This window comes from Amblyomma americanum, chromosome 1 (assembly GCF_052857255.1).
Source record: "Amblyomma americanum isolate KBUSLIRL-KWMA chromosome 1, ASM5285725v1, whole genome shotgun sequence".
In the NCBI taxonomy this organism is placed as follows: Eukaryota; Metazoa; Arthropoda; class Arachnida; order Ixodida; family Ixodidae; genus Amblyomma; species Amblyomma americanum.
In genome coordinates, this window is record NC_135497.1 from 421,977,160 (window position 1) to 422,049,248 (window position 72,089).

At 46.9% G+C, this 72,089-nt stretch overlaps 1 protein-coding gene, 1 long non-coding RNA gene and 1 pseudogene across 2 annotated transcripts; 2 read left to right on the forward strand and 1 right to left on the reverse strand.

Annotated features, from left to right (window-relative positions):
- The first annotated feature begins 11,124 nt into the window (after positions 1-11,124).
- On the forward strand, positions 11,125-13,953 carry LOC144103528 (uncharacterized). Its single transcript, XR_013308303.1, has 3 exons — positions 11,125-11,541; positions 12,305-12,468; positions 13,885-13,953. It is a non-coding gene; the product is annotated as an uncharacterized LOC144103528 (long non-coding RNA).
- A 40-nt stretch (positions 13,954-13,993) lies between these two features.
- On the forward strand, positions 13,994-14,563 carry LOC144124700 (uncharacterized). Its single transcript, XM_077657544.1, has 3 exons — positions 13,994-14,133; positions 14,220-14,297; positions 14,415-14,563. The coding sequence occupies exons 1-3, from the start codon at positions 14,049-14,051 to the stop codon at positions 14,561-14,563; spliced, it is 312 nt and encodes a 103-aa protein (XP_077513670.1). The 5' UTR covers positions 13,994-14,048.
- Positions 14,564-69,572: 55,009 nt separating this feature from the next.
- On the reverse strand, positions 69,573-70,475 carry LOC144103535 (uncharacterized; annotated as a pseudogene).
- Between the last annotated feature and the right edge of the window lie 1,614 nt (positions 70,476-72,089).

Consider the following 72,089-nt stretch of genomic DNA (forward strand, 5'->3'; position numbering starts at 1 on the left):
CTGAATTCGCTTGCAAGAAAAATGGCTGTTGGTCAAACTAAGAGAGGAGGCTTGCACAAAAAAGCGATCGACTTCTGTTCTTTCAAAGCGAGAACTTTAGGGTGTGCAAGTATCAAACTTTTGGTTGCGAACTGAATATTTCCGAATTGAGCATTTGCGGGAAAGTTTATGCGTATGCGTGATGAAGGCGCCGCCAGCGCCCCTTGTAGGCGATTTGGTTTTGGTTGAAAAACATGAGCCCGCCGTGCATTCCTGCGCTTTAGTGCGGTGACTGATGTGAGCTGTAACTGCCACGTAATTTCCATGCAACTGCAACGTTTTTCTATCCAAACTAACCACGCGTTTTGCAGCTGCGAGACTTGGGCGTAAATAATGGCGCGACGAGATACAAGACACAAGAGACTAAGCCGTTGATGGAGCCAGTAAAACGCGCATCCAGCACGTTGAGAATTGAGTGTTCCTGCTACATTTCGCGCTTGCTGCCACGTCTACACAGCTCGGTCGTTCTAGAAGAGTTGTGGCATCGACGCACGTGCGTAATCGGCGAAAACCGAATGATATATATACTAGTATGATCAATCACCATAAATGCTACATTGTCAAGCTGTGCTATCTGAACAGGGGGAGCATAGCACAGCACAGCCTCGCGTAAATCCGCGCATTCAACGCTCCCGCGGCCCCTTAGCACGCAAAGCAACGCTATGCCGTATCAGCACGAGCCGGGATTGAGATAGCACAACTGGTCGTTTACCAATCTGTTAAGCGTGACCTGCGGCAAAAGGTGTTGCATGAAGTTGGCAGAAAATCCTGCCCTATCAAGGAAGCGCAAACTTAAACGTCTGTGCGCATTAAGAAAGGGCATCGTTACACTCCCCCGCGCATGGACGCACATTCATGCACATTTTAATTTGGTCATTCGGCGTTCCGATGAGGTAGCAGGGTGCAGGTATTGCCACACATGGTCGTTTTTCTGGCTACAACGCGAAAAGCCTTCGCTCCACCCAATTTCTAAACACGGAAGTAAGATGCATGTTCTCAACCTCTATCTTCCTCTTTCGTTATCAAACGCGCGTTTCGGGCAAAGAAACGATACTAAAACAACATAACAGGCTAGCTTGAACTGCTGAACGCTGCCTTGCACATGTTTGCTAGAGAACCCCTTTCCAGCCAAAAGTGCTGGCGGAGCTTCCCTATTTGCAAGACAGGCGGCGCTTGCTTTTCCGCAAATGGTCAATTACTTTGAATATAGGCAAACAAACAATACACGTTGCAGGCAACGACCGAAAGGCGCTAACAGACGGGACAGAAGAGAAGAACACATACACATGCGCTGCTGTCTGTGTTCTCTTCCGTACCGTTGGCGCTGTTCAGTCGTTTCCATAAACATTCACCAACCAGCCCGACTTAGTCCACTTCATTGAACAAAATACCGACAGTCTTCGAAAAAGTTTTTCGCACGAAAACCACGAAAGGAAATGTGTATATGACCATAACTTTATCGCACTCGTTATTTTGGTGGGGAGATTTACTGGTTTCGTTTTACGAGGTTTAAAGTCCCAAAGCGACTCAGAATATTTTCGAGCATCTGGGATTCTTTCAAGTACACTGAGATCGCACGTACAGTACACGGGTCTTTAGAATTTCGCGTCTATCGAAATGCGACCGCCGCGGCCGAGATCGAAGACGCGTTTTTCGGGTCAGCTGCCAAGCACCATAACCACTCAGCCACCGCGGCGGCTCCGAGGGGATTTGAGTAATGGCAGCAATCAACTTTACTTTGTACGGCAATGCTCTGAAAACAACTCGTTGGATAAAATTACACCATTCAGTTTAAAATTTAACCCCTCACGTTCAAATAATGCCTCCATGACAAAACTCACGGAATGCTGAGCTGCTGTTATCTACTGAAACTTAAGAAAGCATTGTAAGGTGGAGCCGCCGCGGTGGCTGAGTGGTTATGGCGCTCGGCTGCTGTCCCGAAAGACGCGGGTTGGATCCCGGCCGCGGTGGTCGAATTTCGATGGAGGCCAAATTCTAGAGGCCTGTGTACTGTGCGATGACAGTGCACGTTAAAGAACCCCAGGTGGTCGAAATTTCCGGAGCCGTTCACTACAGCGTCTCTCATAGCCTGAGTCGCTTTGGGACGTTAAAGCCCCTTAAATCAAACCAAACCATTGTAAGGTGGTGAAATATTTTCTAACTTGCAGAGTGACGTCAAATGCTGCTACCTCAAGAGCACGGCATAACGCAAAAACATGCCTCTAAAAACAGAAAGAACAAACTTCTGTTTACAACGCAGTCAGAACCATTCTTACGACGCGCCCTCAGGACCCCTAACTATAATGGACCACCTCTGCGCCGGTGACAAAAGCGAAAAAACAAACCGCGCAATCACTATGCCCTATTTCTTTCTCCCTCACCTCCAAACTCCAATATCTATCACCTCCGGCATTCACTCCCTCAGGCCTCTTATTTATCTACTGACAGCTTCGCAATGTGCTGCCTGTGTCATAGCCACAGGGCGATGAAACTACGCGTTTCAGAACGTCATATTTAAAGGTAAATTTTTTTTTGAAAAGGTACTTGTTGCATAGCTACAGCTATTTCTGGGAATTCTAGCATTGAAGGAGCGTCGCACGATAAAGTCAGGCGTGACTGCGCGCAGGCATGGAACATCACTCGTGTTGTGGCACGTCATATGCGACCTTACACATCACGTGAAATGCGAGGTCGATCGAGATGAGAAACATTTTGTACACCGTTAAGTGTATTTGAGAATTTCGAGACAGACCACAACATTAAAGATGTCGTGCATATTGCCAGGCACTTCACCTATCCCAAAGCGATTTTTTTAAAGGAACTAAAGCAAACGCCATTTGGCCAGGTTAAGTAACAAGTGGTCACGTCTGCCTTGCAGCAAGAAGTGCTATGTACAAGCTTAGGTTTATATAAAGCTAAATTACAGTTTTTTTTTCTGAGGCAGGTGTGAATTCTTGTAGCTTGGTTAGCTGTGAGAACAGGAATGTAGAACACCGGCATAGAAGTACTTGTGCTCGATAGAGAAAAGGATAAAATAAAGCCGCCGCGGTGGCTCAGTGGTTAGCGCGCTCGGCTACTGATCCGGAGTTCCCGGGTTCGAACCCGACCGCGGCGGCTGCGTTTTTATGGAGGAAAAACGCTAAGGCGCCCGTGTGCTGTGCGATGTCAGTGCCCGTTAAAGATCTCCAGGTGGTCGAAATTATTCCGGAGCCCTCCACTACGGCACCTATTTCTTCCTTTCTTCTTTCACTTCCTCCTTTATCTCTTCCCTTACGGCGCGGTTCAGGTGTCCAACGATATATGAGACAGATACTGCGTCATTTCCTTTCCCCAAAAACCAATTATTATTATTATTATAAAATAAAGCTGGCTCAGCATTGCACATGACGTGGGATTAACGAAATTCATCGAGAGATGAAGAAAGCCGCCAAACTATTTCTTTATATTGACATGAACATCCTTTCAAAAGTCGGCAAACATAGCAAACATTTCGAGACTATCTATTCTAAACGATAATTCGAAACGCCTGGTGATGTCCAGGCTACTGACCTGAAAAATCAACAGAGACTGTTTCCATCCCAATCATTGCCAAAGGACGAATTTGTGCTACGTAGAAGGCGACGATGAGCGGGCAGTGCCGCGGGACGGAGCAGATGGAAGTTTACGAAGACGACGCTGTGCAATGTACAGAGCAAGAGTGCAGTGGAGTTTAATACGAGGCTGTTCGGCTTCGGCGATAGCCTCAGTTGTAGCATCACAGGCTACAACTTAGGAATTTTATGACAGAAGAGACTTTCTACCAGACTGGTCTCAGCTGTTGAAGGGGTCTCTATGTTTGCCGCCGTTTTATTTGTGTTTCCGTTTGTCAAGCTAGTGCTGTGAAGCCACTAGCTTAGTGCTTAGTAAATAATCTGCATAAAGCCCCTTTTTATACACACATAACCTCGTGTGGCAATTACCATGCTGAAAAAAAATGCGCAGATCAATATTCAAGTAGTCTTCCGCAGCGGCCTTTGTTCGCGTCTCCGCGAGCTTGACTCCCATTCTTGGATATTTGTGATTCCCTTTTCTTCCTCTTTTTTTCTATGCTCGGAACGGATTGGACCCACATTGGCAAGAGGTGATTTTTCTAGGTCCATAACCTCCGGATTAGTGCTTTCGCACGTATGCATGCCAATGGAATAATTTTAGACAGCCCAGAGTGCAGCTCAAAGTAAGAATTTGTAGAAATCCGCGTACCAGGCATGGCTGCGACTTGAGGTGAGAATGTAGCTGTAGTGCGAATGATTAGGAGCTGCATTTTTAGAGTACGCTGCTAGCGGTGGTGGATACGAAGATAAAAGGTGGATGGTTTGAGCGGCCATCACTCTTCGCGCTCTCCTAACAACGTACCTTAATTGCCTGCTCTTTACGGGTGATAGAGTTTTATATGCTGCACTCCTTGTCCCTATAATCTAGTTGTAACCAGGCGGAATACGAGGCGACTGGTTGACGGCAAGCAAAGTTAGTTTTCGAGTTGAGCGATTCGCGGATGCGTTGCCGTCACGTATGATGGTATCGAAACGAACTGCTGATGTAGCGATATTTCTTTTTATTTTAAAGTTCTATAATTTAGCTACTAATGAGCGTAGTTCATTAGGACGCGGTTGCGCCTGAGCCCTGACATCCTGAATATGTTCGGCGAAAAAAGGGAAGACAAATTACTACAGCCTTCAGTATATTACAGTTTCTTGCAGTATTGTTTTGATTCAGAGAGTCAAGGAAAACTGTTACCACGACGTGACTTCCATTTGATCAAGAGCCGACTAAAATTAATAGTTGGAAATGTAATGATTTCTCTGAAGAATGAAAACTCGGAGCGGGTGGTAGGCCCTTGGGGAAGAACTACATCTCCAGTCAGCAGCACCAAGCAAGCCATAAAAAAATATTCAAATAATTCATAGCAACCGTTTTTATCACCTGTTGGTACAGGGAAGGAAACCAGTAAAATAAACCGGTTTTCGCTTCTTCTAGATTTAGTAGGAATGTAGCACATACCATAAGCACTGACCTGAAAGACATGTAACCAATCACGTTTTATTCTTCTCACGCTTTCCGCTTCTGTTCTATTTTATATATTAAAAGGCCGTTGTATTTGTTTTCTGTTTTGTATGTTTTGTCAGCGTTACTGCGCGTTTCTTCTAGTTTTTGCCATGGCTCTGCCTTGAGGCTTTTACTTTATCACCGCGTTTTTTTTTTCTTGGCGCGCCGGGCATTCTCTTAGGCGTTTGCTACGAGCATGCCTCGGTTGCGTCGTTTATCGTTTGCAGCAATTTCTGTTTGTCTTCATAATGTTGGATTTTCATCTGTTAAGTTCACTTGGCTGCGGCGGTTAGGGGCATTCGTATCTGCTGAGCTGTTGGTTTTCTGTTAATCGTCCCTGACTCCTATGTCTTTTATGGAAAAGCCTGAGCTCTATACGGCAGTCTTGTAATAAAGGAAGTTGGCGCTGCATGTGTGCGGTATATTCTTCGCTGAAGCACGTCTCTCTACGATAGCGAAGCTATCGGACGCGAAGATATAAATCTAGCACGTCTTCTAGAATTCTTCGAGGACATCTTGTAATTCAGAAAGAGTTCTTTTGGGATTCAAGCCACAGAATAAAAACTTGGACCAAAGTCTTACTTGGTGGCCTGGGTTAGTTTTATTGAACTCACAAAGAAATTTATTCGGTGATCATAAACATCTTCCGGGAAATCAGCGTCGAAGGTACAGCAAAGGTGTTTGCATGAGTTGAAGGTAGGCAATTTTTCATTCTTTTTTCCATTCTTAGAAAATGAGAATGGCTGGCTGGGGCACACTAACATGTGAATGGAACTATACTGAGAGAAGTGTTAACAAATTTTTAAGTAACCCTATCGTGGCCGAGAGGTGAGACCCCATCGCTTTATTCATCTGCGCTGACTGCGTCTCCGAGGTGACTTCTAGTGGAGGCAGGAAGTGTTTGCGCTGGCTTGAACAAAAGCTCCCTCACTCCCGTGGATGGTTGGCGCCTCCCCCCCACGTCCTAGCTCCAACAATAATGACACTCCAGGAGTGGAATTAGCCGGGCCAGTTGGTTCATGACAGCGTTCTTGTTTATGTTGCTTCCTTATTGTCTCATCTGTCGCGCTGTTATTTATGCGAATAATGACGCAGTTTGGGACGTGTGAACACCTTACCCTCGAGATTCCTGGAATTCTTGCTCTGTGTATTCCGCATAGCGAAAAAAGAAAGGCTACGATGCATAATGAGGCGCGTTTAAACGGGAGAACAGAGGTGGCGGAGCAGTGTTTCCGAACCGGCTCCGTGGGAAAAGCAAATTTGCACACTGAGTTGCAATCCTTCGACGTCACTTGTTTAGACCAGTGGAAGGTCTTCCGGAAAGCACATACGCGCTCGGAACCGTGCTGAGCAATGTGCAAACAAGGATACTGACTTGTTATCTTGCTGGGTGAGGATTTATGCTAGAAAATGCGTCGTTTTCGCAAAATAAAGAGATTGGCCGGATCACGTGTATGCAAACGGGTTCACTCATTTGAACGTACAGGTGTGTAACCGATTGGCTTCCTGGCTAACAAAACTAGGAAGTTTGTCGCCGTGCATATCCGCCATCACCCCCAATACTCCTTGCCTATGGGCGCAGAAACGTTACTGTCTTGAAGATAAGCGATTCATCAATCATAACATGTCTTTTTTTATGAGGACTTGACCTAATGTCGGATAGAAACGGTCATGTTTCCTCAAGATGTCGGTGTCGGAGGAAAACAGCGCCCCTGGTGGTGTGCGGCTGAACGGCCATCCAAGTTAGAGGAGACAAAAGCAATAAAGGACCCCAGAGGACTAGCGCTAGCCCTGTGTGGTCCTTTCTTGTGTTCATCTTGGTTGCGCTACAGTTCTTTTATTACAACATGCACCATCTAAGCCAAGTTAGGCCAGCTTCGTGCAGTCGAACACTCAAATTCATTTAGATAACTGTGCCCGCATCCTACAGTTAGTACAGCGGCGCCGAAATCAACTGTTGCTACTTTAAAACAATGGTCAGCGTCGCTTCTTTGGCAGGCCTTCTCGTTAAGCAGTGTTTGCCCCTAGTTTAACACATTTAGCTGTAGCCCGGAGCAATACCACACGCCGCTTTTTTGCTCTACGTATCTCTAGCTGAGCGTTTACGCGCCGCGGCGCTTTCTGCCTCGCAAATTTCTTCCAGAATAACGTCCCTGTCTTTAAACCTGCTTTAGCGTCCCGATGTTTTATTATTTTTTGATACAATGACCTTAATGAACTTCCGAACATTGTTTTAGCGCTGAACTAGTACTAGCTCCCACCTTCAGCAGACTGAAGCGAAACCTTCCGAAATTCATTTGATGGTACTCAGAAAAACATTGGCTCTAGTTAAGGTCTAGTTAATCCTAGTTTAATTGCGAAAGCTTCGTTTCCTCGGCACGTCGTCTACGCAGTGTCTCGTTCCGGCGCTCTCAAGAACTCAAGCCGGTCTCTTCCGCAGTTGAAGAGCCACTCATGGACGCGGCTCGACTTCTAGCCGCATCTTCGTTACGACGCTTCTCGAGTCGTGCGGCGCGCTCTTCTGGCGTCTCTTGAGCACGTTGTCTCTTCCTCGCGTCGTTGTTGCGTCTCTTTCTTGCTCTCCATAACGACTACAATACACTGAGGCGAAGCGCATATATAAATACCCCCCCCCCGCGAGGCGACACCTCCTTTCTTCTACCCCAGCGGAGCACATCTGGGGCCGCATCACGCAACTGTCACAAATTTTGTTGAAAGTTATTGACAGTGACGTGATAATCAGGAAAAGATGAGACGTCACCACTTGACACAACGAGGAATTAGCCAATTACAGCAAGGCGGCGCCCCGAGAGCATTTGTTTGCACGGCGAAGGGCCGTCTGCTAAACATTTGTATAAAGACTTAAGAAATACGGAGCAAACTAATATTACATTTTGCCAAAACATAGTGTTTAAAATTCGAAAATATTAAGCAAACCAAAAGCGTTCGAATATGTTCTTTTAAATTTGCTGGTGGGGAACTTTTGCTGCCGCGGGGATGCGCTGACGGCGGTAAAACGTGAAGCCGCTTTGCACGAAAGCAGCCAATTCCACGCCGTGTTATTGTTGCTTACGCGACGTCTGAAATCAAGCTACTGTGCGGTTGACCTAAGTGTGCAGAAAAATTCGAACGAATGCAGTGAAGGCAACGTGCCTACCGAGCGAACTTGCAAGAAGCACTTGGTACAAAATCGACGAAGACAACTTGTCGAAATCTGTTTTTCGGCTCTTTCGATTGATGACAAAAATGCCAAAAGGTGAGGTGTTGCAGTATGTGATGTGTGGTTGTATCTTTCTTTTCCCTTGGGAAACAGAAGACGACCAGGAAGTGCGGTTTTCTGGGAAAAATAAAGTGCTTTGCTACCATAAGCGTGTTTTATTTATATATCTGTGGCACAGAGATGACCGCGAAAAACCAACACCTTCTCAGTGTTAACTTAGATTGCCTCCAACACTTGCCGCACGCATTTGCCTACTATCGGTTGTGCGATGCCGACGTGCGCCTCGTAACCAACGGCAGCTTGAAAGCCGTCGGTAGCAGAGAACGGCAGTGCACACAGCACCTGCCGTCGCACCGACAGCGCGCTCGCAAGCAAATTCCCTCCCAGTTCATCGGCGACTTCGTCGCATAGCCACTCCACAGTCTCCTTCTCCAGTCGAAGAAGGCGTCGAAACAGTTTTTCCGGTGAGTCAAACATAATCAAACGTGTCTTCGTGCGCTCTCTTTCACCGTTGCTCGCGCCGGCGCAGCCGCCTCAGTCGCATGGCAGCGTACACCGCCGCCATTTTCTGTCAAAAACGCAACGGTCAAATTGACCGCCTCGAGGCTGTCACAAAAACCTTTCAATTAGCGCCTGCATAATTAGGTGTGCAACGTCACCACTTCTGCCACATCTGTGACGTAATCTGCAGCCACCCATGACGGAAAAAAGCAAAATGGCCGCTTTCATGACCTACCAATAGGAGCGAGGCTAACTGACACCTTTTTGCCGAGTTTTGGACAATTTTGCTAATTCACAGTTCCGTAATACGGCCCCTGGTGGAGCGAGCGGCGACGGCGGCGCCATCTGTTGGAGCGCGGCGGCGGCGTTGCTAGGCAACGGCGGCTCAACGTCATTTGTTGGCCACGGCATACGGCATACGATTGAAGTGCGTCACTAGTCGATATGGCTCGCTAGCTGGCGTAGTGTTGCTTTCGCAACAAAACCAAAGAAACTTTGCAATCAAGTGGGCAGAGAGGGATTGTAACCGACGCCGCCACAAATAGGCATTCTTTGTTTCCGTACGCTTCATACCACTGAGCCACAGCCATGGCATCCCGCGCTCTGATAAAACTTGCTGGCAAGAGTTACCTATATCATCGTCATCGTGATCTTTCATCTGTTCGTTCTCTGGTTCGCAGGGGTCGTGCAATGAAAGCGTACGAGTGATTAACGGTTAAGTAAAACTCGTCTTTGTCACCCACATCAACTTGTATGTAGCCGTAAAAAAAAGGCGAGAACCCGATCTATACATCCGTAAACAGGACGACTCTGCAGCACGTTATGAAGGGGAGGCAATAAGGTACTCTGAGCCTGGTGCACAGAGCAAAATTGATAAGCGGCAGAATACGACCAGCCGTAAAGCAGCGAAAGCAGTTAGACTTCAAGCGCGCTGCCAAGCTGAATGAGAAGCGGCTGATGGTGCAGGCTGCTGAAGATCCGAAAGCTGCCAATGGCAAGCATGAACAAATCACTCGGGCGATTGAGCTGGTGACGCATCCCGAAACCTTACACTCTAAAATACGAATACGACTATATGGGAGTAAGAAAGGAGTAAGCCGTCCTGTAGCCACTCCGAAAGATTGCAGCTGAGGACAGCTTACTCCGCATTCGTGCATAGGGTGTAAAGACCTAGCCGATACCCGACAGCAGATACCAAAACTTATGAACCGCTTTGGAATGTGCCACATCATTCTTGCAACTTCTTTCGTGCTTATGTCAGACTCTCGGCGATGAGATGACTGTATTGCTCTGTTTTGCTTCTATTTTCCACGCTTTAAATGACCACCAAGGTTTAAATATATTTGGAGTGGAATCTATTCTTAAAATGAATGTCTTTTACTCCTTCATACTATATTGGGGGAAAACTAAACAAAGACTAAACACAGGTGTAAAACTCAACCAAACAAAGGAACCGTACATACTGGTTAAATTTTATTTCACCTTATAAAGGGACCCTAAACATTCACACATCACGCAACCTCACTTGTTTCACTGGTTATCCTTCACGATGAACACATAAATAAATAAACAAAAATAAATGACTAAAAATGCTTTACCTTCAAGATTTCGCACCGCTACATGGGGAGGGAAACTGCACCCTATCGGTTGTAGATTGATATATTTTCTGCTCCTGCAAGTTATCGCTGCCGCCGAGAGAATGCCACCATCCCCTTGCTCTTCTTTTTCTGCTAGCTTCTGCCATTGCGGGTATAAAAGATAAGCTTACAAGTGCAAAAGAGAACGAGTGACAAGCACTACGATACGAAACACGTGGCACGGACTGCTTTAGTTTCGTTTATTTTAAATTTTTCTTGCGTGAAGCTGCATATTCACTGTTCGCATATTGTCACCAGTTTGCGAGCATGCGCTTTCGGTTTAAGAACTGAACTGGAGGACACGTATGTGGTTTTCAAAAAGGTGCAGTTTTACGTCTTTTCGACCGCGTGGCACACGTTCCAAGGCGGATTTAAAGTGGTGGCGAAGGCTGGGCCGAAAAGTGGTTTAGCGCGACTGCAGCACAACCAGAGGATGGGGGGCAAAACACTCATATAAAGAAATGATAAAGCTACAAAATTGGAATGTAATTTTTAATAGAAAAGAAAAAAATATATTAGCACCTTGTTTTATGAAAGGTAAGTCATTTTATTAAAACCTGGCAAATTTTGTATTTTTGCAACACTCTTGACCTGCCCCTATTCATGAGTGTGCGGTGCATTACAGCGCGTCTTTGCTGGCCTTGTTTCGATACCCGGCTAACCCGGCCACAGTGGCGATTTCTTATCGCCAGCTGTCTGCGATGGCGCGCCTGGTAAAGCGTATAAATTTAGCTCGCCGGTCTCAAAATGCTCCTTTTGCGAAGTTTTCGTCGTCCTTGCACGTCGCTTCTTTGTCACCGTTCGGTAAGATTTGCACCCCGCTGCACCGCTGCGGCAGTTTTCTCGGTTTTGTCGTTTCCTTCGGCGTGCGGCCAGTGCGAAGTCTTTTTCCGTCTTTGCACGCTTCGCGCTCTTCTTTTGAAGCGCTTAGCGCTTCATTTCAAGATGAGCTTGCGGCATGTGAAGAAACGATGCTCCGTGGTACACCAAGGCGGTACACTGCGACAGCGTGGATAGTACCATTGGTGTCACGCTACACCGATTCCCGCTGGACTTTCACAGGTGAGCTCTTGACAGTGTCGTCTGCTCTAGGTATGCGCGATAGCTTCGATATGGTTTCGCCGGGCTGTTCGCTGGTGTTTCATAGCTGTAACCCGTTCGTGCGTACTTGGCTTCATGTTTTCGGGGATATTTATGTACTACACTGCAGGGCACACAATTTCAGTGCTGAGGTGTGCGAAAGAGGCCCACATTTTTCTAATTTATAGTGAGTTTCATGCAGCTGACTATCACCAACGTGAACTTCACACCGGGCTCTCAGGAGCAACCACGTGCACGCTACTGACCAGGAGGCCCATTTAGAACAAAGTTTGCTACCTGACAGCTCTGAGTACGACATTGTTTAGTTTTGGAAAACCATGAAGCCAATTTGAGGATCCCCTCGCAGCTGGGAGTATCGAAACTGAGCCTCGTGTATGTGCGCGGCTTTGAGGAGGCTTTAACTGGATTCGCTCAGCAGGAGTTATTGCCTGCCTTGGTATTGCTGTCCTACATATACATGACTGTCAGGGTAACTTTAAACGCACTTCACTCTCGTCACTCGTTGAGCTTAGAAAAGCAGCTAGCCGTGTGGCATGAGGATGAGCGTTACCGCACTCTGGGGCGCAGAGAGCTTGGCGCGAGCATTTACTACCATAGTTCAGATGTAATGCAAGTATAATTTACTGCAGTTAGCAGTGACAGGAATATTGACGCATTGGCGTTTCGAGTATGCGTATTCCTTTTGGCACAGTTGTATCTAACGTGCATGTTGCATCACGTCCAGGTGCCGAGCGTGGGCGCAGTTCTGCCGCAACGTCAGCCTGGAGAAGAAGGCGCCGTCGCAGCTACGAGAACTCAGGATTTGCTCGAGGCACTTCGAACCATCTGTGTATCTGCCGTCAGGAAGGCTGCGACACGATGCTTTGCCTACTCGAGCAAGCATTGCCGGTAATTTTTGTTATCAAACTTTTAAGGCATTCGCCGCTCTTGAAATGTCAGGTTTTGTGAAAAAATGAAATTTTTCCTTTTTGTCGTAACCGTAAACAGTCTAGCGTCTTTTGCAAAACGAATTATGTATCTGTCTTGTGGCTTTAAAAATTACAGTAAATTTTTACCTGCACCCTGCTAAACGAAAACGAAAATGGAAGTATCGCTTTCACGTGAGCACATATAATTATATAATATATAATTATACATATTATATATTCGTTTTACGTCTCTTGTATGCACTGTACACTGCATGTGAGGTTCGTGACAAATGTCCAACATAGCATAGAATTAGGTTTGTGCTTGTGGTAAGCTAATGGCACAAGCTTAGTAGGCGAAGGGTGCTCAAGCGAATTTCTAGGCACGGGTGCGGAAAAAGTACACTGACGGTGTGAATACTCTTGCCTGATATTTCCGGTAAAAAAAAAAGGATAATGGAAGTGGGATATTCGGTAGTCTGGTATGGCAAAGGGCTCCAAAGGATCTTAACGTGAGTCTGTCAGTCTTCCGGTTCAGGCTGTTTGATGCCGCTAGCCACTTCACCAACGGAAACCAGGCGACTCTACATGTTTTGCAGCAAGTGGGAGTTGAATCTTTCATATTCACCGTGAAACCTTGTCTCATGAACGGTCCCTGTCGTGTCCAGAGGGCATTCTCGTCCTTCCTTTGATAGCTCAAAAGAAGTGAGGGGGAAAAAAGGGTGAGCCTTCCTAAATGTTTGATGAATTTTAGTACTCCAGAACTTTGCTTTCTTGTATGCAGAGCTTCTTTTTTCATCTTCAGTCTTATCAGGATGCAATCTTATGCCGACTTGGGCAAGATACGCTTGGTGAAAAGCTTCTCGAGATATTGTGTGCTCATGTGTTATGTATCAAAGCATGCACTGAACGATTATAGAAATGCACTAATAATTGTTTGTGTTGTTGCCTTTTACCTCAATATTCATGCTAGCGAAAGCCAATGTTTGTACAGGTTTTTATTTTTTGCGATAATTGCTTACGAATTCATTCTTGTTGCATCTCATTGCGTAGGCCATAGGCTGACCTGCATAAATCTGTAAACAATATGGGGCACATTACTTGATTTGCGAGCTATCGTTGTTTGTGTGATAGGCGAATTTCGCACTCTTCAAAGTAAAACATAGCATATGAAAATTGCAAATGATTTTCTGGTGCTCCACAGCTGCTGATGACATCAAACTAATGTGCCTAACGATTAAGGGTGGTAAACAGAATTTTATTTCATTGGATAAGCATTTTTCTTTCTAGAGTGATGACAATGTGAACCGCATGCTGTGGAAGCTATAGTTCTTTGGAAATAATTTACTATAAAGGTACTGAATTCTCTTTTCTCTCCGCAATAATGTTGTCATTTCAGACACCTCAAGCGAATGCAGCAGCGACATGGACTGTTCACAATCTCTGAGCGAAACTTCGGCATCAGTGCCGCGGGCTGGAGAACCAGGTGAGCAGGGTTGTATGCATAACTGACATAAATCTTTTGAAAATGGTGACGACTGAAAGCTCATTGGACTGCTTCCTATGATAGCTGCTGTCTCCGGTGAACCTGTTTCCAAGGGGTACGTCCAGAGTCGGTCGTCCCAGTCGCTGCTACTCTTCCAAGAAGGTGATTGTTATTTCGTATCTGCTCGAACAGCCTGAGGAGGTATGGCTCAGATATATGCTACAATTCCTTGTCTGTGCGCTGTGCAGATGCAGATGGTGCCAGCCCTACTGGTTCTACGCTGAACCAAGCTTGTTCCCACGCCAGTGGCTTCATAATGGTTCAGTGTAAGTGTTAATTCCGCCTGTGGCGCTTAGTTATTATTTGTGCATTGTTGGGTTGCTGGCTTCCCTGTCAGAACTGTGCTGTCACTATATTTTGTTCTTTATATTCTGTGGGCGCAGCTGACCACACATATGCAGGACCAAGCACTGAAGCAAGCGCTTCATCTCTGGAACCTGGCACGGCAGGGGTGGCCGCAACACTGTCAGCGAGTGCTGATCTGTCACCAGGAGCTCTGTTCAGCAGTTCGCCTCTTTCTTATGAAGGTTAGCAAGGTTATGAAGGTTCTTATGAAGGTTAGAATAATCCCAGTGTGCTCTATGGTCTGTGTTGATGCGTCTACTTATGTCATGTTATGTTTGCTTCAATTGAAGCTGTCGTAGCATTGTTTTCTATACTTTTCAATTTCCTAACTGACAACGTTCGTGGCACTTCAGGGCTTTTTCCTATCTGCACTGTGACTATTGAGATGATTAGCCAACTTAAACAATACTGCTTGTGCTGCCTGTGACATGTATTTTTTGTTTGTGTGCCAAGGGTGTGCTTTGTGACTGTATTTGTTTGGTTGCTGCAATAAACAATGAATATGAAACTATGAAAACCATACTTGCCGTACACTCTATTGCGAACTGTGCACTTGAGCCAGTGCTTTGTGCATCATACCTTGCATCATACCTTGCTGTACTCAAAAGCTCTCAAAAGTACTAGCACCAGTATTTGCACTACGAATCATGCATGCTTCGCCAGTGTCTGGAAGTGTTGCTGCCTTTCTATGCTGCCCCTCCTTTACCAGTCACTTTCATTGCGTTCCCAATTGCACATTAACAAGGCCATAACTAGCAGGAACTCGAGCACATTTGATTGGCAAAGGTTGGGGCGCGCTGAAAGGCAGCAACCTTCGAGAGGCACGGGCTCGAAAACGCGGATTCTACAGAAAGACCGCTTTATAATTCGCGCCAAAAGCATACGTATGCGTGATGTCATTCTACGTCACGTTTGCGTAGTTTGCCCCTCAAAATCCAGGGGGCGCTGGAGTGCCCACGAGCCGCCATTTTTTGGACCAATGGACGTCTATGGAGCCTTCGCTACCAGTGTACATCTACCTTGCACGTTCAAAAGACTCAAAAGAGCGCGAGCGTGTTCAGCTAGAGCAGCTTCAATAATGTGTTTCAGCACCGCCGTACAGTAACCACGGTAACTGCTACTGTACGGCAAATGTTGCTAGGCAAGCCAGGCAATGGTCACAACGGCAACGCGTTACTGCTTTTGCGGCACGGCGAACCAGCTACGCTAAAACCGCCTAATATTTTACGATAAAAATTGTAGAATGCCATGGATGGCGAGAATTGCATATGGATGTGCTGAAAACTTGCAAGAAGAGAAAGTGGAGCAAATAGGGGCAGTTGATCGACAGCACCATATGCGTTTTGCATGTCTTCTTTGTCGGTTAGCGTATTTCATCAGCCATTACCAACGAGCGCGCACCAAAGATTTAGTCCTGTGTAGTCTCGAGGGCGTGTTCATGCCGAGTAATGTGATCTAAAAATAGCCGGGTGATCTGGTTGTGTCACGACGCAGCTGGCGTACGTCGTGGTAAGGCGTGAGGAAGGCCGCCGAAGGGGAGCAGGGGAACGCGCCGACAAAAGGGAGAGGCTCTCAGGGCGGCGTCGCGCGCGAGTGTCGGGAGCCTCCGCCTAAGCGAGGGGGAATGGTCCGATCAGACGCATGTGTCGTAAAGGGTTTCTCTCCGCTCGTTGTGGCATGTTTCTAGTTAGTCACGGCCGCTTGCTCGATGGGCCAGCGCCGCAGGCGAGCTGGCATCCGAGCAGCCTAGGCCAGAGGGGTTAACAGGACGCATGTGTCGTAAACGGTTTTTCTTCCGCTCGTTGTGGCATGTTTACCGTTAACCATGGAAGCTTGCTCGATGGGCCAGCGCCGGAGGCGAGCGGGCATCCGGGCACCCTAGGCCAGAGCGGCTAACAGGACGCATGTATCATAAATGGTTTCTTCCCCCTCGTTGTGGCATGTTTCTATTTAGCCAGGGCAGCTTGCAGCGAGCGGTGTGTTCGACATTTTGTGCTTTTCTTTTGCGTTGCAAGGCGTGTGTTTTATATTGTGTGCTTTTCTTTTGTGTGGTGGTATGTTGCTTCTGAAATGTGGCGGGAAAGTCACCTATTGGCTGAGGGTGTAGTTTTGGCGGGAGGACAAGGAGATGGGTGCGCGCTAAGGAGAGCGCGGGAGGTTGGTTGGTGGCAGCCGGACAGATCGGTCGTGTGCGGCCGGTGGTGGTCCCGGGGTCGCAGAGTTGGAGAAGGAAGTTGCTTGAGCGGCGGCCGGGCGGGTTGGCCGTGTGGTGGCCGACGGTGGTCCGGAGTCGCGAGAGTGTTGGAGTTTTGTCTATTTTTTAGTTAAAGTGGAGAGGCCGAAATCTGTCGGCATATGTAAATAAGTTGTAAATATTGTAATAAATAAGTAATTTTGAGGAAAGCCTTTCCAAGTGCCAACGTCGGAAGACCTGCACGCCTGTCTCAAACTCACCAGTCGCGAAGCACGTCCCCCGGGTCACTCACGAGACCCGCCCTCTACCACTCCACGTTAACATCTGGATGCAACAACATCGCACAAGAGAGAGCGAGGAAAAACAATATCGTGACTGGCGCAGCCGACAGGATTAAGGGACCGCTGCTTTGCGACGGGAGCGAGGAAGACAGAGGCAACGCAAGTTGAGAAGACGTCGAGCTAGTCAGCTCACCAGCAACGTTTGCCCTTGGGTGGGGAAGAAGAGTGGAAAAATGAACAGCAAGAAAGAAGAACGCCAGCACAAGAACAAGAGACAGCAGACGGATCTTCACCGATCTTCGCAACTTCGACACCGATGTGGGTGTGGAGAACAATCGTGGACCCGAACAGAGCAAGGGAGGGCGGACTCAATTGCAGCGGGACTTGACAGTGTGACGGCGATTCGTACCAGGACTGGTGGCACGTTAAAACGAAAGTGATTGTGAGAGAACTCTGGAACTTGGACTGATCGACGATCTTTGAAGACAAGACGACGAAAGAAAACGGTGAGCGAACAGCGCTGCTCTCAGCTTTTGTTGCTTTATGCTCACGAGGGGAAAGAGTAAGCTACTCTCGCCAGAGATGGACGATAGCACGACTGGGGGAGTGAGCGAGGCAAACACGCAAAGGGGCGAACCTGTACGCAATATGCAAATCCAAATGGAAATTGAGAAGATGAGGCTAGAGAGGGCGAAAATTGAATTCGAGACAGAGAAATTACGCAGACAAGGCACAGCTGATCTATCAGAAGGGAAAGAAGCAGTAAAATACTCCAAAATGCTGAGCAGTATACTGCCCCGAATGCCGAAAGAGGAGTCACTTATTCCGGTGTGGTTTGATTCCGTGGAGATGCTGTTCCACTCCTTCAGTGTACCGGAAAGCGTGCAATCCATCACCCTGATTCCTTACCTCACTGACCGCATGCGATCAATGGCGATGCAAAATGGGACAAAATAAATTCTTGAATACAAACAGCTAAAGCAAGTAATTTTGAGGGAACTGAGACTAATCCCGGCAGAGTATAAAAGAATGTTTGACACGACTAAGAAAGGACCGCAGGAATCGTGGCGCCAGTTCGGATACCGGCTTCGCAGTTACTACTCATATTACACCAGCAGTAGAAAAGTGACCGAAATGGAGGAGCTGATGGAGCTGGTAGTGGTGGATAAACTGAAAGAGGCACTGCCCAATGACGCGCTGCGACAGATAGCACTTCAGGAGAACAAAAGCTGGCTGAAATTAGACGGTCTTACAGAAGTAGTCGAGGCTGTGGAGAGCAGTTTGGTGGAATCATCGGGAGCCAGCGTTCCACGCATGCGTATGATCAGTGGTGAAGTACATAGAAGAGAGATGGCTGGGGCATCGCCACTCCATGGGCAAGAACAGATAGAGGTGAAGAATGCGCCATTTAAAGAACGTACGACGATGCGCCCGTGTTACCGTTCTGGCCGACCAGGTCACATGGCTAGGGAGTGTCAAGAAACTGAAGAAGAAATAGGAAACAGAGGTTTAAGTGTTCGTAACGATGCCACGGAGGGGCATTCTGCCGGCAGGCAATGGGAGCAGGAAGGAGGAAAGAAGGCTGCGTCAGCCCCTTGCTACCGCTGTGGCCGTTTAGGGCATATGGCCCGAGGATGCCTAGAGACAGAGGCTAGGAAGATTACCGCCAGAGTGATAGAAGTAACCCCTCACAGCTCTGAAATTCGGTGCCAGAGTCAGGAGCCAAAAGCGAGCACTCAGTTGGCGGGGACACATGTAGGCGATGTTCCTCTGTGTTCGGGCGAATCAGAAATCTTGGCGCGATTGGATTCGGGCACGGTTATCACGGTGGTCAGGAGGTCACTGCTGCCGGAGGAAAGGGTAGATTCACGCGGGAAAGTAACATTGAAGGGGGCCTTCGGACATCATATTGAGGCTGAGCTCGCGCATGTGCCGCTAAGGATCGATCGGGGGAGCCCACATGTTGCCATCTTGTGCGCAGTGACAGAGGAGTTGCCGAGCGAAATTGACTGCTTGTTAACAGTGAAGGACTATAACGAACTGGTCATAGAAGCAACCCCTGAGCACGGAGCATGAGAGCAGCGATGTTCGAGGCTCGCCTTGGTGGACTGTTGTTGATTTCCTGTTTATTTTTATGCATGCTTCTTCTATACTATGCCTTCACTTTAAATATGCGATCCTGTGGCGTACTGTGTGGTGTGTAGCAGTGTATCTTGCTTTCATGTACTTGCATGCCTGTATTCTTTTTCGGGGTGAATTTCGAGGGGAAGATTTAGTGCATTCTCCACTCGAGAGAGGTGTGGCGTGCACTCGAGAGAGGTGTGGCGTCCTGAGCCAGTCTAGGGGGAAAGCTTGTTTTTTTTTTAGAACTTGCAAAAAAAAAATGGGGGGAAAGAATGGAGAAGAAGAGGGGAGGTGTCCCGACGCAGCTGGCGTACGTCGTGGTAAGGCGTGAGGAAGGCCGCCGAACGGGAGCAGGGGAATGCGCCGACAAAAGGGAGAGGCTCTCAGGGCGGCGTCGCGCGCGAGTGTCGGGAGCCTCCGCCTAAGCGAGGGTGAATGGTCCGATCAGACGCATGTGTCGTAAAGGTTTCTCTCCGCTCGTTGTGGCATGTTTCTAGTTAGTCACGGCCGCTTGCTCGATGGGCCAGCGCCAGAGGCGAGCGGGCATCCGGGCAGCCTAGGCCAGAGCGGTTAACAGGACGCATGTGTCGTAAATTTCTTCCGCTCGTTGTGGCATGTTTCCCGTTAACCATGGAAGCTTGCTCGATGGGCCAGCGCCGGAGGCGAGCGGGCATCCGGGCACCCTAGGCCAGAGCGGCTAACAGGACGCATGTATCATAAATGGTTTCTCCCCCCTCGTTGTGGCATGGTTCTAGTTAGCCAGGGCAGCTTGCAGCGAGCGGTGTGTTCGACATTTTGTGCTTTTCTTTTGCGTTGCAAGGCGTGTGTTTTATATTGTGTGCTTTTCTTTTGTGTGGTGGTATGTTGCTTCCGAAATGTGGCGGGAAAGTCACCTATTGGCTGAGAGTGTAGTTTTGGCGGGAGGACAAGGAGATGTGCGCGCGCTAAGGAGAGCGCGGGAGGTTGGTTGGTGGCAGCCGGACAGATCGGTCGTGTGCGGCCGGTGGTGGTCCCGGGGTTGCAGAGTTGGAGAAGCGAGTTGCTTGAGCGGCCGCCGGGCGGGTTGGCCTTGTGGTGGCCGACGGTGGTCCGGAGTCGCGAGAGTGTTGGAGTTTTGCCTTTTTTAGTTAAAGTGGAGAGGCCGAAATCTGTCGGCATATGTAAATAAGTTTTGTAAATATTGTAATAAATATTTTTTTGAGGAAAGCCTTTCCAAGTTCCAACGTCAGAAGACCTGCACGCCTGTCTCAAACTCACCAGTCGCGAAGTACGTCCCCCGGGTCACTCACGAGACCCGCCCTCTACCACTCCACGTCAACATCTGGATGCAACAACAACATCACACAAGAGAGAGGGAAAATCAATATCATGACTGGTTGCATATTACGTTCTCGAATTTCCTGTTTACATTTTTCCTACGTCATTAGAGAGGCCGCTGATAAACCATGAAACTTGAAAGCATCACGCCCTGTGCCGGCCCTACCCCTCCTAACCTATCCAAACTTGGGACGAGCCTAGTGGGAGCTCCGAGTTTTTGCGCCACTGCATGAATTGGAAGTTACCTTGGCGCGCGCGCACACTCACCCACACAGCAGGTTTACACTCATGCTTATACGTCCGCTAGTTCTGTTCACTCACCCAATCATCAGCTTTTCTGCACAGCAAAAAAAAAAACATTTAAAATCGCAACGCGGACCGTCACGGGGAGAATTTGGGCGCAGCGCTAAAGAATTCTATTCCACGCATTATCCTCTGGACTAATTGACGAGCAGCGCTTTGGCACAATTGTCTTTCACCCTTCCTCTGTGACAGCAGTGGGGAGGGTGAATTGTATTTGCAAGGCGGTGACATAAGCATAATCCCATTACCCTGAGAGCAACGAAGTGTTGAAGTATGCAGAAAAGGGTTCCCGCCTAATCTGACAATACATGTCTCCAATTCTGCCCCCCTAACCAGTTTCGCCACCATGGAGGAGTTTGCGCTATGCAGAAAAGCTGACTTTCAGGGTTCTGCAAAGGGCCCGTAGCACATTGTAACATTTGGACTGCTATAGATAGGCACTGTGTCTTAAGATGTTCATGCTATAACTGGGATATAAGCTTATGACACGTGTTTCTGGTTAGCCGATGTGACAATGCCTGGGCTGCTTTTGAACCGTTTCTGATGTGCAAAAATTAGCTTCACACACAAAAAAAAACTTGACCCACAAATAATTTTCGTCAACATAAAAAAAATATTCGAGCTATATAGAACGTTCGCTAAAGGCAAATTGCGACTTTTGAACTGGGCGTTTAGGCTATCTCAATTTCCTGCCCCTCAAAGTAGTTGTTTGCCGTGGCTATCAAACGTCTTAGATTCCATTATTGGTTCGGTTCACTCTACGCCTAACGGCTGTACAGGCTCTTAATTGTTCGTGATACAGCCTATCTCGCCCTGTCTATGCGCGTTTACCTCATTCCTTGCACTTTAGATAACTTACCGACGATGTTATTAATGACAGCAACTGCCAGGCTTTAGGGCCCCATCGTCTGATTTTCGCAGCAGCAAGCTTGTCTTTATCAGCCGCTATTGACATTCTCGTTGTTATGAAAAAGTTCTGTACGGATTCGGGAACGTTTAGCCATTTCTTTGGTGCTTTGCATACTTTCAGCACTTTTTGACAGATCACTGCTGAACTTCGGACGAAGACGACGCGTGTACGCCATGTTAGCCGCGGCCCGACTTCTTTCCTTTTATCGCACCCCAGCGAATGAAGTGAGTAGGGGAGCCGCACAGGTAGCCGGCCTTGAACACGCTGGGTGAGAAAATAAAGAGAAACAGAAACGAATTTGTCCATAGAGATCCTGTTTTTGTTCTTTGATGCAAGCATTGAAAGGCCTACGCAGCGAGCAGCATTACGGACAACGATTAGAACCCTCACGAAAATCATAGACTGAGCACTGTCCCAGGAAAATCTTTTAAGTAGGATGCGGTATACCTGCTCGGAGAAGGAAGACTCCCCAAAGAGCTTGAACTCTCAAAACAAATATCTGCTGCACGTTCCTTTATTAATCTGGTCATAAAACGCACCCTGTCAAAGAAATTGCTGCAGGGCGACGGTGCATTCGGCAGGGAACGAGCCTTGAGGTGCGTCGGGCACCCCCGTAGGCGAACACCTCATTGGCGACGTGGCACTGCGCTTGCTCGCCACGCATCGCCCAGCAAGAGAAACCCTGGTGCTGCCACCTGGTCGGGTAGCAATGCAGCCCAGTAGCGTCCGGCGAGCTGAAGACTGCGGTGACCACGTAGAACGCGTGCGCGAGACTCACCGCTGCTGCTGCTAACGAAACGGCGGTAGTTCCCCAGCGGGGAGGCTGCAACCTGCGAAGACATTCCCGAAGCAGCGCCAGCTGTGCGCGTTTTGGCCGCAACGCTGATATGCGAACTGCCGGATTATTGATGAAAAACTGATGAAAAAAATGCTGAAAGTTATTCCGACCCTCCGAAAATATTAACAAATAAGGACGTTAAAGGACCCCAGAAAGGGGATCTCAATAAAGGTGCGATATGTCTGGGATGTTAAAGGACGCGCTTCTTAAATATGTTCCAGCAAGAATTGTTTTAATGCGTTTTGTGGAAGCTGACTTACATGCGGAGAAAGTTTGAACTTCCGTGTCTTCGCGCCTTTCCCTTTCCTCTCGCACGCCATAACGGCGATGCCACCCTAGTGGGGCCGGCAGAGGGGCACGCTAGCTACCCTAGCCTCACCCACTCGGCCTCTCCCTAACTCCGCCGGCTGCGGCACGCGCGCAGCGGCCGCTGCCGTTGTAGCGCGTGACGTCTGAAAGCATTTGGCGCTGTGAACCAATAATAACTAGGATAGATGGATGGTTGGATGGAAGCTAGGAGCGTCCCCTTTGAAACGGGGTGATGGCAGTTGCGACCATGCTCAGCTTTTTTTCGTTTTATTTTTGCTTAACTGTTATATAGTTATTAAAATTCGCAATTTTCTTTAAAACGTCCTACACTTTTAGCGTCTCTGCTTTTGAGCCACCAATCTTCCAATCGCTTTTTGCTCATTTCCACCTGTGCGCCTCAGAAAGAGTGACTGTTCCTGCATCGTCATCGGGATGGATACCATATCTCATTTCAGTATGAGGCGTTCTGTTGTTTCTATAGATTTACCACACACAGCAGATGTGTCAACTTGTTTGTAAAATTTCTTTTTGTAGCTGCGCGTTATAAGACATCCTGACCTTGCTTCAAAGAGTAAGGAACTGCCTCTTGAGTTATCATAAAACGCTTCCTTCCTTATCTGCCTTTTCCAGTCTAGATATAGTTCTAGACTATGCTTCTTTTCTATGGAATGTGTACAATTTCTACCTTCCGCGTTTTTAACCTGTCGTTGAATTCCCTTTCTTTCTTCGTCCTCGTGTCTGGCATACTTACTGCTTAGCTTTCTAGTTCCTTTCCGCCAGCGCAAGTCAACGCTCTTTCTGTATAGGTATTAAAATACCTTAGCTGCCCACCTGTTATTGTCCAATTTTCTCAGGCGTTCTTCGTTTAGTATTTTACTCTGAGTTTCCCGTGCTTCGAGCGATGCCCAGCCGATATACCGCTGTACTGCATCGTTTGTGTTTTTCCCATGGGTAACTAGTGCTAATCTTCCAGCAGCTCTATGATTTACTTCTAATCTCGACTGAACTTCTGCCCTTAAGCACAGAACCGCATTCCCGAAAGCAAGCCCTGGCACAATTATTGCTTTCCAAATGCCTCTCAGTAATTCATATTTGTTGTATCCCCACAATTCCCTATGTTTCATTATCCCGGCATTTCTTCTCCCTTTTGCTATGAGAGGCTGTTCGTGCTTTCCCGTGTACATCTGCTCTTCGTTTACCCATACCCCTAGGTATTTGTATTCAGCCACTCGAGGTATTTCATGGCCTTTTATTGTAAGCTCCTGATCATTTATATTGTTGAAAATCTGCGAAAAAGACTTAGTTGCGCTAAAACTGAAACCTAGACTGTCTCCTTTGTCTCCACAGCAATTAACCAGAGTTTGCAACTCTTCCTGGCTATCTACTAAGAGTACAATATCGTCCGCATTCATTGAACCCAGTATTCATTGTTCAAAACCCTTCCGTTTATTATGTACGACAGATTATAACCTGGATTGCTTCATTGTGGCCTTCTTTCCGTACTTATCATATAAAGCTTGGACAGCAGAGGTGATAGAGGAAAACCTTGCCTTAATCCTTTGTGTACCTCGACAGTTGTCGTACTCCTAATTCCTTCGCATGCTATTTCACCTTTTTTTTCTCGATATATTTCCTGTAGAAAATCAATTACCTCACGATCGACACCTTCATCTTTTAATATGTTCCCCACGAGTTCCCTGTTCACATCGTCTTACGCACCGCTTACGTCCAGGAAGGCTAAATAGAGGTGTTTTCCGCCTTACCTATTTCTAATAGATGGACTGGGTAAGCACGAACAGGCTATCAATTAAGCGCCTACCACTTCTGAACCTGTTCTGAAGTTCTCCTAGTATTCTATTACTTTCTACCCATGACAGCATTTTTAATTTCATCGCCTATAACGCCAGCCTGCATACAACTGATGTTATCGTAATCGTTCGGAAGGACTTTGTATTCGTTTTATCGCCTTTCCCTTTACAAACCAAGTTCATCTTGCGGTGTTTCCAGCTGTACGCAATTCGATTAATTGTTATGACTGCCTTCAATGCTTTAACCAGCGTTTCCTTGCCTCTTGGGCCAAGTTTATTAATTAGCTTGATAGTAACTTCGTCCATCCCTGTGGACGTGCATTTTGGAATATTTGTTTCCGCTATTTTTCCGTTAAGGTTGGCCAGTTCTGAGCTGTTTTCTATTGTAATGTCGTGTGTTGGTCCCTCGTTTGGGGTGAATACCATATCGTCTTTGCTAAACGACTCAGCTATGCAATGCAATGTAGTTCACAGCGTCAGCTCTCACTAAACATTTTCTCTTGGCTTCGTGAATTTGTTCCTGCTTTCTGTGATTCGCTCTTTGCGCAGCCAGCTTATATGGTTCCAGAATTTTCTTGGCGCCCCTTTAGTTGCATTGCGGACTTCAGCCAGCCAGTCATCAGAGGACTGCTTTATTTTAGCCTGGTCGAGTACCTGCACTCACTGTTTCTTTTGACGATAAGATTACCATTTTGGCATATTTCCTCTTCGGATAACTTCTCCCTCTTTGCTTCTCTGTATTCCCGTGATGCCAACCGTCGTTGCTCGATGGCCTCTCTAATTTCCTTATTCCACCAACTTCGTGGCTTCCTTTTTCCTCTCCAACGATTTACTACTTTTAATTTATTTTTGCACTAATGAGCAGTTCTAATTGATTATAATCCCAATTTCTATGGGGCGTTTCTCTATTGCTTCCTCTATTCCGACCGCTATTAGCGCAATTTGTTTGTCATTTATTTTGCGTACTCTTTTTCACTTCCCAGCATTTCACTTTTGATTAGGGCTCCGAACTGTAGGCTAATACGCTTATGATCACTTTGGAGGATGTACTTCTCCTCTTCATCTATTTAAATTATTCCGAACTTGCAACACATCCCCTGCGATTATTAAGCAGGAGGCAATGGTCGTTTGCCTGTTACGGGATTCCCACGTTATTTGTCCCTCACACTTAGTTTCTCTATTCGCAGTAACTAAGTTTTGTCGCTCGCAGAAATCTGGCGCCTTCTTCCCGTCAGAATCTGTGCATCCTCCACATCATTGGTGTGGCCATTCATGTCGCCCAGTAGAATAATATCGCCACCTTCTCTAAAATGCTCTATATGGTCATTCAGACAACTAGATCCTTGTTTTCTTGCCTGCATTTGACCCCTGTCCCTAAATAAACTGCTTGTAGCCATTTCCTTTTACAGGCAATTATACCTGATACCCAGGCATGTTCTTTTCAAGTTGACTTTATTCTTTGCCAATTTGTTTCTTGATGTATCAGCACACCTACATCCCCTCCCTTCTTTCCGTTGGTGTTCTGTTGTTCTCTTCTCAGATTTAGCCATCAAAAAACGGTGGGTCTTCTAGATCCCTGAGATATGTTGTTGTTTTGTTATCCTCATACTATGACACATGCCCACATAGGGAGATTGGCGAAGAATTGGGGGCGCAGAGAGTTTTTCAGGTAAATATTTCCTGGACGAAAATGAAATGAATGGTAAGGAAGGAAGAACTAAACAAAAATGAACAACGAAATGAAAGGGAAATACATAACGCTCGCAGCAGATCGAGACTGATGTTTATAGCCGAGTAGTTAAATCATAATGAAAATTGTATGAATAGAAATAATATTGAAAAAATTAAAAAAAATTAACAAGGTAGCCGACTTGATTCCATTAAAAAATTTTGGATGACGGTAAAAACAGACTTGTGGCTGTTCCCAAGTATGGTGGCTCCAAACGACAATATGACGGCTGCTCAAACAAAGGCAAAGCTGTTGTACTGCTTTCTCTAAAAGCCGTATTCTCATCATGGTATATCGGCTACACAACAACAAAAAATGGTCTATGGTTTCGTGCTCACCACAGAATACACAGACGGGATAAAGTGCAAAACCAAACCTGTGCATAAAAAAATTCAAGGGTGGGATCCGGCAGCGGAGCCTTGATAAAGATACCTCAAGCTGCCGTGATAGGCATGATTGCCTGCGCCATGAATACTTCAGGTGCAGGTAATCATCAGATCTTAAAAGAGATCCAGTTGTCATTCTTAACAAATTCTGTCTCCGAACCCTCGCTGCTGTAATGTACGCTGTAGCCGGAACTATAAGTAGCACGGGGCCCTTGAGGGACGCCTTTGCCAGGCAGTCCGCAGCTTCATTGGCTGTCACACCGCTATGACCTGGCACCCATATCATGTGAACAAGGTTCAAATGCGGAGGGAGTAATGAATGGAAGGTGCTCACGATTGACGAATCTACAGCCGAAGCAAGGGACGAACACAAAGAAAGAGAGTTTTAATGACGGCCACTGAAAAAAACCTGGCTCTACTTCGGGAACAGCAAGCACCACCACCAGAAACTCCGCTTTGAAAATTTCGGTTTAGTCGGGAAGCCGCACAGAAAAAGACGAATCTAGAAGCGGGCAATGATATTCCCGCCCCTGCCTTTTCATCACATTAGGAGGCGTCAGTAGCTATAATTAAGCTAGTAGGTAGGCTTTGTAAATGGTCCTCTAATAATCCATTTAAATTTCGGGGTGGTAAATGCTTCGCGTTCTTCGCGAAAATGTCATCACAGACAATTACTAAAGAGTACCCACTGTTTTTTGTCTGAAGGATGTTATACGAAAAAACATTTAAAGGTTCGAGCAAATTTTGTACCATAACTACCTGCGTGGTATGAAATCTAGGCCAGTGGACTCCAAAAAAGGTATTCCGCTGGCAACAAAAAAAAATGGCCAGGCTTAGCTTGGTTAAGCCAAGAATGCGTTGCATATCTCGATGGAGTTCCGTGCTGCTCCGTTGACTCGATCGCCATTGAAACTGCCCGTGTAGCAACGCTCGATCGCCTTTGAGTCGATAGACTATCGATTCGAGGGCCCTCGAAATTCCCGTGTGACAGGGGTATAAGACTGTCCCGGCGAAGGAGCGCAGCTCTTTTATACACATGCCGTGACGTCAATCATAGCGCAGCGCCCCTAGCGGGTGGAGCGGGAGTCAGGTGGTGGCTGCGGCCGCGCGCGACCGCGCCAGTTGGGGCCCAGCTTTTTCTCCGTGACGTCACGCGCCGGCGCAGCGCCCCTAGCGGGAGGAGCGGGAGTCAGGTGGCGGCTGCGGCCGCGCGCGACCGCGCGAGTTGGGGCCCAGCTTTTCCTCCGGCTTTCGTGACGTCACGTCACGTGGTTTAGTGAGTGCCCGGCCGCGCCCAAGGGCTGAACTGAGTGATTGCAATATGCAACGCATAAAAGACAAGGAGCGGTGCAAATCTGATTCGTATACCCTTAGTAGGTCTGTACAGTTAGGAATTGAAATCTAGATGATAAAGGAGGAATACGGGCTTCAAGATAAAGCACGTTATTGGCCACAAATTTGGGGACGCCAAAGCACAACAGAAGCGCTTCCCGCTCCAAAAGAACGAGCGGGCGAATTTTGTAAGCAGCCGTATCAAAAAAAAACAGCACAGATCCAAATTCTAAAACTGGTCGGACATGCAAAACATAAATCAGCGAAAGTGCATCTCTCCGCATTACAGACCAGGGATTACTTAATCCACGCAACATGCTCACAGCACGGTCCCCTTTCGCTGCGACATGGCCAATGTGGGAGCGCAATGTGAGGCTGTCATCATAAATTACACCAAGATATTTTAATGACTTAACTTGAGCAATACTTTGTCGCTGGCAACTGAGAGACAAATGAACAGGATCTTTCATTTGAAAAACAAGCACAGCGCACTTGTTTACATTTAAGGTGAGACATGTCACACAACCAACTTTCAAGCAAATTCAGGTAAGATTGCGGGCGCACATAGAGAGATTGCATGTCAGCTGCAGCAGTTAAAATTGCAATGTCGTCCGCATAGACGTACATGCGAATGGTTTGATGGCTGGAAATAGAGCTCATTAGAATATTAAAGAGCACAGGCGACAAGACTGCCCTTGTGGAACACCTCTGGATTGTTTATATCTTCAAGAATTCACACCATTTAGTATACAAAAAAACTGCCTGTTTTCAAGGAACGCAGATATCCACGCAAGTAAGTAATTCGAAAACTGCAGAATATATAATCTTTGCAATAATATGTAGTGTTCTACGCTGACTTAAGCTTTGGCTGCGTCTAATGTCACCAATGCAGCACGCATTTTTGTTGCCGCGCAAGAATGCGACTCTCAAGATCGGTGTGAGCATTCCATATGGCACATTTTGGACGGAAACAAATTTGACAGGGAATAAAGATATTATTGCGGTTCATAAACTCCGAAACACGTAGGAGTATGATCCTTTCAATTATCTTAACCACGTTTGATGCAAATGAGATGGGTGTAATATTATCCAGAGGATAGCCACAACCATTGTTTTTAGGTAAAAAATCAATTTTGCGATTTTCAGCTCGCCCCGCCGCGGTTGCTCAGTGGTTAGGGCGCTCGACTACTGATCCGGAGTTCCCGGGTTCGAACCCGACCGCGGCGGCTGCATTTTTATGGAGGAAAAACGCTAAGGTGCCCGTTTGCTGTGCGATGTCAGTGCACGTTAAAGATACCCAGGTGGTCGAAATTATTCCGGAGCCATCCACTACGGCACCTCCTTCTTCCTTTCTTCTTTCACTCCCTTCCTTATCCTTTCCCTTACGGCGCGGTTCAGGTGTCCAACGATATATGAGACAGATACTGTGCCATTTCCTTTCCCCAATAACCAATTATTATTCAAAAATTGATATTGATTCAAAAATTAACCAGCTGCAATAAGGATCTAGGAGACTCCTACGAGAGGATTCCGTAATATTTTTGATGGTACCCTATCAAAGCCAGGAGCAGCAGTTGGTAACCTCAACACTATCGGGGAAAGCTCTGGAAGGGTAATCGGAGGGACGTGCTGAAACTGGTCCACTGAGGCCACAAACGCGGAGTGAAAAGGAAGTACAGAGGCCAAACACTGCTATAATCCTTTCGCAATTGTCTCAACTGTTTCTATTGCTTCTTGCGGGGTCAGAACACATGAGGGTGAATTTTCTGAAGCTGGAATCTTTTTCCGCGATCTTAAGAATCCGAAAAGCGCGACGATTTCCTGATTTTGATAGGAAATAAAAATGCTCGGATTCATAATTTTCTTCCCTTGTGAGATTCTGCGTTTAAAACTAGCCACAATGAACTTATAATCATGCCAATTTTTTGGGGCACTGATTGTGTACGAGCTTCTTCCATGCAGCCTTTCTGCGTCTGTATTCCCGCGAGCAATCAGCATTTCACCATCTAGCTGAAGTGTTCCCTCTTGATGTACGTACCGAAAATTCGAACTTCTTTTGGCATTCCTCAATAGCCAAGCATATGCCTTTTGCTGTATGCTGTTCAGCAGAATTAACCGCTGAAGCAAGAGTAGAACGCACAGATGACTGAAACTGGTAATAGTTTTTATATGACCTCAACTGAGAGCACACCGGAGTTAAGCGGCAATTAACACCATAAACGACAGGTATATGATCGCTAGATGTTCCACAATCCACAGTCGACCAATTGAGCACAGGAACACTAGGGCTGGTGAAAGTTAAATATAACACAGATCGAATTTGTGCGCGGAGAAATGTGGCCGAACCTGAATTCATAAGAGAAAGGTTGTTATGAGTAACACAATCCCAAAGGCGCTTACCAATCTATCTTAAAGCCCCACGACAATTGATGATAATTAAAGTCACCGGCCAAGAGAACTGACTTCTGACAATTAAGGAGCAGGAGATCTAGCAGTCCGGTATCCTGCACACGGCAAGGAAAATAAACATTTACTAATGAAAACGGATAGCACCCTGGAAATTCAAAGTCTAAAGCCAATAACTCACAGGCTATAGTAGAGGACTCAAAAGTAATCTTAACCTTGTGACAAAATATAGAAGAAACTAGCATGAGTAAGCCTCCTCCTCTTGACTGACGATATTGTCGAAATAAAGAATAATTTTGCAAATGGAAGTGTTTTTCAGATATAAGGAAAGTTTCGTGTGAAATAATTATGTATGGATTATTTTGAGATATAATGTGCAGTAAGTCTGTTGAAGCTGAAAGAAGTGACCGACAGTTCTACTGGAGAACTCTTAACACCCCAATAGTTGAGAAATCCGGACAGCAGCAACTGCCTGACCTAAAATAGTTTCTTTCGCCTTAGAGCCAATCTGTTGCTTCTTTTATTTCGGCTGAGGATCTGGAGAAGAAGGGTTAGACATGTGGGATTCACTGCGTTTGAGGATTCTCATAACCGAATCCACCATCCCTGCATCTTGAATAATGTGAGCATTATCTGAATTAATGGACCGAGGAAGTGTATCGCATGTGTCTCGCATAGCGCGTATACACCTACTTATTCGTCCTTCAACTGTTGTTGTTTCTAGCCACTTTGCTCTCTTCCTACCGCCTTCCGTGTTTATGTACCTGATCCTGGTGTTAAATTTTTTTGAAGTTTTCTTCCTGGACCTCCAAGTGGCCATTTTTTGGGGTGAGCCGCCATTGTCACATTTCCTATTTTGCTTTTACCTACCCGTTCGCCCTGAGCTGCAGTGAACCCCCTAAAAAGCTACTGCCAGGCCATCCAGGAGCCAGCCGATCTCAATTCCTAGCCTTTCATTAAAATGGATACCATCTCGTGTAAAGCCTCCGCCAAAGCCTGCTCTATGCACTTCCCTGTTTATGTCTGCTACTTCAAAGCCTTTCTCCTGGCTTAACTTCCTTTTCTCTCGATTCACAGCCACAACGTCGTTGGCAATTTCTTTGTTCCGTCCTTGCACTTCCGGCACTGTGCACACCACTATCTGGACTTGCTGTGCTATCGCCCTTAAATCATCAACTCCCTCCGCTAATCTTTCCACTACTTTTGCGGCTTCACCATTCAAGACATCATTTAGTCCCGCCGGTATCACTACCAAATTGTGCTCTTCAACAATCTTAGAAAGTTCGCTTTTTGTCTCTCTTAGTACTGCGTCCATTGTCCTGCCTGGGAATGCCCTGACTGCTACCCCCTTATCACCGTTTACACGCTCCATAAGTTATGTTGCACCTCCTCATATTTGAGTCACCACCCATTAGCACTAGAGTATCCTCGTCCTCCCTCCTAACTTCCAGATTATGCTGCCTCTTATCTCTGACTGTGACTTCATTCCTTGGAGATAGCTTGTTCCCGTTCCCTCCATCGCCTCCAGACTTCCCTGCTCCCACGTGCGCGTAGCTGTTCCTGTTTGAACCTGCCTGAACTACTACCTTATCACTGTCCATGCCAGCGCAGGCCCCGTCCATGTGGCTGGCGCTGTAATGTCCGCCAATGTGGCTTCGCTTGGCGGTGTCAGCCATTTTTGCCTCCAACACTTGACTAAGCTGCTCTTGAAGTGTCCGCTTCTCTGCTCTTTCTACCTGTAGCTCTCTTTCTAGACCATCCATAAGTAACGCTAGGTTGGTGTTCACTTCGTCAGCTGTGTCCTGGCGCGCACTAATACGGAGCATTTGCACATAAAATTCGCGCCTTTGGCCTCCTCTATAGATTCGAACCACGTTGCCTTCAAATTCACCGACGCCTCCCACTCCTAGCATTTAACCTTAAGTTCCTTGACCACTTTAGCAGCACTCGATTACTGTTACCACAAATTGCTAGAATATCTACACGCTAAAAAAACCCCGCAAGCACGTGCTCAAATACGCGAAATCCGAAGAGACCGAAACAAGCGTCCTTACCGCTCGGCTGTCAACTGTCAACTGTGCCGCGGTGCCTCAATGCCAGCGCCGCCGTTCAGGGCGGAGACAACTTCAACGGCGCCGCCATATTGAATCATACGGGATCGGTTGTGCTAGCGTTCGTAACGGCGCTGTTCATGCTCTCAGCTTTGAATATTATATCGGCACCCAGGGCACCAAGCAAGCAGCATCAAAGCAACAGCAGCAAAAGAACGGAGTGAAGGTGAGCTGGGGAGCGGGCCCTCCCAAATCACTTTATCCGCATTCTGGGCAAAACAATAATAACAAACAGGACGAGGAAAACAGAACACTTAGGAAAGAGATAGAGCTATGCAGAGAGGAAAACAGGCAGCTCAAGGCGAAAATTGAAGAACTCATAAATGAGACGCAAACAATAAGAACAGGAAGCCCGCCAAGGATAACACCGGCATCACAAAACCAAACACAGACGTCAGCAAAAGACAATAGCTTAGAGGAGCAGATGAAGAACTTTATGCAAAGCATACAGGCACAAATTCAGACAATGCAGAAAGCACTAATGCAACAACAACAAGAAAACCAATACTTTCGTAGCTTCATTAAAAGCCAAACCACGCAAAGAATCACTAAAGAAGCCAGGGATAGGCTTTACAACGACAGAAGGTTCGGAAATGAAAACCAAAGCAACACCAATCAATCAGCACGGCAGGACACAACAAACTAAACATATGGCAGTAGAACTGTAGGGAATACAGGCGTAAGCAAGGACTCCTACAGCAGTTTATATATAAACAAGGGGCATCACCCGATCTAATACTACTACAAGAGACTAACACAACACCGACATTAAGGGGCTATCAATGCCAGGAGAAAGGACGGATAGCAACCCTAATTAGCTAAGACCTAGTCACCATAGAGCACAATGAAATCACGGACACGGGAATCGAACACATAATCACGGAGGTCATTCCCAAAAAGAAACACAAAGCCAAAAGCACGTTCATCATTAACCTATATAGCCCGCCCAGACAGATGAACGGCAACTTCCAAAGACTTTTTGCGGAAGCGGGAAATCTAGCAAGATCGAATACCCTAATCATAGCTGGGGACTTTAACGCAAGAGACCCAAGCTGGGGCTATCAAAAAGGCGAGAAAAAGGGACAGCAGATATGCATAGCAGCAGAGAATACAAACTGCATCCTATTGACCGATGAAAATCAACCCACGCGTCTAGGAAATAGCGTCAGCCCGGACACGTGTCCCGACCTAACCTTTGTCAGAGGAGCGAGACAGGCTGAGTGGGAGAACCTGCTGGAGAACCCATGGAGCGATCACCACATAATAAAAATCACACTAGAGGCGGAAAGGATCAAAAGGAAAATAGGATCAGCCCACATTACAGACTGGGATGCATTCCGAGACAGCAGCAGACAAATAAAGGACAAAATCACCTCGATCGAGGACTGGAGCGAGCAAATCCGACAAATACAGGAGCGACATACGCAAGAAATAGACAGGACAGAGACCACACCGGAAGTGGACCCTAAACTTCTCAGGCTATGGGAGGCGAGACGTGGGCTCACGAAGAGTTGGAAAAGACAGTAACTAAACAGGAAGCTGAAGAAGAAAATAGCGGAGATCACGCAGAAAGCAGAAGAGTACGCAACGCAACTGGCTAGGCAGGGCTGGGAACAGTTCAGCAGCTCACTGAATGGTACACTCAGCACAGCGAGAAAGCGGCAAAAGCAGAAAGCGGCAAAGCCATACAAAGACTCGTACACCAATTCAAGGGCAGCAACGATGACTTGATCGAAGCGATCAAGACGAAATGCTGCGGCAACAACAGGCGCCAAGAATACAAAGGAGAATATCAAGGAGAGGATAATCCACACTTAGACAGGCCGATAACAAATGAAGAAGTGTACGCAGCAGTTAGAGCGATAACCAAGAATACGGCAGCGGGAGCAGACAAGATCAAGAATTCGCTCATCCGCAATCTAAGCGATGAAGCAATAGCCCAGCTCACGGAATACCTAAATGAACTATGGGCCACAGGCACCGTCCCCAAGGACTGGAAGCACGCGGAGGTGGTCATGATACCAAAACCAGGCAAAAAGCTTCAGATAGAGAACCTAAGACCCATCTCGTTAACATAATGTCTAGGCAAACTCTACGAAAGAGTCATCACGAAAAAAAATACAGCAACACCTTGAAGACGAGGAACAATACCCCCAAAGTATGTTCGGCTTCAGAGCAAACTTGTCAACCCAAGACATCCTCCTACAAATCAATGAGGAAATAATAGTCACAATTCCCAAAACAAGAGAAAATATCGTAATGGCCCTGGACATCAAGGGTGCTTTTGAAAACGTCAGTCATGAAGCAATCATGGAAGGAATCAACGATACCAGGTATGGGAGAAGAATCCACAACTATGTAAGGGCCTTCCTGTCCAACCGCACGGCCACGGTGGGACTGGGAGACCTAAGAAGCGAAACATTTAACACACCAAACAAAGGAACTCCACAAGGATCGGTGCTCTCACCGGTCCTGTTCAACATGGCAATGATCGGGCTCCCACGCAAGCTGAGCAAGATCGAAGGTATCCAGCATGCCATGTATGCGGATGACATCACTGTCTGGGTCAACCAAGGGTCACTTGGCCGAAAAGAAGAACTATTGCAGAAAGCAGCGACATGCGTGGAGGAATACGTCAGGGCTAGAGGACTCGCGTGCTCAACCGAGAAACCGGAAATTCTGCGGGTCGTAAAGAAGCCAACGCCGGAAGAATTGACAGTGCGTTTAGAAGGACAGACCATTCCAGAACGAAACATGATAAGAATACTGGGTATGTGGATCCAAGGATGCAATAGATGCAGCAACACACTCAGTCTCCTAAAACAATCAACACAGCAAGTCAGCAGAATGATCACGCGAGTCTCACAGAAAAGGCAACGGGATGAAGGAGGGCGATACAGTAAAGCTGATTAAAAGCCTCGTAATCAGCCGGATCACCTATTCCCTGCCGTATCACCACATGACAAGCAATGAGAAGGAACAAGCGGACACGCTTATAAGGAAAGCCTTCAAAGCAACGCTAAACCTACCAAGAAATACATCAAATGAAAAACTCTTGATGCTGGGCATCCACAATACCTTCGAAGAGCTACGGGAGGCGCAAGCTGGATCGCAACTAACCAGACTCCAGCAGTCGACCACTGGCCGTGCGCTCCTCCGCAGGTTAGGGTATAGCAGTAGACACAGAAGGCAGAGTAGCAAACATACCAGACGAAGTCAGACAAACCATCAGAGTCTGCCCCTTACCGAGAAACATGGACCCAAACCTGCACGGGGCTAGACGAGCCGCTAGGGCAGAGTACGTAGAAAAACACTTAGCTACCAAAGAAAACACAGTATACACGGATGCAGGCCTGTATCCGTGGAACAGGGACACCAAAGAACTTAGAGTTACATCAGTGGTCGTCAACAAGAGCCTAGAGGCGGTCACGTGTGTAACAACCAAAAAGTGTTCGGTAACCGAGGGGGAAGAAGTTGCCGTAGCTCTGGCAGTAGCTGAAGGGAACCGACTAAATAAATCACGATTCTGACGAACTCAAAAGCCGCGTGTAGAAGCTACGCGGCGGGAAGAATATAGAAGGGAGCACTGCAAATAATCCTCTAGGCAGGGCCTCCCAATACATCACTACAACAAAAAATTTTCTGTATACCGGGACACGCCGGAGTGGAAGGGAACCTGAGTGCAGACAGTCTAGCTCGCGAGATGACCCACCGAGCAGACACAACGGAGTCACAGGAACATACCACAACGGTAGAACCCACATATGCAGAAATACTAAATTACCACAGAGGAAGGAGACTGACGTATCCTCCACCACACCCGTTGCTGACACAGCACGAGGCAGTGGGATGGCGAAGATTACAAACAGGTACCTTTCCAAACCTACACACACTACATAAGATGTATCCAGGACAATACAATGACAAATGCACGTGGTGCGGGGCAACCCCCACGCTATATCATATTACATGGGAATGTAGGCACAACTATGCATTCCATAAACTAGAAAATCCTATTGCGGAACAGTGGGAGGGCCTGCTCACCAGCAGCGAGCTGGCGGTCCAGAGAGGACTCGTGCGGCACGCAAGCGAGGTGGCAAAGCTCAGCGGGGCCCTGGAATCAGGGCACCGACCATTGGAACTCGAAAGATGAAGACGTCCGGAATCCGCTAAACCCAAAGAAACGAAAATAAAGTTTTATTCATTCATTCATATCGAAAATCTCGGTAGTTCTGCGCGGCGTCTCAAACGGGCGCGCTGTTATCTCTCATGAGTCTGCTCTTGCAGGGCGTGTCGGTGCATCTCTCTCAAACTCGTTAGCGTGCTTATCTCTTTTCGTTTGCGCGCGGCGCCTATCTCGCCTCTGGTATTAGCTATAGCTGTATTGTATATTTTTGCTTTTTCTCGCGCAGGCTAAGCGATCGCTAACGATGCGTGCTTCGTTCGCACCTCTCGGTTTCGGATCGATCGTATCGGCATGCGCGCGCTCCGAGCATGACTCTATACGCGTGAGACGCGGTTAACGAGAGATAACGGATGTACCATATATTATCTTATCTCTCCTGAACTCACGGAGGTTTCGGGTCTTGTTTTATTGCAGCACATACGTGCGTGTCGGCGCATTCCTCTGATGTAGGCATGCATGCGCTGTAGCGCTTTTTGCTGCTGGATTAAGTAATATCTAATTCTTGGTTTGCGGCGTCTACGATATATTCATAGCTCTCTTCTGGTATCAACGTATCTTTAGTTCGTCTCTTGCAACGGTTGAGCGATATCGTTCTGTTTCGGACAGCGCTTGGGCGTCCAGCTATGCGCGGCACCCGTGCGGCATCTCTTCGGTGCAGACGTGCATGGTGCAAGCTTACGGGTGGTATCTTATTCCGTTTCTTTGGTGGTTTAAGTGTGTCTAGCAGGAGTCACTCGTCCTGCATGCTGTCTTTTGTATTTTCTTCGTCCCTTATTTACACATCAGCTTCCTTCCGACGCTTTCACTTCATGCGTTTATTTCGCAGGAGCTACAAGATGGCCGCGCCACTGAGAATCCTCTTGGAATGCGTGGAGACAGAAATTTTTGAGGTAGTCGACGACACCGGCGCACCCATTGTCCACGGAAACCAGCGCCTTTATGTGACGGCAGGTACATACGTGTATAGCTTTCTCACTATGTATATATATGGAATATTTGATCAGGCAGTACTTAGTGCGCCACATATATGCTTTCCTTTGGTTGCAGACAACGTGCTAGTTTGGCTGAATGCGCCGGCAGCCCCCGTCCCACCTACCTCCGGACCCGAGGAGTTGTGGCCTCGGGCCAAAGTTCTGTTTCTGGTTGAAGAATATGAAATTTTCAAATCAGACCCTTCTAAACACCTAAAGACTAAACGACAACTCTGGGAAAATTTTTCACATTTGGTGAATTCAAAATTCGGATTCCCTTTCACCCATTTGCAAATTGAAAACAAGTGGCGGGGTCTGGATAAAAATACAAACGGTGCGACACTATAACAGCCAGTCAGGGCCGGACAGGAGAACATGCGGCTTTGAAGAGTAAGTATTACTTGTATACGTAGAACAGCATCTCAGTATATAGAGCTAATTTCTACTCAATGGAAAACTTGTTATGTTTTCCTGATGCATACGTGACTTTTGCCCCTGAAGCAGTTCAGTCATTCCACAAAACTGTGAAGAATGTTGCAATTTTTTTTTTTGCTTTTTTGGGTCCAGGTAGAATGTGCGACAGAATAACTGTACCAGTATTGGACATCTGTCTAAATGATGCAATTCCTGTTGCATTATGAGGGTGTTATAAATTAGACAGAATTATTTGGGTGGTTAAATTTACTGTCTTTTTGTCAACTGCATACGGCTGCTGAGAGGCATGATCGAACCCGGACTCTGTGCTCTTGTCAGCAGCTTTGCTGCTGGGCAACAATCGGGCATTATGCACGCCATGGTTATAGGCTGTACAAGTGTCTTGTTTCACTGAATAGATATTTCAAGCTTCATGCATGAAATAGTGTGTTTGCAAAGAGCTGTACACATATTAAGAGATGTCATATATATGTGTGAAATGGGTCCTACACTTTTTCGTTCCCAGGGAGCTCGCTGAAACTTATGTGAAAACTCACAGCATGAACCCACGCTACCTTCAGGGGCCAGGGCTAGTCCGGAGCATCCAAGTGAGTCAATTTGTTTCTGTATACAAGTGATACAGAGCATTTACATGCATTGTAGCACAGGCTTTGTCGAAATAAGTAACTAGTACATAGGATTTGCCTCTCAGATATATATTGCAGCCCTAATGTCACCACTACATACCAAATGGCCTCAGATACTGAGGAATGGTTTTCCTTACAGATTTATGGTTTAAGGGGTGCCATGTGCTGCATTATATGCCTAATTAACAAACCCAGTTGCTTGGTTAATTTTGTAGGAGACAGTGCATGTCGCGCAAAACATGTTTGAAATCAAACACCACCAGGGGTTTCCCCAAGCATAAAATCAGGGGGATGTTTCTGAAGCTTGGGGAGTAGCGGTAGTCATTTTTCAGTTTTTAATTGTCTTGATGTGGGATGCAGGAATAGAAAGGCCCATGACTGCAACACTCATCACAAAGAATTCCAACAATTGCTTCGGTTTAGGCTTGGATACAAGTCATATTTACCAAGAGACAAAGTTAGGAGCTAGTACTACATGTAATTTTTTGATTCATATTGCAGTGAAGAAGCACACACACACAGAGAAGGAACACGCAAAAAACACGGACGAACGCTGCACTCACAACTGGTTTACTGCGAAAAGAATTCAAGCTTAAAAAGGCTCACGCATCTGCGCACTACAGAAAGAAAACCAAAACAAACACGTGCCACGAAATAACATCTTATCGCATTGCCGCGAAAAGGTTGAATTCCGAAGCGTACAAAAAAACGGATGCATCACTAATGCAGCAATCTGCTTTTTCCTTTATGTGAAAGGCCTCCAGGAGTTCACGTGCCGTTTTATACTTGCTTCTGCCTAGAATTCGAACGCTATCAAAACGTGGCGAACATGTCACGCATGACTGGCAGTGCCTAACCAAGTGCACATTCTCTTTGTTCTTTAAATTCCTTTGGTGCTCCCCTAGCCGGTCGTTAATACATCTCCCCGTTTGACCGATGTACACTTTTCCACATGAAAGTGGCAGCTCGTATACCACCTCAGAAGCGCATTGCACATAGGGCGTAGTGTGCTTTTTTCCACACCCGCTTCTCCTTGTTTCGCTTCCGGAAATACGAGGGCACAACTTTGACAGCTTCACCGGCGCCGAAAAAACGAGCGGCACCCCATACCTGTTCGCTACCTTCTTCATGTTATGCGACACCTTGTGTAGGTAGGGGGCAACTTCCGGTCGCAGGTTCATGTTCCTTTCTTTCTTCTTGGAGTTCTCTGTGCGTGCCTTCACTTTTTTCAGGCAAGCTTCTGCAACAGAAGTCACGACCGACAAGGGGTAGCCCGCTGACAAAATTCTAGCCAATTGGTTCTGAAAGCTAGACTGCATCTCATGGACGCACGATTTCTCAAGCGCCGAATCCAGACACAAACTAACTATGCCTCTTTTTATGACCTTCGAATGAGTAGAGTCGTAAGGCAAGAGTTGCTTCTGAACACGAGGGGCGTACATCCAACAAGTATGACCTCTGCCCAACTTTGGGCAGAGTTGGGCAGAGGTCATACTTGTTGGATGTACGCCCCTCGTGTTCAGAAGCAACTCTTGCCTTACGACTCTACTCATTCGAAGGTCATAAAAAGAGGCATAGTTAGTTTGTGTCTGGATTCGGCGCTTGAGAAATCGTGCGTCCATGAGATGCAGTCTAGCTTTCAGAACCAATTGGCTAGAATTTTGTCAGCGGGCTACCCCTTGTCGGTCGTGACTTCTGTTGCAGAAGCTTGCCTGAAAAAAGTGAAGGCACGCACAGAGAACTCCAAGAAGAAAGAAAGGAACATGAACCTGCGACCGGAAGTTGCCCCCTACCTACACAAGGTGTCGCATAACATGAAGAAGGTAGCGAACAGGTATGGGGTGCCGCTCGTTTTTTCGGCGCCGGTGAAGCTGTCAAAGTTGTGCCCTCGTATTTCCGGAAGCGAAACAAGGAGAAGCGGGTGTGGAAAAAAGCACACTACGCCCTATGTGCAATGCGCTTCTGAGGTGGTATACGAGCTGCCACTTTCATGTGGAAAAGTGTACATCGGTCAAACGGGGAGATGTATTAACGACCGGCTAGGGGAGCACCAAAGGAATTTAAAGAACAAAGAGAATGTGCACTTGGTTAGGCACTGCCAGTCATGCGTGACATGTTCGCCACGTTTTGATAGCGTTCGAATTCTAGGCAGAAGCAAGTATAAAACGGCACGTGAACTCCTGGAGGCCTTTCACATAAAGGAAAAAGCAGATTGCTGCATTAGTGATGCATCCGTTTTTTTGTACGCTTCGGAATTCAACCTTTTCGCGGCAATGCGATAAGATGTTATTTCGTGGCACGTGTTTGTTTTGGTTTTCTTTCTGTAGTGCGCAGATGCGTGAGCCTTTTTAAGCTTGAATTCTTTTCGCAGTAAACCAGTTGTGAGTGCAGCGTTCGTCCGTGTTTTTTGCGTGTTCCTTCTCTGTGTGTGTGTGCTTCTTCGCTGCAATATGAATCAAGAATGTTACCAACTTGCCCAAAAACGTGTTTTACTCTACTACATGTAATGTGTCGAGAAACTGCGCAATAGCTCGGACTAATGATAAACCTTACAAGAATAAACTATCGCTGTTAAACACCAGTCGCATATCGGAAACATGTAAAACTCTGCAAAACACGCACCTTTGCTCTGAACATAACAGATCAAGTCAATAATTTAACACACACACTAAGAATTCATGTGCATGCTAAACACTGTACTGACACGTGGAAGGTGTACATCAGAGCTTTGATATCAGCCGTGATGATTAGCGTGACATTGACGCATCTAGGTATCAAAATTTATGGCTGCTACACACAGCTGGTTCAATATGTACAAGAACAGGCAGTAACTACAAACCAATCAAAAACATAAACCAAGACAAGAGTATATCTTTGTGTTTCCTACTAATAAAATAACTGAACTGTCACAAATATATGGCTTATTCTCAACCACATTCCGAGCAGTTGCATCCGCCACTTAAGTATGAAAAATATCCACTACAAATTAGAGAAGGTCCTTCAGAATACAATAGGGTGTGTAGAGAAGCCACTGAGCCTCGTACAGAATGATATTGCAGATATGGAGGCAGTAAACAGCTGGTATAAAGGCACATGTAAGGCCACCAGCATTGCAAAATTTGAGTTTGCCTATAAATGAGTGGTTTTGCTTGATTAATGTCGCCAACATGTGAAATAGTAGCCTAGTACATTAACAACATTATGGCACCGCATATCTAAGGTTTTTTTTTGTTTTAAGCGACATTGTGCCATCCTTCTCACCAATCTAGAGTTACTGGCAACAGAACGCTCTCATTTTGTTTTGGAAATTGATCTTGATACATTTGGAAAGACATTAAAGCTGTTTATTTAGTTTTAATTTATTGAAAAATTCTGTTCTCTAGCTTCTTTGTAAATGTAAATGTGGTGTGAGCATTATAAAGTTGCTTCTATTTTTTTTAAAATCGCTGCTTAGGGCACAACAATAAACTTGACAGAGTCATTCCGTAGGGTACACTCTTTTCAACAAAATTACAAAACAATCTGCAGTATTAAATACATTATTTGGCTAAGTGAAATTCAAAATCATTTATAGAAGTTTAATTCCTGCTTCCTAAATGGTTTGAAAGATGCTCCAACCTTAGTTTTGCTGTCAGCAGAATTATGTACGTAATTAAATGACTAAGTTAATGACAGTGCCCATTGCGTACGGATTACACATATGCACTACAAAATATATGTTCGTTAGTGCAAGGCAAGCATAATGATGCCGCATTATTTTGCCACCAGAAGCCAGGCTGAACCAGCAGCCAGCCCCCAGCCTGGCCCTGGCATGGTAACAGCCACAGCGAGCCCAATTCCCGGCAGCTCACAACCGAGCACGAGCAGGGGCAGCACAGCTGGAGACTCGCAGCCCCCAAGCCCATCCCCGCTGCCCAGCCCCCTGCAACGGCAACCAGGCCCAGCCAGGAAGAGGTCCAGGACCGATACCTCTCGTGCAGTGCTCGAGAGTGCCGTCAGCTATCTTTAGATGGCAGAAGCTAACAGACAGCAGCGGCACAGGGAGCGCATGGCTATTCAAGAGAGGAAGGTTGCTGCTGAGGAGAGGACTGCAGCTCTTGAGCGGGTGGCTGCAGCACTTGGAACGACGGGCACTTCTCTCATTCTATTATTCGATACGTGCCCCAGCTCATTCCTCAACTCATTCCCCAATTCATTTCTCAATCCGTTCTCCAATCCACTCTCCAAGCCCTCCTTACTGTAATGCTTAGTATTAATGTTTCGTTTTTTTGTCTACTCGGCACTTATTTTTACAATTTTTCATTCCTAATTGCTTTTATCTATTTGTGTACAGTTCTGTATATTTCCGCTACTTGTAAATTTGTCTTGTATGTGTGCGTGTATACACCTAAAGACATGTAAATAGAGCTCGTTCTTGGTTGCACTTCATATTGTGTACATACTTTTATTTTACAACCGTCTGTAAGTTCTATGTGTTTCATGTAATGTAGATTCTGATCACTTAATTCTTTGTATACTGATAATAAATTGGGCGGCAACAAAATTTCCAGAGCATACTTGTCTAAATTTCTCTACCACACATCATCCTTTTAGCAGTTTAGCTTGAATATTTGTTGACATTTACTTTTCAAGGGACACAATGCACATTTGAACATGTTGTTAGCCATCTTATGGTGACTGAAGCTAGCACTCAGCAGTGGATAACATTTGAACAAAGAAAGATAGTTGCTGATTAGAGGAGGAGTGTAGCACTTAATTGAGTGGTTGTATAACTTGAGCGATGGACCTCTTCCTCACGTCATTCTCCAAGCCGCCTAATCTATGCATAGCTTTTATTTTATTGCGTCTAGTCAGCATTTGGCATTTTTTATAACTTTCATTAATTAAATGATTTTCTGTTTTATTCTGTTCAGTTCCATATAAATCCACTAAGTGGCTGCATGTGCGCATGTATACGCACACTTGTAAATTCATCTCTTATCCTCAATTACATTTCAAAATGTCTGTACTTTAAATTATTCTAATGCTTCATGTTGCCAGAAAATTTACAAACGTATGTAATAAGATCTCGGTGTTTCATTGTATATACATTCTGATTAATTGTAGAGCATAACTGTCTAACATTTCTCTTATGCACACCCTCCTTCCAGCAATTTAGCTTACACACTGGATCTTGTCATTTTTGCTCAGGGGACAAGATGCTAGCATATATGAAGAGAGAACTCAAAGCCTACTCTGCATAATTTACGTACGAAAATTTATTTCAGCAACATCACACACGCACATCAATTTGTGCACTAATATCTCTTGCTACATTAAGTGCTCTATGCAGGCGACAGGCATACTCCAACAACTAAGCAAAACAGAAGGAGCCTACACTAAAATATGTCATCCTGCAGGACTAAAAAGCTAGATTAGCTTACACTGAGAACAAAAAGCTTGAAACGTAGCAGCGTCAACAAGACCAGCAATAGAGCGTTGCAAGATACACAACTTATATGAGAAACTTGTACAGCTCAATTTCAAACTTTTACCATGGGCTCATAACATACTCCCTCTTAAGGGCAGGCCGCAGGTAATAGTGCGGTGTGGTTAATAACTAAGCTAAGTTTTCTCATTAAATCTAAGCACTATTTATGCAATTTATTGCATGAAAAATCATGCGATTCATCTAAAAAATATTGTTAGCGCACGGTTGAGGAACACGATTACAACACACCAGAAAAAGCTGCCAATTCAAAAACAGAAAGCTATGAGTAGGAGCTAGCAGATCTCACTTCAGAACCAGAAGTTCGCAGTAGGAAACAGAGTCACGAAATCACAAACAAAATCAGTTGATGCCCAATTAGGACCATATACACACTAAAAGAAAAGCTATTCTATTTGGGACAAATAAAACCACAGAAAACAGCCAATTCTCATTAGCAAATCATCACGTGGGATATCATAGTGGTGAGGTAAAACCATATTTTTTTCATATAAAGTAAGAAGGGATAGCCACAGCCATTTATATGAAAGTGCTGTTACAATTAACAATACACCATTATTCACCCCATCATCTATCTGCAATATACATAACAAATATTTGAATGTCCAGAAACAGAAATTCAATGCAAATACGAAAGTACTGGAAAGGAAAGGACAATAAAAACTCTAACCATCACCTACTCAGCACACCTCCACAGCGTTGCTTTCAGTTTTCTGAAGTCTATTCCGCACATCTTACATGTATTAAACACGCAATAGTGATGTAACAGTAAAAAGTTCTTTACCTTAACTTCGCATTTAGATTCGCCTTCTTAGAAGAGGAAGCTCTCGCGGAGAATTCTAGAGTCGTGCGCGCTGCCAGGGAAGCCGACGAAGACGTTCATGAAGACCATGTCAGAGTTGCAGACCCCCTGTAGTATAATGGAATAAAACTTTTTGTAGCAATAGCTACACTACGGTAGCATTTCGAGCCTTCAGCGTGGCGGCGCCGCCACCCTGTAGCTGCGCCGCCACGCTGCCACGTGGTTCGTCACGTGGTTGGTCACGTGACTAACCGTAATATAACGGAATAAATCTTTTATCTATTACAGTAACTTTCCTTCGACTCCGAAGGTCGAGAAATGCAGACGTGTCATCCATCGATGGCCCCGACGACGTCCGGCAGCACTCGTCCGCGACAGCCGAGCTGGCAGAAAGCTGTCTTGCTGCGCTGTCGCTCGTCGGGGTCCGGCCAGCATATTTCTCTCTCACTTACCGAGAACAAAAAATCTACGATCCGACATATTGCAGGGTGGACCGTGGACTCATCCACGTCGAATTTGTCGGCAATCTGGTACATCGTGATTTGAGTACCGATGTACGTCACGGCGATGAGCATCGCCTCCTTGGCAGATATCTGGAGCCGTCCTCGACATCCCTCCTGGTCGAAGGCCGATGCCTCAAATTCTTCAGTGAGATCTGCGCACAAGATTCTTGAAACCTGAAACAGTTTCCTGAATTCGAATTACAAATATGTGGACATGACTCGCTCCACATAGAGTGGGACCCTGTGATGGTCCTGCCTCTCTAGATGCGCCGCCAGGAGAAGCACGACAGACTCGTCACCGTTGTCATCTTCGCTCTCAACGGGCTCACTCCGGTCAACAGCATCGGTGTTCGCAGCAACAGCAGATTCCTCTTCGCTCGACATGATGGCAGTGGACAGCCGACGACGCAGCAGACGACGCGGACGCGCGAGTCGGCGCTCAAAACTTTCCTTACGGTTTCCGGTTGCTACCAGTTCAAGTGACTATGACGCGACTTGCTGTGAGGAGCTGACTACCTTGCAGCCAGCGGGCTGCACGAGAGTGGCAAATCGAAGAGGCCCAGTAAAAGCACTCAGCATGTCATGATAATAATGTGGCTTTGAACACATTACTGTCGCGTCATATTAAAGGCAGAAGCGAAACAGAAGTAAATGAAAAGGCTAACGGGATGCAACCACTGACTATTCCTACGTCTTTCAGTAGTTTAAATATGTTCCTACGTGTGATTTTTCATCCCTGCCGGTGTTAAGCGTATGGCTTCATTCTCGCTGTCGTATTTGGCCTCCTGTGTCGCACAAAAGCTACAAAAAGCTATCACAAACTCTGCTATCAACACTATCGCTTTCTAGGGCGAAAAACACGTCACAGAGCAGCTTTTCCGCGCCGAAATTCTCTACTATGCATGGAATCAAAGGGGGAAGGATTACCCCTGAATGAACACAGCAGTGACAAATCACACCATGGTTGAAAATCATTCTGATGCTTATCTTAAGAGCACAACTACCCACTGTGTGGTCTTTGACAAAGGAAGATACAACACTGCGGGGCACAGCTCTAACGGCGCCAGTAAGTGGCCAAATGCTGTTCTCAATGACACTGTCAAGAGAAGGACGTTCGATAAGGTCCAGCTGGTTGCATGGCTTAGGCTGCTTCGTGGATGAAATTGCTGTCATGTACTAGACACAGCCGTCCTATTCAAGGCGCAGAAAACGAATCATCCAGGTGGAAACAGCCCTGCTTGTGTACTGTTTTTCCTTCTTTTTAAAAGCACATGAATGCCCGCTCAACGCGTTCAACGCGCTGGCATGTATAAATGTTTTGATAAGCTTTCTCCTCAAAGCAGACTTCACACGAATACTAAAACATCGCCAAGCTCGTCGAGGTTGCCAGACTGCCCAGAGATGAACGCCAACGATGTCACCAGTCCGCGCATGGTCTAAGTGAGGACGCATTCAGCCTTTGTAATCATCAAAACCAACTTACGACACCTCGGAAAAGCTAAATGTACATATGTTATCGGTTCAGGTCTGCAGTAAAGGGGCCTTGCATCATTTTACCTCGCACGTTTCTTAGAGCCATGGAAGCAAAACGATCAGGATCACGTGTCGGCTTACCTCAGGCACCAACAGCTAGCGCTTCGAGGGCAGTCAAAGGAGAGTGGCGATCCTCCACAGCCGGAGTGGCTGTGATATGAGTTGCGATCCCGACAGCGTCGCCGCTCACAAGCCACTCATTTTAGAGCCTAAGCTGCAGGCACTCTCCCTGACTGACCCCCCGAGCGAACACCGTGGCGACCCCAAGCACGCTGATCGCCAACCATCCGACACCGACTAAGTCGACAAATCGACGAGTTCACTGCCCACTTCGGTGGCCTCCATGGCTCCCTGCAGCTGCCGACGTTAAAAGGAGCTGAAAACAACATTTCGACAGATTTAATGGCCTGGTTGGGTTTGAAGACTTTTAATAAACTGCAGATCTCCAACAAAAAAACTCTAATTTTAACCCAACGTCGAAGCTGACTCGGCTCCTTCATCAGGGCGACTGAGGGCAGTAGCTAGCGTCTCTGTCTATTGAGGGGAGGGGGCGGGGTTCAAAAGAACGAAAGCTGTGATGCGAAGGCGTGGGGGAGGAGGAGGAACTGGGGTAAAGGCTGTGAGTCACGTTGTCACACTGGGTGGAGGCGGCCAACGGCGACTTTTTTTCGTTGAGTTGAAGAGCGAAGTCCCTGAACATATACTGGGGGCAGGTTTCCTTTTGTGCGGTTCATGTTCTTCGGAGTTTTTTGGATGTGCCAGGATTCGAGAAGGAGCCTTTTGTGGTAAAGGACCTGCACGAGAAATTTGCCCTGCGCAGTTCCTGCTCGAGGCGAAGCGCCACTGATTCCACGGCGCAGGTATGCAGTGGATCAATGCTTCCTGCTCCATGTTAACTGCAAACACTTGCGTTTGTCCTCGCAGGTAACAGCTGCGGGCGTTTTCTCTGCTCTTGACCCAGTTTTAGTATTTAAGATTTTTGTTTCCCGAAAGGCTTCATATGTGGTGCTGCAAACTGAACTCCGAAAAATCAAGCTGCTGTCTGCAAGCTAGTGCGTTTTCTTACAGTGCCGGTAAAGGAGAATGCGGGAAATGCAGGCACCTATTCATAGCGTAACCGGGCATGCCTTAGAAAGCGTTTTTTTTCTGAACGATAAGAAAAGGGCAGAATTATCTCTCATTGTTTAGAAAACATTCATCCCGGTTCACAAACTCTCGAAGATTAACCTGTGGATTCTTTACCTCTAACTATAAGTGTCATATTTGTTTTCAAGCAAGCATTCCCATTAATAGTTATTTTGTAAAGTATAGTGCACTATGAGAAGCCTGTGCGAAGCTATGTCTTCAGAAGGTGATTATGTCGGTAGCGGGAGTGATTATGAAGAGAAAAAGGGAATTAACAGGTATTACGGTATGTAGTGTGCGGTAAAATTCGATTGCATTATCTGCAACGCATCAAAGCGAAAAAATGAGCAGCGAGCTGGTTTACTGATAAATGCGAAATGCGTAATCAGCGGTAAGGTGAGCGTAGGCGACGACTTCTAGTCTGGCTCCACACGTTTGCGCAATGAAGGTGCATTTTACGCTTTCAATACCTTGCGAGAAAACAGCTAGTTAGTTTGTTAAAGGCATAAACAAACTCGGACCTTAGAAACTAACTGTTTGCGTGATCAATGTCTTCTTCGTAAAAAGTAGTTTCCTCGAAAGACATCTGGTATATAATGCCTGCTATACTAAGCAGATTAGGAAGTAAATTCTGTCGCTGGACATCCCTTGCATGTCAACAGACAATTAAGCTGGCGAGAAAGCAGTCCCGTCTTTTGTTCATTAAGCCACAATGCAGGTTTGCTAACATGTGATTGACTGATTGAACAGCAAACGCACTACGATATCAAAACCCGACCTTATGGTCGGGCGTCGGCATTGTTTGTCTCATTGTTCCTGATGGTGATGTGGAGGTGGTTGGTTGTTCAATAATGCTAAAACCTCCACGCATGACATATGATACTGGAAGAGCAAGGCAGCGCAATGAGACCTAACATGCCAAATAAAGCCATGTTTTATGTCAAATAGGAATCGAGGTGCCTTTCTGCACTAACCTTGAACGCCGTGGGTGCTTCAAAGAAGGCTGTTTTGAATGCCAGTGCAGATTGAAATTTTATTTTATTTATACTTTTTTCCTGTTACTTTTCTTGCATTTCAGTCCAGTGGATTGTAGTCCCATACAACAAATTAACTGCAGAGATGTGAGCCCATTTCCCTTGAGCATGACCTGAGGTCGGCCGCACTTGTGCGTGTGCTCATGGAACAGTTTTTTAAATAGTCTCATTATGAGTAGAGCGCCTACATAGAGCTGATTTTTCCCCTTTGACGTAACTGGAGACAATACATTTCCCTGCGCGCCTAATGATGCACGGAGGGGTATCTGTCGCGTGTGGGACATTAAAAAAGGCAGCTTTATGCCACGGAGACTGAGAAAAGCGCAACGGTAAAGTAATCAAACACCATACAGTGAATTACCTCAAAGGGATATCTGGTGGTAGAAATCACTGCTGATAATATTACCAATTCTTCCACTCTAGTATTTGGTGGTCTTGAATTTATCAGAAATGGTTACGACTTCTGTAGCGGTGGCCTCGCTTGTGCTGTGCACCTGCAAATAATCGTGTTATATGCCTGACAGGAGAACGCACTAACTAAATGAGTTTTTTTTTTTCTGTCGTCGGTCCCAGCTACTGCGGAGGGGTGCGATTGACAGCATTTTGTTTTTGTGATTGCATAACACCTCGGTAGCATGTGCTGTGCAACCACACTCCTCGTTAGCTTGCATATGTTCGCGGTGTGAAACGAAAAGTCGTCATTTGAAACTTGTGAGCGAATCTCGTCCAAAGCGTCACAACTTTTTGCAGCGATAGCTACATTACGCTAGCATTTCGAGCCTTCAGCGTGGCCACCCCGTGGCCCGTGGCAGCGCCATGGCCACCGTGGCGGCGCCGTGGCTGGTGACGTGTTTAGTTACGTGGTGCGGAGCAGCTGCCGGCGGCTCGGCGCGCCGATGAAAGCGAGTGGGGGGGGGGGATGCAGAGGGGAAGATGGGGAGAGAGAGTGAATTCATGCACGTCCTGGAATGAAGGTGAAGAAGGAACGCCCAGCGAAACGGAGCGGCGAAAGACTGACTTTGCAATTCGACTGAGCGAGTTCCACTCATCCAGCTATAGCTACCGTGTCACGTCACACCAGGTTTAACCGGACCTAAACCACAGCCGTTTTTTTAAGGTCAGTTCCTGAGCTTGCAGCCTCGTGACGTTCGAAAATGTAGACTGTAAGAGGTGCTTCCTTCGCGCTGCAGCTTTGCTCTTTTGAGCTATTTTTGTGCACCCAGAGCCAGGCAACGAAGAAACGGCAGCGCGAACGTTGGGTGCGTGCTTGCAGTACTCCATAGAGTTCCTGTTTCGTCTCTTTGGTGCAAGCAATAAAAACCCTATGACAGCGAGCGGCAATAAGGACCACGATTAGAAACCTCTTTCAAATTACACCCTGAGACATATAATAAATGGGTTATGCCGTATGCCTGTCAGTTGAAGGTAGACTTGCTGAAAGCCTGTAACTCTCGAAACCGATATCGGTTTCATACTACATTCCCTTATGAATCTGGTCGCAACACGAAACCCGTGAAAGAAAGCTTGGATGGCGACGGGGCATTGGCATGAAACGAGCCATGATGTCGATCGCAGAGCCGCCGCCGTACGCAAGTGCTTGACAATGGACGCGGCACTGGGCTTCCTCATCAAGCCTCACGGCAGCAAGAGGCACCCCGGTGGCGGTCACCAGGCCGGGTGGCAAGGCAGCCCCGGAGCCTCCGGCGAATTGAAGAACACAGTGTCCATTTCGAACGCATTCGTGGCTCCCCGCAGCTGCTGCTACAGCAACTGCGGCAGCTCCGCGCTTTGCGACACCACCGTTGGCGCTGCAGTCTGAGAAGACATTCACCAAGTGGCGCCAGCAGTGCACATTTTGGACTGTCGTGAACCCCGAATCTCACACTCGATTATTATTTTGAACTGTTTACATGATGCGCTTGTACTAAAGCATTTTGTAGAAATCCGAGACACCAGTAAAAAAGTGCATGTATGAGCGCACGTCCAGGTAAATTGCAGTGGCCTATATCGTTGGAGAGGCTGCAAGCTATAATATTCGGGTGATTTGGAACCTGGTGGTCTGTTTGCAAAAGCTGCCTCGTGTACGGCGCATTAGTGCAGCGCCAGCAGAGGCGGCATCACGAGCAGGTCTAACTGCTCAAAAATCGGCAGATTATCTCATAAATGTGGTTTAGTTGTTACTGAAACCTCGAAGAGTGAGTGAGTCTCCAAAATAAAAGCGACTGCCGTCATTTATAGCGAGAAATGGCGCCGAAGAACGCGGCGGCGGTGCTGTATTTGGTCCGAAGCGCCCGTGCAGTGGGCCGCCATGTTTGTTTATGAGCGAACGCTAACTCTCCGTAACGCTAAGCGAGATTCCGAAAAGTGCCAGCGTGCCGATTAGCGCCGGCGCATGCGCAGATGTCGCTAACCTGGTCCGGTAAACGTAACGTAAACACGGTAACGATATGCTATAACGCTCTATTCCTCTTTGCCACGTCGTATCCACGCCATCCTTGCTCTCTCGTTCGAACGAAACAGTCCGGCCTTGCATGCCCATAATCAAGTAGAATTCGGCGAAGGCACTTGCCACAACTGCGGTACGCGCGGGAAGGAACTTTCACTTATTACGGTGGTCCACCATGGTACGCAGTGTCTTTCGTCGATTTTGCCTGCGTCGTTTTGCGACGGTGGGAGTATGTATCCCTGGGTTGCTTGCAGCCTGCACTTGGCGAAATATACTGGTATACCTACATCCGGTTCATACTAGTCTCGTGTTAATCGCAGGGATATAAAGTTAATTTCACCAGGTTAGGTGAAGGGCACAAAATTTTAGTTCATTGAAATTGTGTGCAAATGTGCAGCTGCTGCCAAAATATAGCAGAAAAGAAAACCTGATCTAGCATACACTTCGAAGAGCATGCTGTTTGTTTTCTCTTTTTTCTCTGATATAAACTGTTACCCATGGTGCCACTGAAATAGAACTTGTTACTTTTTGCCGTGTATCATCTTTCATTCCTTTTTTATGCAGTGTGACTTGGATCGTGCTGTTTATTTCACGATGCTTCCAAACCAACCACCCCACCTTAATGCAGTGCGAAGTACAGTGTTGTGTTGTGTTTTTTGGCGCATAGGCAACTCAGGCCATCATGCGCCAAACTCAAGGTAAAGAAAATTGTTTTCTGCAGACATTTTTAGAAATATTAATTATCGGTGGTGTAGAGGGCGTAAAACATTGTTTTGTATTACCTAATGGTGAAGAAAGAAATAAACTATATGAGTGGCTAATAGTAAGAGCTTTGAAGCAGGTCGGGTAGTCTCAGCAGGCTGAGGTGTATTAAAAAATTGAATCGAATCAGTGGTTAAAAATTGAGAGTTTTCTGAGAAAACCTGGTTCCCTTAAAAAGCTAAAAAGACATGTCGTGTCAACATTGCATCTTCACTCAAAAGAAACATTGGCTGTAAGGGAACGTGTTCATTACAAAACTAAGTAAAATATTTTCTCTGAGTTTTTCAATTTTTGTGCTTGAGTATATGTGACTAACTGTTAAGTCATTGCCACATTTTTCACGAATCGATTAAACTTCACTTTTTAATTGAAAATTGTGTGTGTTGTGCATGTGCCTATACAGAGACGACATAAAATACCTTCAATGAAATGCTCCTGGTGCAAACATGACTTCCATTCACCTAGAACTGGCTTTACCAAGTGCAGTTTGTTGTTTACTTCATTGTTCCTAGCTGTCTGCTATTTTTCCTTCATTTCCTTTGTAATAATTTAATGCAAGCCTTAAAGGACATATCTACTTTTTTACTTCATTGCCACGAGACTGAGCAGGGCGAAAATCTGCTCTCTCATTGCCTTTTATTCCGATATGACTCGGCACCCAGCACAGTTTTATGTTTAGTCCTAGAGCTGTGGCTGTTACAATGTTGTGTATGATGTCACCAATCAGAGGAGTGATTGCATTTCTAGGGAGCAAAGCAGTAAGTAAACTTAAGGAGTCCGTGTAAATAATACTGTTTCTGAGGTTCTCGTTTACTGTCTGTTCAATGGCTACACAGACGGCGTAGCATTCGGCAGTGAAAATTGATGCGCACTGTGGAAGCCTATTTCATTCCAATTCCCTTTTATCACTGCGCTTTTGAAGTAAATGTCTGTTTTTGAGCCATCTGTTAAAAAGGTGTGAAAGTACTGTATTTTTCCTCAAGTGCGAGAAATTCTTGTGTGAAATGTTGCTGTGGAATTTTTTTACGGAGCTGTGTAAGAGTAAATCACAGATTGCAGGAAAATGATACCATGGAGGCAGTGGATGTTGTCTTCGACCAATGCCAGGTAATGGCAGTGTAAAGTACGACCTTTAAACTAAATCTTCCTGAAAATTTTAGTTAATGGCTCTCTCTGGAAGCTTTCTGTGTCCAGCTTGCTGGCACGAGGCAGCACTGTATTTGAGAGCATGATTCTTGAGTGGACAGGTGTCCAATGTGCTCATGGGGTTATAAAAAAAATCTTTCTTTGCTAGAATGAATTTAGAGCTTCGTGCATGACATCACTGAGCTAGGGGCGGCCGCGGTGGTTGAGTGGTTACGGCGCTCGGCTGCTGGCCCGAAAGACGCGGGTTCGATCCCGGCCGCGGCGGTGGAATTTCGATGGAGGCGAAATTCTAGAGGCCCGTGTGCTGTGCGATGTCAGTGCACGTTAAAGAACCCCAGGTGGTCGAAAATTTCGCAGCCCTTCACTACGGCGTGTCTCATAGCCTGAGTCGCTTTGGGACGTTAAACCCTCATAAACCAAACCAAACCAACCATCACTGAGAAAGTTTTTTAAGGTCGAGTTGTTTGCACGATATGCTCGCATAGCAGTGCCCACATACTGGCCACACTTTGATCACTCTGTGGTGGACAGCACAACCCTCTTAGTTTTATGCTGAATGAGTGTGCACGTGCCTGCTTTTGGTTGCGTCGTGAACAATGCTGCTATGCATGGTTGCACCCGAACTTAGTGCTGGAGTAGCATGACAGGTCGACAACTAGGCAGACCTCTCCTATTGCATTAAAGTTCTTATCCTTCCCCTCACAGCTTAGTGTTCAGCCTGCCGTTTAAGGCTGCTCTTGTTTTCGAATGTTGCAACTTGTCTCAGTTCCATATATTTGGGCAGCTGTGTCAACAGGGCCTTCTGCTACAGCAGTGAGGACAAGAAAAATCCTAGAGTATTTTGTTTTGGATCTTGAAGACTATTTATCTTCATAACATGTTTTTGTGCGGCTGCTCGTACGAGGAATGCTTTTTCATACAGCAGTAAGGATGGGCAAATTTATAAGACGTTAGTGTTCTTGACCTTGAATGCAATATGCAGTATCAGAGCATGTTCGTAAATGTGGCCGTGCCAAGAATGAATTTTTATTCACCACTTTAAGAGCCACTCTTAGAGGTGACAGAAAAAGATAGGGGCCGAAGTGCCTATAGCAGCATGGCAGGGGAGGATATATGGTGGTGGGGATGTCGACCCCCTCCCAAAGCCAGAAATCTTACTTAGGAAAAGCATGCTGAAACCCTTTTTCTCAACTAAAACAGTCAAATAAATACATGTTTCAAATAGAACTGAGCCTCTTTAAGAATGACTGATAAATCCACCCATTGTAGCACTGCATCACAGTATGTTTCACATCCATAGACCTAGTTTGGTGCATGATATATATGACCACAGCTTTTAAGACTGCTTCTAGAAGCTTAGAAGTACCCAGTGGCTGGATTATGTTTCACAGTGTTGTGCATTATTTCAATTCTGTATTTCATGTTTAACGTGCAGAGGTGCAGCTATACGCATAAATTTTCGCTACTTGATGAAATACTAGCTTGTAATGTTACTGCATAGTAGCCCACTTTACTTGTGATCAACAATACACGTAATCAAAATGAATTTATTTTACGTAATGAACTCATGTAATTATTTTTCTTCAACGTAACCACTGCCATCACTGAAATTCAATGCACATGTGGATCCTGATTTTACTAAGTGTTTTTTACCCCAATTAACACTATCACAGAACATGGGCCCAATAAACACGTGTGAGGAAAGGCCTCCAAATTCAGTTAGAGTTTCGCCATTTACGCAATTCTTGACCATGGCCTACGCCAGAAAAGCAATTGCAATACCTGCTGCAGGAAACTGGTCGAAACATAGCACGCGATCAAAAATACAGACTTGACCTTGATATGAACGAATACACTTGAGCCGGGCACGCCACAGAGGCAAATAGCTCCCAGATGCTTGAGACGTTATACGCTTCAAACGTGCATGCAACAAATTTCTGTATACTAAGAACAAAGCGAGCGCAGATGCTTCCTTTGCAATAGAACTCTCTGTCCATGTTATGGCTCCCGCCGCTAACACAAGCGCAATTTCTGAAAAACAAAATTGGCAGTTGTATTATAATCAACACCAGTTGCAATCGCTGGAGCTTTGCAAGAACACGCACAAGTAGCAACGAGGATTCACTGCCGATGGAAACGGGAGCGCAAATTACACACGCACAGTGCACGCACAAAACACGATACGTTCGCAGTACACGCCCACGAACACTGCAGCGCACGCCGTATTGAACCAATGCTGAACGAACAGCGCGAATGCTTCTCAGTGTTGCAAATGGGTTGCAAGCCCCAAGGGTAGCGTTGGCCTGGCGGCCTGGGGCAAAGCAGGAAACATCCGAAGGTCCCGGCAAAGGATGAGTCGACGGGCAACAGAACAACTTGTTTATTCTGGCATCGCAAAAGAGCAGCCGGTCAGGGCGACCACGTTACTCGCAGGAAGGAACCGAAGTCTCCCGTTGGCGTCCGGGGCAGCCCCCTTTATACCCACGGAGTCGAGGGCAAGAAGGAACGGCTTGGGAAGAGGCGTCCGATACGGCGACGCTTGAACATGTCCAGACGTGACGGGCGCGTCCGCCAGGCCGGCGCCGGTCAGACCTCCTCGCCTCCCAGTTGGGGAGCTCCTCTCCCCGGCTGCCGCGCTTTGACAAGCGTGGGCACCAACATGCACACACACACACACGCACGCACGACGACACGTGGCACTGAAACCTGCCTGGACGCGCTTGGCGGGAGGCGTTGCGGCCGCGATGAACGAAGCCGCGGCGTCCGTTGCATCCGCGCCGGCTATACCGCGCGTCGTAGGCGAGATGTAACAGACCGCCCCGCCGGGAGAAGGAGATCCCGATGGTCAGGGGACTGCATCCGCTGTCCAGAGGGATGTCGCTCGATGATGCTCGTAATCGAAACCGGTCGTCCCTCGACGTTGCTTGAGCGCAGCGCACAGAGAAGGCCTCGTTCTCGGGTTCAGGATCACATAGGACACTGCAAAGTCACTTCGGGAGAGTTGCCATTTTTGTGCTCGTTCCCAGCAAGCGTTAGAACTACGCCGAAACGCAACCGCTCAGTCAGCAAGCACGAGACAACCCTCACTAAGCTCTGCCAGGCTCTTTCCCCTTTTATACTACTGCCTAATTCCTTACAGTAGTCAAGCAGCACTCAGAACGCGTCCACAAATTGGAAAATTGCACTAGAAAGCACATAATCACTTTGAAACACTAAACAAAAGCAATATGTTAAAAATCCTGCCTCAGGAAGAAAACATCAGTAACCAACAACTTTGAGGCGGATTCCTACGTTAGGGGCTTCGACTTAAGCCATCGGCGTTACCGTTGAGACTCCCCTTTTTGTAACGCACCTCAAAGGAATATTGTTGCAAAGCGAGGCTCCAGCGCAGGAGGCGGCCATTTTTGGGAGAGATGTTCTGCAGCCATTGGAGAGGGCAGTGATCCGTCTCAATGATAAACCTCGAGCCGGCTAGGTAGCATGACAATTTCTGAACGGCCCACACGAGACACGCACACTCTTTCTCGGTGGCGCTGTACGCCTGCTCACGACAGGTCAGCTTACGACTAGCATACAGGACGGGGTGTTCCACTTCTCCATTGTCCCTTTGGCACAGTACAACGCCCATGCCTCGCTCACTAGCATCGCACTGAACAACGAACCCTTTTGTGTAGTCTGGCGATCGTAGCACAGGCTGGCTTGTTAGGGCGCTCTTTAGGGCGCTAAAAGCTCTTTCCTTTGTCTCGCTCCAGACGACTGTTTGGGGCTCTGTTTTTCTTAGAGCATCCGTCAGGGGAGCCGCGATATCGGAGTACCTGGGGATGTACCTCTGATAGTAGCCGGCGACACCTAAGAACGACCGAATATCGGTCTTCAAGCGCGGTTGCGGGAAGTCTCGCACAGCGGCCACCTTTATTTCAGAGGGGCGGCGACGACCCTGTCCAATCACGTGACCGAGGTATACAACCTCGGCCTGTGCTAATTGGCACTTGGGAGCTTTGACTGTCAAGCCCGCTTCGCGCAGGCGGGTTAGCACTGCCCGCAAGTGTGCCATATGCTCAGACCAGGATGCGGAGAATATCGCTACGTCGTCTAAATACGGTAAAGCGAATTCTTCCTGTCCTCGCAACACTTTGTCCATGAGGCTTGAAAAGCAGTATGGCGCGTTCTTCAAACCAAAACTCAAAACTTTAGGACGGAATGTTCCCATTGGTGAAATGAACGCCGCATACCTACTAGCCTCTTCTGTAAGTGGAACCTGCCAATAACCCCTGACAAGATCTAGGGTGGAAATAAACTGAGCGCTACTAACTTTCTCAAGGCGCTCCTCGATGTTAGGGATCGGATAAATTTCATTCTTAGTGATGGAATTAAGCCTGCGGTAGTCGACGCAAGGACGAGGTTCCTTGCCCGGTACCTCAACTAAAATCAAAGGGGAGGTATAATCACTCTCACCCGCCTCAATAACACCGAGCTGTAGCATTTTCTTTACCTCAGCCTCCATAATATCGCGCTGGCGGGGTGACACCCGGTACGCCTTGGATCGTACTGGCTCTGGGGAGGTAAGTTCTATATCATGAGTAAGGACAGAAGTCCTACCAGGCCTCTCAGAGAACTGACCTTGAAACTCTTGTAAGAGTTGGTGTAGTTCGGTTTTCTGCTCAGGCGACAGCGGTGCTTTACTGAGTAAGTCACTAATGACCTGATCAGTGTCTTCCCTGTTCGTCACTGAGCCTAGTCCCGGAAGCTCGACCGGAAGCTCTTCTAACTTTCCCTTGTCGGGCATTTCCTCTCCAGTACCTGGTGCCTTCAACGCTACAGGCTCAATTTTATTCAGTTCGGACGTGCTCTGAGTATCAGCTTGCTGCGCCTCCGACCCTTTCTCATTGTTCGACAACGTCGGCCCCGCAACTACCGCCTTTGCAGCGAGCTCCCGAACTCTCGATCTGGTTAAGGCCTGAACGCTAGCCTCACCAAACAAAAGCCCCTTCTCGCGCAGGAGGTGATCGGACCTGTTCGAAAATAGGTACGGGTACTGGGGGGGCAGCCTAGATGACACTACGGCCTCCGTCTCAAGTGCTCCGAAAGGTCCTTCAATAAGCACTTTTGCTACGGGCAGACACACGCTATGAGCTTCCACGGCTTGCTTGATCCATGCGCACTCGCCCGTGAACATATCGGGTTCTACGTAAGAGGGGTGAACTACATCCATTGTAGCTGCGGAATCACGAAGCACTCGGCACTCTTTCCCGTTCACGAGGAAGTCTCGCATGTAAGGCTCGAGAAGCTTCATGTTCTCGTCAGTGCTACATAATGACAAACACACGACTTCTCTTTTTGTTTCTGGACACTGCGCCGAAAAGTGACCCGGCTTCTGGCACGTATAACACACGCGCGCTTGCCTCGCCTCGAACCGCTTTCTGCGTTCGGCTTCGGCTGCCGCCGTCTCCTTACGTTCGGTCGGACTGCTTTCACTCGCATCCGCACTACGCGTGTCCCCCCTTGCTCTCATGGGTGTGAACTTCGGCCTCTCAGACTTGGAGCCAAATTCACCCTTTTGACCGTCCTTAGCTCCGCGAGCCCGACGCGTCACAAACTCCTCGGCTAGCTCGGCGGCTTTAGCCACTGTACTAACGTCTGGCCTATCCAAGACCCAGTACCGCACGTTCTCAGGTAACCGACTATAAAACTGTTCCAGCCCGAAACACTGCAGAATTTTCTCGTGGTCACCAAACGCTTTCTCTTCTTTGAGCCACTCCTGCATGTTTGACATAAGCCTGTAGGCAAACTCTGTATATGACTCATTTCTGCCTTTTTCATTTTCCCGAAACTTCCGACGGAACGCCTCCGCTGACAGCCTGTACTTTTTTAGCAGACTTGATTTCACTTGGTCGAAATCCTCTGCCTCCTCTCTCTTCAAGCGAGCGACTACGTCGGCCGCCTCGCCGGGTAACAAAGTGAGCAAGCGCTGTGGCCACGTTTCCCGAGAGAACCCCTGCTTCTCGCACGTTCGCTCAAAGTTAACCAGGAACAAACCAATGTCCTCTCCAAGCTTAAACGGCCGCATCAGGTCAGTCATTTTGAACGATACCCGTTCTCCTGCACCGTGTGCCTGACTTCCATTACGAGCGCGTTCCATCTCTACCTCGAGACGCTTCATTTCCAAAGCGTGTTGACGGTCGCGCTCTTCTTTTTCTTTTTGCTCTTTACGTTCGCGCTCCTCTTTCTCTTTTTGTTCTTTACGTTCGCGCTCGTCTTTCTCTTTTTCTTTTTGTTCTTTACGTTCGCGCTCGTCTTTCTCTTTTTGTTCTTTACGTTCGCGCTCCTCTTTTTGCTCTTTACGTTCGCGCTCGTCTTTCTCTTTTTGCTCCCTCTCCTCAATGGTCTCAAGGCATTCCGACAGCTCGTCATCATCAGCCTCCAACTCAAGAATAGCCCTTAGCAGTTCTGGTTTTCTGAGTTTGTCTGAGACATCCAGACCCAACTCTCTTGCAAGTTCCAGCAATTTCGGTTTGCGCAACGACTTCAAATCCATGGCTGCTCCGAATGCTGCTTTCTCTACTGCCTACTATTGTCTTGCCGCAAACTAACCCGGCAGCAACGACAACCACAATTACCAGCTCTGTTTCTGACACTAACAAAAGCCTGGCAAAACTCAGAAGAAGAAAGTCCCGCACTCACCAAACCTCGCAGCCAAGAATTCAGCGCAGTCGTTCCGCTGCAGGCAACCAGTCATCACACAGGGCTCGTTGCACTGCTCCCGGATGGTCGTTGTGCTGCTCAGCATACAGTTGACCGCATATCTTCGCTGCTGGCCTCCGTTGTCGGGATCTCACCGCTGGCAACCAGTTGTTGCAAATGGGTTGCAAGCCCCAAGGGTAGCGTTGGCCTGGCGGCCTGGGGCAAAGCAGGAAACATCCGAAGGTCCCGGCAAAGGATGAGTCGACGGGCAACAGAACAACTTGTTTATTCTGGCATCGCAAAAGAGCAGCCGGTCAGGGCGACCACGTTACTCGCAGGAAGGAATCGAAGTCTCCCGTTGGCGTCCGGGGCAGCCCCCTTTATACCCACGGAGTCGAGGGCAAGAAGGAACGGCTTGGGAAGAGGCGTCCGATACGGCGACGCTTGAACATGTCCAGACGTGACGGGCGCGTCCGCCAGGCCGGCGCCGGTCAGACCTCCTCGCCTCCCAGTTGGGGAGCTCCTCTCCCCGGCTGCCGCGCTTTGACAAGCGTGGGCACCAACATGCACACACACACACACGCACGCACGACGACACGTGGCACTGAAACCTGCCTGGACGCGCTTGGCGGGAGGCGTTGCGGCCGCGATGAACGAAGCCGCGGCGTCCGTTGCATCCGCGCCGGCTATACCGCGCGTCGTAGGCGAGATGTAACATCAGTGAACAGCGGCGGTCTTCCAAGGGTTCTTTGCAGTGTCGCAGTAGACGAATTGCCCGTGCTATCGTTGTCGCCGAGAGCGTTCAAATCCGGGCACGCAAAAAGGTTTTTGCGCTGAATTCCATCTTGAGACATGGGGCGAACGCCGTCAACGCCAGCCTTTGAACACCACCAAAAACAAACTCGAGCAGTAACGCCTACGCCGCACCTCGAATGAGACGCTGCGGCCCGCTGCAGCCGCCCGGTTTCTAAACAAGCTGCCCGGACAAGATGGCCCTCCTATTGAAAAACGCTATATGTCACTTCCTCAACACTTTTCACACATGTTGTTGTATGGGAAGGGCCTGTCCTGACTTTTCCTTCCTCCATGCGGGTCCCGAACGTCTTCTGGTAATCAGGGTTGCCAATTTAGCGGTTTTCCGGCTAAGTTTAGCGAGTTTTTACGCTGTTTAGCGGTCGAAAATTCTGTATTGCGGGAGGCGGAATTTTTAGTGTTCCTTAAGATTTTTTGACTTTCATTTTTGTGGTTTTTGACAAGTCCATGTCGTTTATTTTTGAATATTAAACGTTCCTTAAAATTCTACTCTCTTCTGCGAGAACACTTCATCATGTCGCTGTGAGCGCATGACGTCGCTGTGATGGCTACAGTGGCGAACATCGGAACACGCATTGAAGCGATTTCTGCGGCACTTTTCAACGTAATACTCGAATCTGCCAGGTGACGTGGGACCTGTGAAGTATGTACAGAAGTTCAAGAAATAGTGACTGCAGGACCTAAAGCTTATAGACTGGTTGGTGGAAGTTCCAAACGATGCCAGACGAGCGCGATTCCTCTAAAGCAAGATGGAGCTTTCAGCCAAGCATGTGAATTTGGTAGCGCACATCACAAATAAGAACCTCTCGGCTACAGCGCCGTTTTCGTCCGGAAGGCAGACGACTCTAGAAGTTGTAAATCGCAAGTGTGACGAGTCATGCGCTGCCGAAGGGTCCCTGGTATTGTTCGTATGCGTGCACTATGCAGTTCTGGCTCCAGGTCACCTTGGTGAGTTGTGTCGTGGCCAGTTTAGCGACAGCGAGGGAGCTAAGCATCTCTAGCTTCACCGATCAAAGTGCAGTGCTTTGATCAAGAACATCTTATACCCTCACTTTACTGAGGATTTGCTGTCCGACTTAGGATCTGGGAGATACAACCTGATTCTTGATGAGTCAACGGATATTCCTGTTACCAAGCTATTCTGCATCGTCATTGTGTACTACAGCGAAAAGATGGGCAAAATAATTCCGCCCTTTCTGAGTTTAGTTGAACTCGACGACTCAAAGGCTCAGTCAATATTTGATGCAGTGAAAAGGTGCCTGGCTCATTTTGGAATTGACTTGCGCAGAAAGATGGGAATAGGGACAGACAGCGCCAGTGTGATGGTAGGTGTCAACAACGGAGTGTATCAGAAGCTTAGGATGGATGTTCCTAATCTCTTGTTGGTCAGATGCGTCTGTCATTCGCTGCACTTGGCGGTTTCGAGTGCCTTGGCGGAAGCACTTACGAAAAATCTCGAATATTTGGTGAGCGAAATTAAAAACCGGTTTTCTTGGTCACCATAAAGGCAGCTGTCTTACCTCGAGCTCTACCGAAGATTCAACGACGGACACGATCCGCTTAAGATAGTGCAGTCTTGCCAAACCAGGTAGCCATCGGTTGAAACAGCGGTCGGTAGAGTGTTGTAGCCATGGGGTGAATTGTTGTCACTCTTTGCCACGGCAAGAATAACTGAGAAGTGCTACACAGCAGAACTCCTGCATTCGATGATGTGCGATACGACGAACTTGGCTTACCTCGTTTTTGTGAAGTCCATTCTTGCAGAAGTACAAAGTGTGAACTAGGCGCTTTAGTCCAGGCTGACAGCCTAAAATTGCTAAGTGACCTTACATTACTAATTGAAGCGCTGTCAAAAAAGCTCGTCGTGCCTACGTGCCGTGCAGACCAACTCAGTTCAAGCGTCGACGGCTATGTCAATATTACGTCAGACCTCAGCTTCGAGAGTGAAAAAAGCTGGAAGAGCTGAGAAAGGCTGGTTTTTCGAGAGATGCCAAACACGTATTTAGACAGCGATGTGTCGTATGTCTCATCTGAAACAGCTCCAGAAAAGACTACCTGACAACGTACGAATACTCAGACAAGTTTCCCTGCTCTCAGTTGGGAACGCACTTCGCGTAAGCACTCATTGGTGCCCCTTATGGCAATCCTGGATCTGCAATGAGAAAAAAATCCCTGCCATTAAACTGCAATGGGAGAAGCTCACTCTCGTCAGCTCGAACAATCATGCGAGCACTGTTGCATTCTGGGACGAAGTCAACAAGCAAGGAATGCTTCCGACAAAAATCCGTTCTCCGAATTGGCCGAGTTCGCTCTAGTCATGCGGGTGCTGCCCTGGTCCAATGCAGAGGTTGAACTCGTGTTCAGTCAGCTGAACATTATCAAATGTAAACAGAGGAACAGGTTGTAAACACCGAGATGACGAATGTTATCTTGACTATTCGAGCCGGACTCCGGAGGGAGGGTAAATGCTGCTTAAACTACGAGCACAATTACTAAAGTGGGATTTCGTCTGTTCAGTTGACAGCTTGTACGCACATCCATTTTATGCGTAGCCAAAAGGGATGGGTCAGTAAGGATGTGTATTGATTTTCGAAAATTGAAAGCAGAGGCAAGTGCCAGCTACATATGAAGTGGTTAGTGCCAGCTACATATCGGTATTGGATATGACTTGTCGATACTGGCAGATCGACTTAGATGAACAGTCGCAGCGTCTCAACGCGTTTGCAACACCTCAAGGCCCCTATGCGTGGAAGGTAACGCAGTAAGGGTTGCGAAATTCGGCAGCAACTTTTCAGACGACTCTGAATGAAATCATAAAAGAACATTCCTCTTATGCAATGGCCTACATTGATGATATCGCTATCTTTACGCCAGCCTGGGAGGTACACATCAAAGAATTACGGGCAGTACTTGAGACTTTGAGAGAAGTGGGCTTAATGGCAAACGCTCAGAAATGCAAGTTCGCGCAGAGGACGGTAATGTACCTAGACCATGTAGTAGGGTCAGGCAAGCATGCTCCCCACCCAGAGAGAGTAAGCGCGATCACAAAAATGAAAGCACACAAAACAAAGAAGGCGCTGCGTAGCGTATTAGGCCTCTTTAATTACTATTGAGGGAATGTACCGGAGTACTTAAAGGTAGTTCGCCCATTGACGGACCTCACCAACACGCGGATCCCGAATGTCATTCCCTGGAATGAGAAGACCGAGCAAGCGTTTTGTGAGGTGAAAAGAGTGCTGGTGTTGTTGCCGGAGCTGGTCGCACCTGATCACAGCCAGGAGTTCCTTCTCACAACGGGTGCCTCGGAGGTGGCGATAGGAGCATGTCTGGCAAAGTCTGTTAAAGGGGAACAGAAGCCGATTGCATTTCTGAGCAAGAAATTGACCCCTGCTCAGACCAAATGGTCTGCAATTGAAAGAGAAGCTTTTGCAGTCGTGTGGGCACTGAGGAAAATGGACACCTGGTTATTTGGGGTTAAAGTGAAGGTCACAACAGACCACAACCTGCTCACTTACCTGACATGTTCAGCGCCCAATAGTGCGCGTTTGATGCGTTGGTCGCTTGCATTGCGGAAGTATGACTCAGATGTCGTGCATATCAAAGGTTCACTGAACAAGTGCGCTGGCAATTAATTTCGCTTTGAAAAGAAAAGTGCGCTGATGCACTCTCTCCTCTAGAATGCCAGGAGCAATGGCATTAGGATGATAATTTTGTGTGTGTTTGTTTGCATTTGTTTCCTATTATATAGCCGCAAACGATATAGGCGCAAATTGTAGATGTAATTTTGCATGTAACTATTTTGCTTGCTGCGATGGTCACGGTGAGAAATGAAGGCTAGGGGCCAGCTTGGCAGTTGGCCTACAGAGAACGGACATGGCAAGTTCTGGAATGTGCAGATTGGTGTCCTAACCATGTGTGCACGGAACGAATTGAGGCTGTGTGTGTATGTGTGCCCAGTGCTGCTTGGAACCTTGTGGCTTGACTCCTATGTCACACTGACAGCAAGTGTCCGCGTGACATTCTTGGTTGGGAGATGTGGAGTTCGCTGAACTTTCCGCGAACTGGTAGGTCTCGTGGTCGCAAAGAAGGCAGCAGCAGTGGGGTAGGAAGTCGCCAACAAAGGGGCCCGTCCCGTCCCTGCCTCCTCTTCGTGCGGCGGACGTCATGGTTTACTCCGCGCCGTCACGGGCATAGCCCGTTAACCGTCTACAGCTGTCGACATGTGTTCGTTGTGAAGGGGTTGCCTAGGCTTCAGGAATGCACGAGATGAGGCTGAATATTAGCCGAGTGACCGTGAAACCCACTATTTCCGTAACGACTGTCTTCTCTTTCCTGTTCTGCAAACAACGTTAGTGATCGTCTCGTAGGCATATGTTTGTCGCGTGAGCGAAAGAGATTGGAAAGTGGTAACGGCTGTTCCGTGGGTGCCATGGGAGAGGGTGGTCGCGTTTGTGCTGTTTGTGTATTTGGATGCAACCTCTCCTTTCCCAAATGTTGGTCAGCACTCTTCCCCAATCTTTGATTAGTTGCGGAAATCTTATTTTCCTTTCCCTAACCACTGATTGGTGAGGTGTGCCGCTTGTAATTTATTGGTGGCGGTCCCCTCTGAGGGCGGAGACAGAGTGTTTAAAAACAAGCGCGCTGCGTTTAACGAGGGCTGAATTCGTCTAATCAACGGTTTAGTTATGTAAATAGTTTTCTCTTTGCTTTTTTTCTTCTTGTTTTATTTATGCTGTAAATAAATAAACCTTCTCTTTTCTGCGATAAACGTGAATGTTTGCGACATAGAACCAGCGGGTCATCAAGAAACCCCGATTTCATCATCAACAATTTGTTTCCTCACATCACCACCCGAAGGGGGAAACCCAACTATATGAATCCTGGTTCATTTCAGAAGAGCGTGTTGTCGGGCTATTTGGCTTTGCATGATATAAAAGAAGTGGGCGCAAAACTTGGACGAGGACCGGGTGCTTGTCAGCCGTCATTTGTGTTTCTGGTCGGTCTTTGTCCAAGTTTTGCACCCACTTCTTTTATATCCTGGGACATTTGCTTTTGTCAAACAGGAAGAACAAGGAGACAAATACTCAATAAAACTGTAAATATGACAGTTAGACTAATCAGGCGAACTGCCAACAAGAGGACGGGAGTGAAGGAGAAAGAATGCTGCAGAATATTACAAGCATTTCAACTTAGCAGGGTTTTCTATAGACTCCCGTACCTAGAATTATACAGCACTGAAAAAGCCAAAGTAGAGGCTATAATTAGACAAGCATACAAGGTTGCATTACGGCTACCGAACTGCACCTCCACAGAAAGACTCCTGGGCCTCGGGGTATGCAACACCCTGGACGAGCTTAAGGAAGCGCACTTAACAATGCAACAGGGCAGGCTTTGCCGCGCCAATGCAGGAAGGGCCATACCTGGTCGCTGTTGTGCTCGCGCTCCCTTCCTGCTGTTGATTTTGGCAAATTCATACATTGGGGAGGATTCCCTGACAACCACTGCGAAGGTGAATGAGCCATCTGGAAGAAACGTGGCTACAGGAATGCTGGAAGCAGCGACGATAATAGCGTCCCCACGTGTTCGAACAGGTCATCAGACGACGAAGTACAAGATCAGTGTTGTTCAGTTCAGTTCAGTTTATTTACCTTAAAGGCCCCCTTGTATCGGGGGTATTACATAAGGGGTGGGATTTTAATGAAATGAGCAAACAAAACAGCGAATATTATTTAGCACTGAAGGTGATCGGTTACATGTTCTTGAAAAATAGAGGATGAAGCGATGTTGATGATGTCACGGGGTAGGCCGTTCCAGTCCGTTGCTGCTCGAAAGAAAAATGAAGCAGAAAAGGTGGCAGTATGCGATGACGGCCGGGCAACTTGTAGGGGATGACTGGTGCGGTGAGATATGCGTGCGGCAGTTGTGATATACGGTGACCGATTGAGGGAAGAATGAAATAATTTGTGATAAAGGGTGAGACTTGAAATGCGACGACGGAACGAAAGGGGCGGTAGTCCTGATAATGCTTTCAATGAAGAGATGCTGACGTCATATGAGTATGAAGAGTGGATGAATCGAGTGGCACGGTTTTGGACAGCTTCTAATGCGTTAATTAAATAAGTTTGGTGCGGGCTCCATATGGCAGAGGCATATTCTAATTTTGGTCTGATGACCGATTTATATGCGAGTAATTTTACGTGTTGAGGGGCAAGGCGGAGATGGCGCTTGAGAAAACCAAGTGTTTTCTTCGATGCTGAAATGATGTTGCCAATATGGGTGCGCCAAGATAAATCATAAGACAAGGTGACTCCTAGATACTTATAAGATGATACTGAATCAATCGAGGTGTTAGAAATGGAATATTGGAAGCGATGCGGGCTATGGCGACGAGAGAAGGATAAGAGTTTGCATTTATTAGGATTTAGGGACATGAGCCAGTTGTTACACCAATTAAGTACGCTGTTAAGATCGGTTTGAAGACTAAGTTGATCACGAGAGTTATTAATAGTGCGGTAAATAACACAGTCGTCAGCAAACATTCGAATACTACAGGAAACGTGGTCAGGTAAATCATTAATATATATTAAAAAAGTAATGGACCGAGTACTGATCCTTGCGGAACGCCCGAAGTAACCGGGAGGCTGTTAGACAGGTGGCCGTTAGCAAACACTGATTGAGAACGATTAGTGAGAAACTGCTCAATCCACTGTAGTATGTTAGGATGTAAGTTCAGCTGTGCAAGTTTTACTAGTAAACGACGGTGGGGAATTTTATCAAAAGCTTTCGCAAAATCTAGAAATATGGCATCAGTCTGTTTGTTACGGTCAAGATTAGTGTGCAAGTCGTGAAGGAACAACGCTAATTGGGTTTCACAAGAGAGGCCCTTACGAAACCCATGTTGTGAAGAATGGAAGAAATCATTTGAGTCTAAGAAATTTATAATTTGAGAGTAGATGACATGTTCCATGATTTTGCAGGGTACGCTAGTTAGTGAAATGGGGCGATAATTCATGGGGGAGTCTCTGTTACCTGATTTGTGGACTGGAACGACCTTCCCCGTTTTCCAGTCATCTGGAATGATCCCTGAAGAGAGCGATTTCAAAAGATCAAAGACAAGTAGGCTGCACATGTTGATTTCACATTTTTAAGCAGTTTTGCATTAATCATGTTCATACCAGCTGATGATGAGAGTTTCATGTTATCAATTATGGAAGCGATACGATCTGTGAAGAATGTGACAGCTGGCATAATGGCTTCTGTGTTGAGCGATGGTAACTGTGAAGGCATGTCAAATTCACTCGTGAAAACAGATACAAAGGCGTTATTAAATATTTCTGCGCATTCATGGTCAGTAACCGCTTCGTGCAAGTCGTTAGTCAGTGTAATATCATGAGTGTGCTTAGGATTTAAAACCTGCCAGAATTGTCTAGGATTGCTGATTAGTAGCTTCGGTAAGTCAGTGTGATAAAATGAGCGCCTGGCGCTACGAACTGCAAGTAAGTATGATTTCTCAGATGCAAGGTATTTTTCCCAAGTGGCTTGATTATCAGTGTGTTTGGCTGTACGAAACAGGCGTTTCTTCTTGTTTTCTAGACGTTTTAGATGCTTAGTAAACCATGGTTTATTGTGGTTATTTTGGAAAGATACCCTGGGGATAAACATATTAGAGAGCATATTTAACTTATTTTTGAATATCAACCAGTTTTCGTGAACAGAGTGAGTGTCGAATGTAGATTGGTACTCTGAAAAAAACATGTTAAGGTCTTCAGTTATTGCATCGTAATTCCCTTTATCGTAAAGATTTATTGTTTTTCTGGATGGGTGCTTCTGAGCTGGGGTAAACGAAAATAGAGCATGTAAGATTTTATGGTCGCTGATTTCTGGAAGATAACTAATGGATGATAGGTACTCAGGGCTATTAGTTAGTATTCTGTCAAGGGTGTTGGCGGTTGCATGCGTGGTGCGAGTAGGTTCCGAGACTAACTCTGCAAGGTTAAAATTTAAACAGACATCAATGAAGTTCTTGGCCTCTGTATTGCATGTTAATGAGGAAGTGCCTAAACTCTGCCAATCAATGTCCGGATAATTGAAGTCCCCGAAAAGGGGAATGCACGCATTTGGGTATTTAACAACAAGATGATTTATAGTATCATTCAGATGTCGACAGAAGTTTGGATTTGACTGCGGGGGCCTATAACAAACGCCGAGAAGTACTGTTGCATGGGGAGTGCGAATAATTAGCCATAATGATTCCATATCAGATGTGACGTGTGCAATAGAGCATGATATACCTCGGTGAATTGCAACAAGAACACCCCCCCCCCGCCCCCCCGTGAGTTTTTTCGATCGTTTCGGTAGACGTTGAATTCGGGTAAGTCAGTTAAAACTTCAGCGTCGGACACGTTACTGTTTAACCAAGTTTCAGTTAGTATAAGTATATTGCTCCTGGATGACGAAATTACATTGGATATGAGTTCACGCTTTGGGAGGAAGCTGCGGATGTTAGTGAATATCACGGAAAACGAGAGAACATTTGAGGGAACATTTGAGGATGTCGCACGCTGGCGTTTTGTTGGTGTAGGGTGAAGGGACGATTGCTACGCGAGTTGCATGACGGTGTTAGATGAAGTGTCAAAAATATAACGGTTCAAGCCGATGTGAAGTGTTTTAAATCGCAAGGAAAATTTGGCAGACCTGGCTTTAGCAAATGCAACAAGATGTTTTCGCGCGTGACGAACGGCATGCGAGAAGTCCTCTCCAACACTATAAACCGTGTCTTTCAGATTTCGCCCATTTGATAGGAGGGATTCTTTAGTTTTGCTAATTGTGAACTTCACGATTATGGGACGATTTTTATTTTGTGAGTGACGACCGAGGCGATGAGCTCTTTCTATTTCGTGAGGTTCCACAGTTATTTGAAGGTTATTACGGCAAACATCAATGATTAGTTTTTCAGATTCTGCCCACGTTTCGCTATCAGTAGTGTCAGGAATGCCATAGAAGATGAGATTGTTACGGCGTGACCTGTTTTAAGCGTCCTCTATGCGGGTTTCTAGTTCCTGGATTATACACGCCATGTTGCTTGTGTCAGCCTGCATCTTTTCAATGTCGTTTCGAAGGGGAAGTAGTGCTTGGTAGTGTGTTTCCAGGTCGGCCATACGATTGCTTAAATCAGTTATGGTTTTATCCGTAGTAGTGAGCTGGGATTTCAGACCTTGTACTTCGGCTATTAGTTGGGTTTGGCCTGCGGTTAGTTTCTGGAGTTCCGCGAGTACTGCACTGCTGTCGTTAGGACCAGGGTTAGTTTCGATATCTCCTGATAACAATAGCAAAGAATGAACAACAGTGACACACTCGGCGGCAATGGCAACACAGCACTGTGGGCTTGGGAACTGCACCAGAATATAATTGCTTGATCTTTTGGCAAATAAGGTATATGATTTACTAACCTGCATCGCAAAGATCAGCGGATTAGATGGCTGCGCTGAGGTGCAGTCACCGAGCCCACTTATATGGGGGGAAGCTGTTGATGTCCGTGATGATGCGGCCGTCCAAGATTCCTTCGGCGCCGGCAGCCACTGTTCCTCTGTTGTGGCAGCAGTCATCCGGGGCGGGCAGCTGACGAGCGGCAAGCGGTAGCGTCCCGGCTCGTCACTGGAGCATGGTGGTGCGCAGTCAAACGACACACCTGAAAGAAGGCTTGCCAAGGTCGGCAACAGTAGGCTGACGAACAGCTGGTTGATCGTCTGCATCGCAAAGATCAGCGGATTAGATGGCTGCGCTGAGGTGCAGTCACCGAGCCCACCGAGCAGCCACCGAGCCCTCTTCAGTCGCGCTGGGGTTGAACAATTGCCCGAGTGCCGCGCCTTCGACAGGGGTTCCGCGTTCCGGTCATCAGCACAAGATCTTTCAACCCCCGCTGGGAGACAGCCTGCATTCCTGTGTCTCGCAGGCGCCTTCCGGGCCCACATGGGGGCGGTCCGGACACACGTGCGCGCCCACCTGGAGGCCGCGTGGACGACAACGTGACCGGGTCCAGTTCCCTTTCCCTCGACCGAGCTGCGAAAGAACATCAGGACCGCCTTTCCGTGGATGGTACCATCAGTGCCATCATGCGATTGGACATCATTCTTCGAACTGTATTCCCCAGCTAGGGGTGTGGGGAATATGGAGTGTATTTAACGAGCTGCTGGTTTGGTACCAGAGAGAGCCCCCTCTAGAGAGATACCCTTTGCTCAGAGAGACTCCCGACTGCTAAGAAGCTCTCTTTACTAGAAGCACTCTCAGTTTTCCTTACTTGTACTTTATGTAAATAGTCTTTGTATAAAGTTTTCAAGTTTTCTTCTTTCTCTTATCGTCGTCGTCTCATCTCCGGCCCAGTCACGCTACCTGAATCCCAACAACAGGTGGCAGCGATGGAAAGCTGCTGCCTAAATCCCAACATCGCCTAGGACTAGGCATCGAGCTGCCACCACTAGATACCAAGACACAAATACCTAAACAAATCGCTGAGGCAATACTAGTCACGCTATTACCTGAGAATATGCATCCTGCTCACTACGAGGAGAGGACGAAAGCTAGGGCAAAAGCTCTACACATAATGTACAGCCAACATGAACAAGCGGTATTTGTAGATACCGGAGAATACCCACAGAAACAAGCGTTCGCACTAGCGGCGGTGGACACACAAGGCAGACTGTTGGTATCCTGCACTACTCAAACAAGATCCTCAGAAACGGCAGAAGAGGCGGCTATCGCCCTTTCCATCATTAACACCAATGAATATACTGTTCTTAGCGACTCCAACTTCGCCATGCGCATTTATGCGAGGGGCGAAATTTCTCAGGCAGCAATGAATATATTGGAGAAAAAAAAACATAGAAATATTTTGTTGATAAGGCTCCCGTCTCACTCGCGCAGTCCTGGTAACGAAGCGGCACACATCAAAGCTCGAGCATTCGTCAGCCGAGCAGGAGACGCAGTAGTTACTGAAGGAGTGTACGATGGGGGGCTAGTTGGTAATCCATGAACTAAGAACGAAAACCACGCAAAGGACGATACACAGGAAAGAAGTAGACAGGACGAGCGCGGACTTGCAACTGTTTATTGAAACA

What these genes read in the sequence shown, in the direction of transcription:
- LOC144124700 (XM_077657544.1), top strand. Translation starts at nt 14,049, where the DNA reads ATGATAGCTGCTGTCTCCGGTGAACCTGTTTCCAAGGGGTACGTCCAG. An exon ending in GCTGCTACTCTTCCAAGAAG is followed by an intron (nt 14,134 to 14,219) that starts GTGATTGTTATT and finishes TGCGCTGTGCAG; the next exon opens with ATGCAGATGGTGCCAGCCCT. An exon ending in TGGCTTCATAATGGTTCAGT is followed by an intron (nt 14,298 to 14,414) that starts GTAAGTGTTAAT and finishes CTGTGGGCGCAG; the next exon opens with CTGACCACACATATGCAGGA.